This window comes from Magnolia sinica, chromosome 18 (assembly GCF_029962835.1).
Source record: "Magnolia sinica isolate HGM2019 chromosome 18, MsV1, whole genome shotgun sequence".
Taxonomy (NCBI): Eukaryota; Viridiplantae; Streptophyta; class Magnoliopsida; order Magnoliales; family Magnoliaceae; genus Magnolia; species Magnolia sinica.
The window spans coordinates 67,788,721-67,860,809 of NC_080590.1; the positions used below are offsets into that span (position 1 = coordinate 67,788,721).

The 72,089-nt window shown below is 41.0% G+C and overlaps 2 protein-coding genes across 5 annotated transcripts; one reads left to right on the forward strand and one right to left on the reverse strand.

Moving 5' to 3' along the window:
* The first annotated feature begins 4,215 nt into the window (after window positions 1-4,215).
* On the forward strand, window positions 4,216-39,948 carry LOC131232497 (uncharacterized). Of its 4 annotated transcripts, none has more exons than XM_058228768.1 (2): window positions 4,216-5,148; window positions 30,599-30,683. In XM_058228768.1, the coding sequence occupies exons 1-2, from the start codon at window positions 4,793-4,795 to the stop codon at window positions 30,666-30,668; spliced, it is 426 nt and encodes a 141-aa protein (XP_058084751.1). In that variant the 5' UTR covers window positions 4,216-4,792; the 3' UTR covers window positions 30,669-30,683. The 4 variants fall into 4 exon arrangements, 3 of the variants coding, with proteins under 3 accessions (XP_058084751.1, XP_058084753.1, XP_058084752.1); XM_058228770.1 differs by lacking the exon at window positions 30,599-30,683 and adding an exon at window positions 6,019-6,755 and having other exon boundaries at window positions 4,219-5,148; XM_058228769.1 differs by lacking the exon at window positions 30,599-30,683 and adding an exon at window positions 39,781-39,948 and having other exon boundaries at window positions 4,228-5,148.
* A 3,761-nt stretch (window positions 39,949-43,709) lies between these two features.
* LOC131232427 (uncharacterized) lies at window positions 43,710-44,105 on the reverse strand. The gene has a single exon (XM_058228647.1). It carries the CDS (start codon window positions 44,103-44,105, stop codon window positions 43,710-43,712), a length of 396 nt encoding a protein of 131 aa, XP_058084630.1.
* Between the last annotated feature and the right edge of the window lie 27,984 nt (window positions 44,106-72,089).

Below are 72,089 nucleotides of genomic sequence, written 5' to 3' on the forward strand. Positions count from 1 at the left end.
AATGCTAATATCCCAAGGGAGTGGATATTAGGAGTGAAGTAGTTATGTGGCTGTTTTCTAACAGTTGGTGTACACACAAGCGAACCACTATAATTCTTGGAGTTGTGGTGGATGATTGAATGTGCTTATGTGTGTGAATGTTGTAATTAATTTTAAGCATTTATGGAGAATGTTGTAATTTATTTTATGCACTTGTGGGAATACTGTAATAACTTAGTTTATTTTATTTGCTATTTGTTGGGATTATATAGATTAATGTATTTCTGTATAATGTGGAAACCGAAAAGTGCAAAATAATCAGAAATCAGGACAGGCTGAAGCACGTCTGAAACGCTGTCCTTAAAGCGTTATTTGCCCCTACTCAAGTGAATTGAGTATGCTGATAGGTTACAAGCAAACAGCTTCTAGGATACGAAGAGCCTGGTGTGGGTCTGCGTTCAGCAAACACGAAGGCCCACCAAATAGAACTCAATTACACGCTTTTTGGCAGTATTACAGTATAAAGGAAAAAATCCCAAAAGAAGAAGAAAAGAAGAGAAAAAGAGTTTTGACTTCTGCACAGGTCAGTTCAAATCTTCAGCCACTGGTTCAGTTGAACCGTTCTAGATCACACCGCTGGTCTGTTCTTCAAGCTAAGGTTTAAGCCTTGCTATGTTGCTGGAAACACTTGAATATATGAGTGGAGAAGGGCTGGCTGTCTCAGTTCGTATGGGTTTGCTGGAGTGAGTTGAGATTGTTTGGAAACCCATCCAGGTCCTCCTTTTATAGGCTATGATGGCTAGGGGGTTATGGTTTAAAAACTTAAATTCCATTAAGCCATTTCTGGCTATTAGAAAACTAGCCGTTTTATGGCCGTTTTCTGGCTGTTGTGCATGGACCATTAAGCTGCTGCATGCTGACTGTTGTGAGACAACAGCTAGCCATTTTCTAGCTGTTGGGCTAGCCATGCAGCAGTTACAGCTGGACCCTGCACTAATGGCTCAGCTGTTACAGTTTATGCTGCAACAGCTCTTTTCAGTCCCTCTATTTATACTGAGAGATTTCTCTCTCAGTCCTTTAGTCTCTCTGCTAACCAGCCACCCGCCATAGCCACTTAGTCGTACTGCGACTCGCGAGCCCTTTATTTATACTAAGAGATTTCTCTCTCAGTCCTTTAGTCTCTCTGCTAACTAGCCACCCGCCATAGCCACTTAGTCGCACCGCGACTCGCACACGTGCGAAGTGCAAAGTGCGCCACTAGCGCCTCTACAACCACACTGCCTCACATGCCCACGCCCTCGCACCGAGCTCGTGACCGAGACCGAGACCGAGACTGAGCCCGAGCTCGTGCCCGAGCGCGAGCGCGCGTGCGGGTGTTCCAGTGCTACGCATTGGAACACGCAAGGTCCATAGTCCACGGACTAGGTAGGTAAATGTTATAATACTCCACATCCTTCATATAAACCATAGGTTTTTCTCTTCTTTTTTCCATGTGGGACTATTCCCAAAAACCTGCAGAAAAGTGTTTTTTCAAAACAACTTTTTATATTATATATTATTTTTATTATTAAAATATTTTTATTAAAATCAATATTTTTGCAACACTATTTCCTTTGTCTCTCTATTAGTTTGAGTTTTTGATACTTACAAACGTTCTAATAAGGTTGTCCTGCCATAAGCCTTTGGTTTTTGGTGTTAAGTTGTCCTTAGAACTAAGTTTATATCAACCTCTCAATACTAGTACATTTGAGGTTGCTGTTTACTTGTACTTCTTTATTATTTAATTGTGCTATCATTCTTTATATTCCGCATTTATTTTTTAATTTGGCATAGTCATATTCATCCCCCCTCTAGGACGTATAGATCGGCCTTTTCACGAATGACATGGTGAACTCACAAACTTTCAATGTCGCAGACCTAACCAAGTATCATAAACCAAAGCAGAATGAGAACCCGAAGACGAGTTCTTTTAAAGTGGAGGGGACTGATGTAGAGTGGGTCATATACAATTTCATGCCCAAGATGGACTAGAAGAGGCCTGATTGGAGGTAGAAGTAATTTGGACCATTAGAACCTTAAAACGGGTATATCTCGCAAACCGGAATGAGTTATTGGACGTCTCACATGTGATTTTGGGGTAGGACGAGCTACTTTAGTCATCCAACTTGCTATACCGAGTTGCCCATGCTGAATTTGTGAGATTCCATCATATCAATGATCGAATTTTTGTTTTATTTTCGTTTTTACTATTTTTTTAGTAAATTTTAGTTTCATTGTAACTCTTTATCCCTTGGGCTCTTGGAGTTGCATCCAACATGAAAAATGCTTAAAATAATTATGAAGATTACATAGTTGGGCAAATAGGACACTTATTAATTTTGGACGAAAACCTGATGACTAGTAGAAATCATGATGGACTATAAATAATAAGTTTACCATCTACAGTAAGTTGTGAATTTTAAGAGTTTTACTTATAATTAAGTTCCAAAACTATTTTAAAGACTTAGTATCCCCATTTAAAGGGTTGTAAACTTGTTTATTTTAATCATCAACCAATTTAAGAATTTCCATAAATTACTCTTTCCTCGTAGATTCGAGGTATCTCTTGGAGGAGCCTAGAGAAGTGGATTTCGCCCAACGAGGAATATGGTGATCGACCTCATCACATTCATGCATGCGGCAAATGATCCGATGTGCAAACGCAAAACTGCAAAATTCAACACAGACCGTTGTAAAAACAAGGGTTAAAATCGTTTTCTTTATTCTTCATGAACTGTACATAGCAATTAGACTGAGATTTCCAAATAGCGATAATCTATGATGAACATTTAAATCCAACAAAAAGATATGTCATAACAGAGAAAGCGATGGTTCAATCAATATTATTTCAGTCTATATTCCATCCAACGTGGGACCCGCAATATAGACGGTTCGGATTAGGATAAAAATGGCACATAGCTTTGTACACGTGTATATATTTTTCGTGCACCTCCATCTATTAATGTCTTTCCCATTTTGAGGAGGGAGCAAAACAACTTCCAGCTAATCTTCTTTTCTCCTGTAAAACTACCGACCGTCACGCGTACACGGTCGCGTGAGAAAGAAAGAGAGGCCTTCGCGGTACACTTGCCAACATGAAACTGATTTTTGAGATCTGGGCCATTGATCAGGTAATCTACACCCTTGATTATTTTGTGAACCTAAAATCACGTGGGCACACTTTTCAAGTATTCCGAAGTTTTTGTAGCTTAAATATTGATGGTTTGCCGATCTAAGCAGTACACCACCCCCATAAGGTCTGGGATGGGACGTACGCCATTAGTTTTGTGCGGGCCACGTGCCATCCAATCCATTAATATGACCCATCTCACCAACGGGAAGGTCCTTTATGAAAAATCAAGTTATTCCCAAACTCAAGTGCCCCACACCGTAAGAAAGAGTTGGGATGGAACGCCCATATTACTTGTACATAGGGCCACAGTAGTTTTATATATATATAAAACTATATATATATATATATATATATATATATATATATATATATATATATATATATTATGCCATCCAATACGTTCATACGACTCCTTTCATGAAGATGAACGGTCCCTCGAAGAACCACTCTATTTTTGAACTCAGGTATTCCACATCATAGCAATGAGTTGGATTGGGACAACCATCGTTGGTTGTGTATGCGGCCACCTTATTTTATATATGCGATCCAATCCACTTATATTACTTGTGTAATGAAGACGAAGACCTCTTTAAAAATCATGCCATTCTGATTTTTACGATGATTTTACACAGTTTCCTTAGGCCCACCTGAGTTTTGGGATATTGTGATGTTTTGGATCAATGCCTAACATGAGGTGGCGCACGTGATGGACGGAATGGATCTCACCCGCGTGCAGTTGTTGATCACGTCTACAAATATCACACCTCTACGTATCACGCAAGCTTTTTCCATATTTTACTAGAAGCCTATTCTACTCAATCACTCCTTATATCTAGAGAAAAGCATAGTCACGGTGTTATCTACCTGATGAACGGATTGGATCTTCTACACGTATTCCATGTTTAGATGTCGGACGTGAAGCCTCCGTCGAAATGACGCGCGCAAGAACGCTCGGTATTTTACAAGGCGCTGAAATGGGAAAGTGGAGAAATGAAAAAGGCTAAGGAGGGAGGGTAAAACGGTCATTTTTGGAGTTTCGGGAATTACTTGCTTGCATGGACTCTACTCCTTGGTAGATAAAAACAACCAAAGACCTTTCTGGATGACGATTTCGGGGCCTGTTTGGGAGACACCCATTGCATCCAAATTGCATTGGATTTTGTTTCCACTCCCAAATTCCCATAAAACCCAGAAAAAATTCTGGGTTTTCTTCTATCTTCCTGCTTCCTCCTTCTGAGGCATTGGCAATGAAAACAAGCAAAACTCTTGCCTTTTTCCTTTCCTTTGGGTGGCTTTTCACTATCAAAAACCAATAAAGGAAAGGTGCTTTTAAATTTTTTTTTTTTTTAATTTTTATTCCTTCCTTTACTTCTTTCAGAGTAGATTTGGAGCTGGTTCCTTTTTTGCAAAGGCAGGAAGTTGGGTTCCTTTCTTCAATGGAAAGATTGGATTTTTGTAGCTGCTTTTAATCAGTTCGAGTTCAAGGAACTTGAATCATTTCCTTTTCAATCCTAACCAGAAAAGAATATTGTTCTTTTTTTTTTTTTCCTTCTACAAAATTTTTGATTTTTTTTTTTTCTGTTGGGTTATGAGATGGGTTTTATGAACTTGTTGTAATCAGTTCCAATTCAGGGGATTTTGATGAGGGTTTTGTCTTACAAGTTCCACTGCCCTTCCTTCATTTGCTTCTGTAAATCATCCGCTCTTCCCATTTTCTCTCCTTGCCCATTGAAATTGGAAAATACCCATCATGTCTCTTCGGCTCCTGATGCTGTCGGGCAGTTGCCAGATGAGAAGGAGAAGGTTGAGGCTGACAAGGAGAGAGTAGATGGGGAAGTTTTTGAAGTAGAGGACGACGTTGATGTTGAGTTTTTGCCCAAGAGCAGCCTCAAGAAGCCAGTGTCGGGATCAGATCCAAAAGAGGTCGAGAAGGGGAGAGTGCAGTGGATGGATTTCTTAGGCAAAGAACTTGTTGAGATCCGGGAATTCGAGCCAAGGTAGGTTTGATCTGTTCTTCTCTTTTAACTGTTCTTATTTATGGATCGGTGCGGATCCAGATTTTCTTCCATACATATGTTGCTTGATATGGTTGTTATTGCCTGCGAGATGATCTTTGCAGCTTGAATATTTGGTTTTTCTTGAATATGGGAATGCTAAAATGCAGTTTAGTTTTTCAATTGTTAGATTTTAGGAGCCTATTAAGATTATGTATAAAAAATTGGTTTGATCATTTATGGATTAAAAGCGTTTATAAATATAACCACCAATTCAATTTTCCTTTAATTTTTACAACTCTCTATTTATGGGCATTAGAAAATGCTTGAATGTTGTAGGTGATTAGTTCTTTAAATTTGTAAACGAATAATGCTAGTAACTAATTTGAAATGATCAAGAAGTATTCTCACTGTCCCGTTCTTAAGCGAAAGTTATTAGTTTGTTTCAAGTCCCTTGTTTTTCGTTTGATGCATGCCTTGTTGCTTTCTATTGGCAAAGAAGCCAACAAAAGAGGGGTGAAAAAAGAAAAGAAAAGGAAAGAAAAGCAAAATCAAGAATTTTAGGATGGAATAATTTTTTGAGTCAACTTATTCAATATGCTTGCAGTGCACTGTTATAAGTTCTTACGAACCACATTTACCTGTTTATTGTTTTCTTTGTCCTTCACCATTTTTGTAAATACATAACTGAATATAGTAGCTTTACTTAAACTTACAGAGATGTTCTGGTTTGATTCCTCGAAATGTTGCACATGTTTGAGGCTTTTGTGGTTTTGGTCACTGTGATTTGTACCATAAATACTAGTTAACATTATTATTATTATTTTTTTTAAATTTTTTTATTTACGTGCTTATGTGTTTGCTGAAATTAAGAGAGGAGAAGCATAAATTTGCTAAATGGAGGGAATATTGTCTTTATGGTTTGGTTTGAATTGTGTGCGACCCCTGGAGATTTGATGATGGAGAGATTCGGAAGAAGCAGCATGGTATGGATGGCTGAAGTTGGATCTGTCCTATTTTCATCAGGGGGAATGAATGGCATTTCTTTTCCTGAAGTTGGGTATCTGATGTGATTCTAAAGGATCGTGCGATATTGCCATTTGATATGGAACCTGAACTGTCATTTTTTATTTGGATGATACGACTCGTGTAATGTATGATTTCTTATGGTTTCAATTCATTACTAGATCTAATTTCACTCAATGAAGGCTTAAAACTTAAACAAATGAAAGGTAAGAATACAAGAATAGCATGATTGACCGTCTTGGTAGGAAAGAAAGATTCATGACTCATGTCCTATATGATTTGAAGGCTGGTTGTTTGGAAATGGCCATTTGCCAGTTGCTATTTGTAGGCACCAATTTATTTATTTATTTAGTACAGCCAAAGAATTTCTGGTGCATTTAGGGTGAGAGATGCTTGATATTAGAGTTAACTTGGGGGAATAGCTTGGTTGTTGATATTGGGATGGAGAAGAGAACCCTACATCTTGTTGTTCGATTAATAAATTGCAATCAGGATAATGTTTCAATTTATTACCCTGCCATGCCTTTTTGGGAACAGGGACTCTTAACTATCTTTGGGTCTTGGTGATGGAGACTGCAGATGCTTGAATAGAAATCACTGAGTGGAAGTATTGGTAATCCTTTGGCGGGTTTATGACTCTTTAAGTCTTCTCTTCCAGGCCTTCTTTCCATTTCATTTTTTTTTTCTTTTCTTGAGTTAATTGGTGGCTGATGTGGAGAACATGGATTCAAAAGTCATACTGGTTTGGTCCTAGGATGAACTGCACTTCCAAACCGCGTTTTGATTTCTTTATGGGGAGTACCCAATGCAGTTTTCCTTTGGGAAGGCAAGCAAGTGGACCATTAGTTCCAACTTCCATTTGATGAAGTGGAAGGATGCTTGTGGATGAGCATTATCAAAACTAGAATGTGGAACTGTTTGCACTTTAAGTAAGTTTTTGTGGAATATTTAGGTGGAAGATGATCTATGAGAAAGATTGTTGTAAGTGCCAGGGCTGCACCTTGGGTTGTTAAGGTCCTCGGGTTTGGTTTAGGTAGAAAAACACCAACCCGATTTGAATTTGGATCGGGTTGTCAAGGTATCCCAACCGGAGTCCCAACCGGAGTTTGGATCGGGTTGTCAAGGTCCTTGGGTTTGGTTTAGGTAGAAAAACACCAACCCGATTTGAATTTGTGTTGAGCAAATATAGGTTGGGTTTGGGAATAATCACATGTATTTGGGTTGAGTTGGGTTGGGTATAGAGGACTTTGGGTTGGGGTTGGGCACCTCGGATTGGAATTCGGTCGGTCGGGTTGTGGGTTGGGTTGGTTGCGTTTTGGGTTTAGTCCTCTTTGAGGTTGGGTTGGGCTCAAGTTGACCTTCAACCTGACCCAACCCACCTGAGTTGCTCCCCTTGTGAGTGTTATTTTTGTAGAGGGTCGCGTCTTGTGCCTGGGAAGGTATTTGTAAAGGGATAGAGGAATTTTTAAAGGAGAAAGTTTATAGTGGGTTAGAAGAATTGGTTAGATATTGAAAAGACATTTGGTTGGGGTTCGTTACATGGGGTAGTTACTTATAAAGGGTTTTTTTTTTCAAGTAGCATAGCAAAATGATAAGAGTACAATAGTGTTGACAATGGAAAAAATCAATTTTCTAAATTGCGTTGGGGCTAAGGTTGGTATGAAGTTCTCCGTGCACACAACCAAGAGTTGATGTGGGAGCGAAACTGCAAAGGAAGGACTTCGGGCCAAACAGTGATCGACCAAATGGTCTCCAAATAAAGTGGTATATACCTTTCCAACAAGCTCAAGATTACTCAGATCCTATGTGTAACGAGGGAGATCCGGTTGGTTTATTAAAGTCATGCATAGTTGACTTTGCGGGTAGCATGGATTACATCATCAGGACATTGGCCTCACTTTCAACTAGTTAAATGGTCTTCAAATAAGGTCATTCCGGTACCATTGGAAAGCTTATCGAATTATGTTTTTATCGAGCTTATGATTACCTCGATCGGACTTCTAATGAGAGAGATACGAGCATTTTTCCGAGGCTACACAATGCTACTAGGTTGTGAGCGCTGGATGATGGGAATCTTCTAGACCCACTAATGGGAAATGCGACACGTATCCCTTGCTTGTTGGTGTGGACAATTGTCACCTTAGGGTTGCCTAGCTTGATGGATCACCTATAAGTATCCCTTAAGGCTCTCTCTCTCTCTCTCTCTCTCTCTCTCTCTCTCTCTCTCTGTTCTTTTTCTTTTTTTTTTTTTTCCGCGGTGGACAAAGTTCTCCCCTTGGAGAGGTTGTGGGACTTCTTCATGTCCAGACCATTAGTGCATCTGCGCTCATTTGCATGCATGGCCGCACAACCTGATGTGTGTCTGTGTAATCTAGTGCATGTCTGTGCTACCCATGGTGTGTCTGCACCACGTAGTGCGTTCGCTCTAGAATGCAATGGCCACACTACCAGATGCGCTCCTCATTATAGGTGTTTGTTACCCATTCTCTAGAACTCCACCACATCACTTTCTTATGTATTTGCATATGTCACTCCCATACATTCCATATCCAAAATCTCATGTATTCTATCTCATATCTCATGCATATATCGCACCTCATCTCCCATGCATTTCATGTGCACACACTCCACATCCATATGTGCATGCATTTCAAGTGTCTTGCTCTCCCTTCTATATTCACTCCAAGTGGGCTATACTATCACTAAATAGGCCATGTGTACTCCAAGTGGGCCGCGTTATCCCTAAATAGGCTGTATTCACAAGTGCACTTTTACTAAACGGGTTGTGTACATCGTTAAGTGGGCCACACTAATGTTGTTGGTTGTTAAAGAGGCCACATTAGCCCTCGTGCATATGGCTCACTATACATCATTCGTCAGACATGCCGCACATTCCACCCTTTTCTGAGATTGTCCAAATTACCAGTGCCCACTCGTAAGATGGCCCGGAAGGTCAGCAAACAATGTGTCATCACATCTCATGCAAGCTAACATGTGTTATAATGTCTCATGCAAGCCAACAACATGTCATCACATCTCATGCAAACTCATCAAGTGCAACCATACTCACCAAGTGGTAGCATGCTAATTGAACGACAACGCCTTCACCTTGGTCCACCATCCGGTCCTTTCATCATGACCACCATCCAATGACTTCATCATATCCATCATCAAGTGCCTTCATGCTGTTCAATGCCCCTTCAACATGTTCTCATCCTTATGCACTTCAACATGTTTACATCCTCATGCACTTCAACATTCATGCATTTAATCACGTATGCACCCTCATTGAGTGGCCTTTGCATGATCAACACCCTCCTACTGTTGCATTGCTAGCATCTTGACAATGGAAGCTACCGTTGCATTGCTAGCATCTCGACAATGGAAGCTCCGTGCTATCCTGGCACCACGTTACTAACATCCTAGGCAGTAACGACCCCGTGCCTTCATGATGCCTGGCAACCTACACCCTTTTGGCGCTATGCTGCCAGTGTCTTCACCATAATCATCCGCGCCTTGTGTAGAGGTGCTGATGCCCTCACGGCAATGACTTGTGGTTACCAGCATCCTCATGTATTAGCTCATCGCCTTGGTGCCATATTGCTGGTGCCTTCCTGACAACAGTTTGCGTTGCCCCCCTCAGGGTCATATTGACTTCAGTGTGCTGCTCGGTCAAAGCAGTGGGCCGTTCTCATCCCTTGCTGGCTGCACTAATCCTTTTATAGATAGCCAAGTGGCATGCTAACCCCAGTATCCCCCTTCCACGGGTGATGTTTATTACTTGATTTAAGTCTTGTGCTTACTCACATGATGACCAAAGCATCATAATAACTTGTATGAGTGCCAAACCACTGTATGGTGCTCTCTCTCTCTAGTATGGTGTCCATGATGTCTCGTACACAAACAAGCATTGCCCATTGGCCTCTCTTATTCTACAACAACCTCGGGTTGCCTATCTTTTATTATGCAATGATGTGTTCTCCATAGATATAACTCAATGCTCCCAGTCTTGGAGATACATACACAGAACACGCATATTACCATATCTCGACATTTGTCCATCTTCTATTAACGATGTCATGGATTCTGTACTAAAGTGATTGTTGTTAAGATAGTGTGTATATATACATGCAATCTCATCGCGTGAGGGGCCTGGGGCCTAAAATAATTGATGACAAATGTCTTGTAGATCACCCGAGTTACGTTTTGAACATTCTAAATACAAGGAGCAATACTCAGCCTAGCACATGTCATTTGCATTGTGTGGCATTTATTATTTTCTATTTCATTATATATGTATATATCATGGCTTTTCTTGAGTATTGCCTTAGACTCAAGGGTTATCCATTGAATGTAATTAAGGGTCTGTGCCAGACCACAACTTGTAATGTAATAAAAATTTAGATTAATGAAAGATTTAATAAAAGCTTTTCAACTATGTGCTCTCTCATTTCTTTCTATGTATATCCTGGCAATGTTTGTGAATATCTATTAAAGTCTATATCAATTAAAACCAGTGTTCGAAATATCGGTATCACGTTAAGTATCGCACCCTTGGGGTATGGATACATTTTATTTATCGCATGGGATATATCGGTTGTATCACATAATGTATCATTGTTGTCGGAAACAAGGGGAAACATTGGGAAATTGGTTGAATTTTTCAATGAAACTTCAGTGATTGTTAAAAAAGACATCAATACACACTTATAAATCAAAACATTAGAAAAAAACAAGTGCACATAACAGGTTTTCTTTGTATGGGGCCCTAATCTATGTGTTGTCTAACTAATTTGATGTAAGTTTATTCAAACTCTATTCATATAATTTATAAATTTAAGAAGATGTGTGGAAACACAAGCAATCCATTCCAAAGCAAAAGAAGAATCAATAGATTAGGTTACATACATATTTGTTTTTATGTTTGGACACAAAGATTGCAACCGATTTGCGAGAAATAGAGAAATTTTGATTTTTTTTTTTTTTTTAAAATTTTCGTTAACTCTGTCTCTCTTCCAAATCTCAAAATTGAAGCTCCCAATCCATGTTTTTTCATGCAAAACATGAAAAATCATGAATAAATAACAATTTGACATTGATTTAACATGATTTATAGAAAAAAAAGGATCGAAAATTGAAAATGCTCATCGGGTCGAACATGTGGGATATATCCCACTACTTTTGCGTTTCGTATTGCACAGGTGGGATACAAGATATATTGGCCGATATTGTTGATACTTTAAATGCTGATTAAAACCCATGTAAACAGGCAACACAAAACCTAAAATGTTACAAAGATTCTAGATACAAGGAAATCACCTAATTTACATACCCAGAAGTTTTTGATAGAGAGGTTTAACTGAAAAGTTATGTGATGGATCATAACCATTATCTCCTATCCTCCCTTAGATGAGCAATCACCATGATCCCATAAGATTAAGAAACTCAACCTCATTTAAATCTCACCTGAAGATAGGGACCCATACCACCTGGGCACCTAATCTCTCAAAATAATCGCTTTGACCTCCTTGCGAAACCCCAAACACCAAATTTTAATGTCTATAGCACCAACTTCTCGTCTCCATATTGACATAACTATTTGTGCAGAGGAGCTTTCTTCATAATTTCAAAGATATTTCTCTGCGCTAGGAGATATATTTGTACATCTCCCTTGAAGACAATAGATGGACATTGTCTTTTCTGTCAGACCTTCCTGCAGAAAATCTCTTTGATAATTTTCCATTTTACTCAACATGCTTATAGGACAATGAAAGAGTGATGCAAAATACATTGGCATTGCAGCCATAGTCGCTTAGCGAGTGGCAACTTGCTACCCAATTATCAGGATCTGCTTTTCCATATAGCTAACCTTCTTGCCATTCTGTTAATATCTGAATCGTACAATCGTTTCAATGGGAACCCACATAGGAAGATGTAGGTAAGTTGAGGTCCCGCTTTGCAGCCCATAATCAAAGCAAGCTCTTTCCCATCATTTCCGTCGAAGCTAATTCCAAAAGTTTTGCTTTTAGATCCTGCACATGCTCCCTCTTGGGTTTACATAAAATAAGTTTCTTCGGCAAATTGTAGATAAGACACATGAAGGTCATATTGGCCAATTTTAAAGCCTTCAATTAATCCTTCATCTCTAGCCTCATCCAACATCTTGCTTAGAGCTTGGAGCTTGAAAGGAATAAAGTTTTGATTGCAAACATTATTCAAGAAAGTCCTGCCCAAAGGGTACGACCATGTAACAAACGTAATGAGACGAACAGTCATGTAACAACGCGATCTGTAACCATGTATCTTCATGAACCTTCCTTCTTTGATGAAGCGAGGATGATGAGTGATTAATAAAAAGAAAAGTCAGAGAGATATTGTCTCCAAATATCCCTTTAAATATATTTTTGACAATAATTGTCAATAATAATGCTGCAGAACGACAATTGGTTGGAACTATTACCTTCACTAAATTATTACTGCGACCTTCAAAAGGTTATGTACATGCCTTGAAAAGGCTTCGCCGATTATCTCCAATTATCAGAGGATATCGTCGATTATCTCCCATTATTAGAGAATATTGCCAATTATCTCCAATTATCAGAGAATATCGTTGATTATCTCCAATTATCATAGAATATTGCCGATTATTAAAGAATATTGTTGATTATCTCCAATTATCAGAGAATATCGCCGATTATCTCCAATTGTCAAAGAATATCGCCGATTATCTCCAATTATTAGAGAATATCGCCAATTATCTCTAATTATGCATAAGACCTACATGGCAATGTGGGCAACATGGGGGAAGCAACAGAAAAAGCTACCTATGAGTAATAAAAAGTGTCACTGATTTTCCAAATATTATACAGACAACGGTGAGTTCCAGCGGCTTAAAGCCCATGAAGGCCAACCACTCGTAAGACCTATACTGTATCATCAATTCTCCAAATATTATATGAGCAACGGTGAACGCTAGTGGCTCAAAGCCCATGAAGGCGAACCATGCATAAGACCTATGCTGTTTGTTTCGCTCTTGGTAGCGCCATGGGGATGGGTGAAAGAAAATGGCCCCTTATGAATGGACTTGGGTCATACAGGCGAAGAAAAAGAGAGTCATAGTGTGAGCTCTATGGTTCATCCATGGATAGGCCAACCGTGCATAAGAACCCCTAGGTTCCTGGCTTGATTTAATTATAACTAATGGGGAAGGGTGACCTTTATAAGAGCTCTCCTTTCATTGATGGATTGGCGGCCTTAGACTTGGTATCCCTACAGGTAGCCTTGTGAGCTCCGTGAACTCTAGAGAGTTACTGAGGTCAACCCCATGCGTAAATCCTACTGAGTGCACCCGTTTTTTTTTTTTTTTTTTTTTTTTTTGTGATCTTTTGATTTCTAAGTGTGTATTAATGTCTTTTCTAATAATCCTTGAAGTTTCACTAAAAAAATTTGATCCCATGATTCTCAAAAACATGGATACATTACATGATACATCCGATATTTCCCATGCATTAACTGATATGTTTCTGTATCCTAAGAGTGCAATACAACCATTGATAATGACACAGAAAACATTGCATGTGTGTATATTTACACATGCAATTTATAGGACAAGGTAAGTGTTTCGGGATGCATTTCTTGGAAACTAATTTGTATGTGACGTCGGGTTGCTGTAGCATGTAGTCTACCAAATATATGTGATTCGGATATTAGAACGAATATCTTAGAGTGTGTTTGAATGTACAAATAAATTGAATTGTGCATATTTAGTTCAACCAATCAGAAAAATGAATGTGTAAATGAAATCTCCAAACAGTCGGAATTAGAAACTAGCTATGGAATTGCAGTTACTTTCTTGTTAAGTCCACCGTGAAAGTAACAGAATTGAAATTCAGAGTTCAGTCCCTCAATGACTGCCAAGGCGATTGCAGTTTCACCATTTCCTGTAACTAAATTAGTAAGTGTGATTCAGCTCAACAGATACATTCAAATGCAACCTTACTTGCTATGGAATAAACAGACTATACAAGTTTATTTCATCATAGGCATGTCATACTCTATACCATGACAATCAGTAACAAGACCATTACCTGTATGGATAAAGCTTTTAAATATGGGTATTGAGGGGCATATCAACAAGGGCCAAAAATTGATATGGTAAGGGACATATCAGACGGTATTGGATGATACAGGCCCGTGTCATTCGAAAATTTTATTTTGGCCCAAAAAAAATGAAAATTTATCAAGAAAATGGGGAAAATGTAAATCACTAGAATCAACCATCTTTTATTATTATAATTATTCTTTTTACCATTGTTGGAGCATAAATTTAAGAAAAGGAGAAAATGAGAATCAATATAGTTTGGTTTCGCGGCGCGCAACAGTATGTTGATCATGGTCCATTGCGCGGCGCGCAATAGGATTTCAGGGTTCGCGCAGCAGGGAGATACTGCGCGGAATTCAGGCTTTACACGTGTGATTGCCTATAAATGCCCCTCCTCTCTCTTCATTTGTAACATACAAAGACTCCAGGAGCTAGCAGAAGATTAGAAAGTTCTCCAGATTTTGCAAGGTATTGAAGGATACCTATTGTGCGGCGCGCAACAGGGTGGCCGCGCAATGGAGCACCTGAAGTTCATTGCACCGCATGCAACAAGAATGTTGCGCGTGCAATGACTTCATAATCATGATTTGCATCTTCGTAATTCTTCCAAAAGTCTGATTGATTCGAAGGGAAAATAAATTTTGAAGGATCAACTTGATCGTCAAGGAGACATCATTTCTTTACAATAGTTTCTGCATTCGGAAGATCATATCATGAATTGAAATGCTGCCGAAATCGATATTCGAGCAAGATTTGATTATTGTGTTTCATAATTGTATGCTTTAATTTTGAATCAAGGAAAATATGAGGATGTAAATGAATTCTGGAATCAATAAAATATTTTATAATGACTGTCATCTCATTCTTTTTTTGTTAATTATTGAATGAGAATTCCCCTATCAAAATACATTCGTTCATTGTCAAAACAAAATGGTGACTCTGCTGGGGACTCTCCTTATTCAATATTAACTTAGAAAACTATTTAGAGAACTCTCATTATTGTTTGGCGTTGTATCGACGCCAAAATGATGACTCTTAACGGGAACATCCTCCTCTTCATCTCCAAAATAAAGCACAAATTTATTCAAATCCCTATTATTGATATATTATTGTCTTTCACAGGAATTACGATTTTATTTGATTGCAATGGCTGCTTCTCTTGATAAAACAGTTTTCTACTTCACATTGACCGGATTTGTCATTGAGTATGCTCGTGATAAATCTCTGAACCGAAAGAACCAGTACGTTTCGACCGTAAATAGCGCACCGCAAGCTATGACAGGAGTGATTTCCGCATCACCGATAGCTCAAGATAATGATGAAGAATGGATCATGGCACCTCCAAAGAAATCAAAGACCCGATCTCGTGTAGTTGTCAATCCAGCTTCGTTATGGATGATCAAAGGACCAATTACGCGTAATGCTGTGAAGCGGAGCCCCGCACTTGCTTCACCTCTGTTATACCCAGGAAGATCTTCCAACTCCTTCCTTTACTTCGCAAGACTTTCCAGCCCTCCCTGTTGTAGCCACTCGATGCACCAGAAAGGAGAAAGGTAAGTCACCCTTAGAAAACGAATCGTTTTCTCTGAAATTTACCACACTGTCGCAAACGATGTCTCTGCAAGCTGCTATGCCAAGATCGCCAGGATCCTACGAAAGCATCAAAGGATCCAATAGAAATTCTTTCCCGTTAAATCCTCCCATGATAACATACCCTTGCCCTACTCCAGCAACAACACAATCAGGAAGCGGAGAAGCCGCTGTATGCATGGCGGAGACGAGTCAAAATCCATTACCGTCTACGGACGAACACATAGTTGAGATGGTTCGTGCACAAACAACTTTAATGGAGGAATGCAGAAGCCTCCGAGAAGCATTGACTACTCTTGCTCACAATGTAGCCCAGGTCGTGGCTCATCCTGTGATGGCCACTGTAAATGGCCACGAACAGCAACCAGAGGGTTTGCAGCCACCAAGAGCAGGGTCGCATGGATCGGCTCCCGCAGCAAGAGTAATAACATAAGATGAGATACGACAAATAATAATAGAGGTCGTCAGAACTGAAAGAGACCGAGAACACCCTGGAAGGTTCCGATTCAGAAAGTCATATCCTTGAGAGGTAGAGGATGTGTCGTTCCCTGCAAATTTCAAGTATCTGGAATTTCAAAAATTCAATGGAGACGGATCTCTTGAAGAGCACCTCATGCATTTTATCACAACCATGGGTAATTTTTCCATGGTTCCGCAATATTGCTTGCGACTGTTTGGGTCTTCTTTAATAGGGAAAGCATTTCGATGGTACTCCAGTTTAGCCCTGGAATCTATACGTACTTGGGAGCAAATGCAAGATGCTTTCATGGCAAATTTCTCCTCGTCTGATCGAGATGTTAGCATCACTGAGTTAGCTTTCGTACGACAGAGAGAAAACGAATCGGTAGAGAAGTTCATTGACCGATGGAAGACCTTGGGGGCATAGTGTAGACAATTACTTGAGGAGAAAGAACATGTAAAGATGTGCCTAAATTCAATGGAAACAAGAATTGCGTTCGATTTGACAAGTGCCGATATACGGGCTTTTCGCGATCTCGCCACAAAAGCCCATGCACTTGAAATGATGACCAAGAAAATACCCACATTTTAGAATGAAACAAGCCGAAGAGGAACGAGCAGATTAATAGCAAATGTCGTCGACTGAGAGAAGAAAAGAGACTTTCCTCGCGACAGACAGAGCAGAAAGAAGGGAAGATACAGATCGTTACAACGGCTGAGTAAACGAAAAACGGCCTCGACCATACGATTCTCATGAAGGATGCGCGTTTGAAAAGGAAGACTTTATCCCCATGATGAGCCAACCACTGACCGTCGGAATGATTGAATTACTCCCATCAAAGCGCCCCGAGGAAGCTGAAAAGATCAAAGAAAGGAATTATTGCCATTATCATCGTTTGTTGGGACACCTGATAGAAAATTGCTTCATGTTGAAAAACATATTGCAGAGAATGATAAACAGAGGCGAAATCATAATAGGAAAAGAGAGAAAGAAACAGAAAAGCAATTGTGAATATGTTGTCTATCTGAGACACTGTGCATGAAGGGACAAAATACGAAGAAAGCAAATATGAACAATGCTTGCCGCCTGAATACCATGAGAGAAAGATGAAAGGAAGTTGCAATACAATCATCATCAAATCCTCCGATGAATCAACCAGGATACCGCTGACAAATACATGCAAAGCAGTGGTAATCACGCCGCGTTCTGGAAAAAGAATAACAAGTCCACTTCGGAAGTAGGAGCCTCAAATAATGCAAGGAGAAGCGTTTGAAATACTATCCAATAACGAAAGGAAAAGGGAAGAATAAAGTTGAAAGAGTAACCTATGACGTTGTATGTCATCTGAAGGGCATCCTCGCTTGCTTAAGCGTATATGATGCGTTACGACTGTCAGAGGACTTTGGACAGACCTTGATTCAAGCTCTGTCCGATAAAGTATCAGGGAGGCATTACTCGTTGAAATGGAAAGTACAGAATTGGTAGGGCTTGATGTGCCTAAAACAACTAAAGAAAATGATTGCATGTCTGTTGTTACCGTCTCTAATGATGATCTAATTCGCGACAAAGAACATAATAGGCCATTGATGATTATCGGACATATTCGCGATAAGCAGGTCAGGCGAATAATGCTGGATAGTGGGTCTGCAGTAAATTTATTGTCGTTGAAAGTATTAAACGAGCTTGGATACTGTTGTTCTCATTTGCATCCTAGCGGGATAATGATTCAAGGCTTTATTTAGGACGGACATCGGGCATTGGGGAAAATCACGTTGACATTGGAAAAAGGAAAATTAACTACGAATGTCATATGTCATGTTATTGATGCAGTGACAATGTATAACCTCCTCCTGGGAAGGCCATGAATGCATTAGTATGGCATCATATCGTCTACTCTACATTAATGCTTCAAATATTGCAAGAAGGGAATTCAGTAGAAAGTGAAGGCCGACACGAAGCCTTGTACAAAGGCAAAATCCTTTTTCGCAGATGCAAGCTATTATGATGGATTCGCAACAGAAGACAAGAAAGGAAATGATGAAGATATGGCGATAGAAGACAATCAAGGGCAATAGAGAACAAAGTTGCAAAAATTGAATTGTCTGGGAAAGCAGACAAGAAAAAGAAATTTTATTTTGTTCCAAAACATTTAAGACAGCCTGGGCAGCCCCCTTTTACATTATTATCGCCGGAACAGATACCGATACCACGTGCTGAAAGAAATAGGCCATTTCCCGCCATGCCAAAGCAGTTTTGCGTCAAGTTTAGCTCAAGGAATCCTGAACCAATTGAATTCTATGTCCCTTCGGAGGAAGGAACGGAAGTAGAGAAGACTGATGACAAGGTGAATCGCGACAGGTTGGCGTCAGAAGATCTGAAGAGATACAGTCCGATCAGCAGGAAAATTATGTAGAATATGGGCTTTGATTGCGAAGAACTGACCGGGTTAAATAACGGCAAAGGAATACAGATCCTGATCGGTGTGAATGAAAGGAAACGAGAGAAATCTCGTGGACTGGGAGCATCTTCTTGCTCACAAGTAAATATGATCACTATCGTTCCAATGACTAATCAAGAGACAGATCCTGAAATAATCAAGCATCCTGAAATAGCTCCAAAATAGATGGAAGATGGGGGACAGCCGACGATCGACACTCTACGAGAGGTAAATCTGGGAACAAAAGGACTGCGACAGACATACATAAATGCCAGTTTACCCGAACATGAAGCCGATCAATATATCAAGTTGTTAAAGAAAACAAAGATGTGTTTGCTTGGACATATGCAGAGATGCTAGGCTTAGAACTATCAGTGGCGATGCATCGACTGAACATCTCCAAAGATAAGAAACCGATCAAACAAGCACATCGGCGATTCCACCTAGATTTGATACCTTTGATAGAAGAAGAGGTAAACAAGCTGATTAAAGTCGGTTTCATAAGAGAAGTCAAATATCCTAAATGGATATCCAATATCATCCCCGTTAAAAAGAAAAGCGGACAAATCAGAGTGTGCGTTGATTTCAGAGATTTAAATGAAGTATGTCCAAAAGATGACTTTCCATTGCCTATAATAGAATTGCTGATTGACAACACAACAAAATATGCTATCATGTCTTTTATGGATGGATACGCTGGGTATAATCAAATATGAATGACACCCGAAGATGAAGTGACAACATTCAGAACTTCTCTCGGAATTTATTGTTACAAAGTCATGCCTTTCGGTCTTAAGAATGCCGACGCTACGTATCAGAGAGCAATGCAGAATATATTTCAGGACATGATGCATACACATGTGGAATGTTATGTTGATGATTTAGTAGTCAGGTCGGGCAATCATGAAGAACATCGTGAACATTTGTCTTCAGTTTTTTGTCGGCTCAGAAAGAAACAATTGAAAATGAATCCGACAAAATGTGCCTTCGATGTTTCATCAGGTAAATTCCTTGGCTTTGTCATTAGGCAGAGAGGAATCGAAATCGATCCATGAAAAATCAGGGCTATTCTAGATATGCCACTGTTGAAGATAATTAAAAGAACTAAAAAGCTTGTAAGGAAAATTAGCATTTATTTGACGCTTTGTCTCCAATTTGGTTGGAAGGTGCCAACCATTTGCTCATCTGATGAAGAAAGGAACAAAATTTATATGGTATCAAGCATGTCAGAAAGCATTCGACTCCATTAAAGAATTACTGAAACAACCTCCGGTGTTAGCAGCCCCTGTAAAAGGCAAACCTCTGATTCTATATATCTTTGCAGATGAAAATTCCTTAGGGGCTTTACTAGCTCAAGCAAATGAACAAGGAAAAGAAATCGCACTTTACTATCTGAGTCGAACTCTGATAGGTGCAGAATGTAATCATTCTCCTATTGAGAAGATATGTTTGTCGTTAGTGTTCGCGGTACAGAAATTACGGCATTACCGTCTTTCCCATGACATAATCCTGATCTTGTTAGTCGATCCGATAAAGTTCTTAATGACAAGGCCAATGTTGTTAGGGAGGCTAGCTAAATGGATGTTACTCCTCTTGGAGTATACAACCTCTTACGAACTGACAAAAGCAATGAAAGGACAAGCGGTGACATATTTCTTGGTAGCTCATCCCGTTTCGGATAGTGAAATAATTTCAGATGAATTTCTAGATGAACAAGTATTATTGATTGAATCTCCTAACTCATGACAAATGTACTTTGATGGTGCTTCTCGAACTTCAGGAGCAGGCGTTGGAATAATATTTATCAGTCCTTAAGGCGATTTGTTATCATATTCCTTCATAGTGGGTACTACATGTACCAACAATGAAGCTGAGTATAATGTCCTCATCATGGGAATACAGATAGCACAAGAAATGAAGATAAAAACCTTGCAAATATTTGGGGACTCTAAACTGATAATAAATTAGTTAACAACAGAGTTCGAAATATGAAAGAAAGAACTGTTACCATATTGCTGACGAGCACAACAATTGCTGGAATGGTTTAATGTTGAAATCAAGCATATACTGCGATGCGAGAATGCAAAGGCAGATGCTTTAGCCAGCTTAGCTGTAGCTTTATCCTGCCTTGACCGAAGTCCCCTCCAGGTAACGATCGAAGAGCAGAGATTTTTGCCGTCACCAGAGCTCCTTAATGAGAATCTTGAAGGATTGCCGGTATCGTGTTTAGAGATTATTGTAGATGATTAGTGTCAGCCGTTTATCGATTATCTCAAATACAACATCCTTCCAGAAGATCCATCACGGAGGTTACAAATCAAGCAAAGATTGAAAAGATTTGTTATATGCAATGAAGTACTATACATGAAATCTTATAATGAAATGCTTTTACGATGCTTAGATACAGAGGAAGCAAACCACATATTACAAGAAGCCTTTTCAGGTGAATGAAGAGCTCATCAAGTTGGTCGAAATTTGTTTCATCCCATACATCGTATGAGATACTATTGGCCTTTCATGTTTAAAGATGCGATAGCTTACGCAAAGTGATGTCATGGATGCCAAGTGCATGGCGATATCATACACATTCCTCCTGAAGATCTACATTAGTTAGTAGCCACTTGGGGATTGGATGTCATCGGCTGTATCTATCCTCCTTCATCCAAAGGACGATAGTATATTTTAGCAGCAGCAGATTATTTCTCCAAGTGGACTGAAGCAATCGTGCTGCGCAATGTTAAAGAGAAAGATGTTGTAAATATTATTCGCCATGCAATCATATATTGTCATAGCATTCCAAAGAAAATCATTACTGATAACGATACGCCTTTCAAAAATAAGAGCATGGAGAAATTCTGCAAAAAATTCGTTATTCAGCATTCATTTTCGACGCCTTATTATCCCTCGACCAATGGATTGGGAGAAGCCTTCAATAAGATGATAGTCAAGATATTGAAGAAAATCGTCACGGGGAATAAACATGATTGGGATGAAAAATTGCAAGAAGCCTTGTTGATGAGGACATCAGACCCTTCGAAGTTTATCAAAGACGAAGGCGGCCGCCGAATACATCTTTATGGCTCGATGATGGTTCGTGGCACAACCAAGGAGGATTTTGAAGACCTTACACGTGTCCCTGGATTAATTGAAGGCCCCACATTAGGAGGACACACGTGTAGGATGAGTTAGAAGACTGATTTGTTAAGCAGGATTTTTTTTAAAAAAAAATTATAGAAAGCTTTGTTTTGCGCTTTTTTTTTTCTTTTGTTATAGGGGTAGTTTAGACATTTTCTTTTAAAATCGAATTTTATAAATATGGTGTTTGCTACCCTAAACCTAATAATTTTTTTTAATGAAAGCTTGGTCCCTCCTTCCCCCTTTCTCTCTGTGGTGAGTTCTTCTCTTCCCTTAATCTCTTCTTCTAAATTCTATTTCTAGCCTTCCAACCTTCTTTTTATCTTCTATGTCTAGTATTCTTTGATTGCTATTGACCCTGAAAATCTGATAATTGATCCTAACCTTCTCTTAGATTTTCCAGCCGTCCCTATTCCAGAAATCTTTCGATTTCCTCGACTAGAGAAGCTGCATTGATTGTTGGATTGAAACCATGCAAGATCGGAAGGTCCCATCCCTCGCCGGATCCAATCCACGCATGATTTAAATATGGTACAGCAGGATTGTGATGATGGTTTGCAACCATTGCATGTTTCCCTTGTTATTATCTTTACTATAATGTGAAATGTTGAATATTTCAATTGATTTGTTTAGTTTATTTTGCTGGATAATTTCTGTGCTCACACATGCATTCTACTTTAGACCATCCTGCATCACTTGTGGGCTTATCGAACTACTCATCGGACTGCAACTAAAGCTACACTGTATTCACTTGTCTACGGTGTTGAAGCTGTCATCCCTATTGAGACGCAAGTTGCGTCACTCAGAGTAACAATACGTGAATCAATCACAGATGATGAAAATGCCAAGATAAGGCCGATGGAGCTGGATATGCTCAATGAAAAATGGCTAGTGGCGCAACAACGATTAGAATTGTATTAGACACGAATATCTGCCGCTTTCGATAAGAAAGTCCAGCATTGCTCTTTTAAGAAAGGCGATATGGTATTGATGCTGAAAAGACCCATCGTGGTCACTCGCAGAACTGGGGGCAAATTCGACCCTAAATGGGACGGTCCATATGTAATAACTAAGTATACACGAACAGAGCCTATTGAGTCATAGATCAGAATGGAGAAGGTATCGGAAGACCCGTCAATGCTTCATTAAAAAATATTACCCTTGAAGACTGATGAAGTTTTGATTACGAAGATTATCACGAAAATCTATCCTAATCAAAAGGGGGCAAGACATAGTATTATGAAAAAGCCTTAACAAATGGCAAGCCATGTATTCTTCTCCATATATGAATAAAAAGACAAATTCGCAAGCATATCACCATTCTTCGAAAGAAAGCTCTCTGGATCAACAAAATATTATTGCCCATTATTGTCGCCAATCATCGCCAATCTGATATATTACTCTAATTACAAATATTATCATATTTTATCATTTACGGCAGTGGAGAGCGCAGGCCAACCACACGTAAGCCCTACATTATTAGCGATGACGATTTATCATTTACGGAAGCGGAGAGCGCCCATGAGGCCAATCACGTGTAAGCCCTATATTATCAACGATGACGATTTATCATTTATGGCAGTGGAGAGCGCCCATGAGGCCAACTACGCGTAAGCCCTATAATATCATACGGGCAGCAGTGAAAAGCCAGTGGCCTTAAAAAGCCCGTGAAGGCAATCACATGCTTAGACCCATGCAGGTAACAGAGAGCGCCCATGAGGACAACCACGCGTGAGACTAATGTCGTTTGTTTAGTTTTTGGCAACACCATGAGGGAAGGTAAGAGAAAATGCCCTCTCATGAATGGGTTAGACCTTGCAGGCAAAGAAAAAGCGGGCTGCAGCGTGCACTCTTTGGCTTGTCTATAGATAGGCCAACCATGCGTAAGACTTCCCAGATTCATAGCTCGATTTCAATAGAAACTCATGGGGAAGGGTTGACCTCTAAATGATCCGCCCCCTCATTAATGGACTGGCGACCTTGGATTTGGTACCCAAATAGGAAGCCTTGTGCGCCTCGTGAACTATAGAGAGTTATTGTGGCCAACCCTGTGCATAAAACCTACCGAGTTCACTGCCTCGGTAGCTTCACTGGGCCCCTCTGATGGATCGTGGTCTGTGAACTTCCCGGCTGCGATGGTTCAGCGAACTCACAAGAGTTACAGAGACCGGCTCCAACTACTTGAGAGTTTAAAAAACTATGATTGCTCCAACAACTTAAGAGCTTAAACTGTGTATGGTGCCTTTAGAGTTAATTAAACTACAAATTAGTTCCGCCCATCCAAATGAATACCACATAGGTGACACTAACAATAAGATGTGTTGTTGCCTCATTATATTGCAAATTGCATATCTTATCAAGAATGCAATTATAAATCTCGAACCGATGAATCAAAATCTAACCTATGTATTTGTTCGTTTCGCAATATTCTTGAAAGAACATGCTCATCATGCTATGATTATAATTTAGAAAACACTTTGGAGAAGAAATATTAGAATTCCATTTATATCAAGTTGAAATACATGATCAAAATCAAAATTTTTACAAGTCCTCTGAGACACCTAAAGCTGTCACGTATTTTTGCAAATCTTGCTTTAACTGAACTTGAGCAGCAACACTCGTCAGTTTTGCTTCGAGAATGATTTTAGCCTGATCAGGTGCATCAGCTAGCTCTCTCTCCAAAAAAGCAACGGTCTCTTCATTCTTGGCTATCTCAGATTTTTCAAGCTTAGTGATACAGACATTAACTTCCATGTCCGCTTTAACCTTGCTTATGTTCAACTCTTCTTCTTATTCTCGGACTTCAAGCTGGGTTATCCGCTCCTTCAAAAAGGCTATTTGATCTTTGATAATCTTCCTGTTCTGATTGGAAGCCTTCAGCTATTCTTGAAGGGATTTAGATTTGTCGTTATAACCTGATATGACAGTTGCAGTCTGAGAAACCTTCTCCTTGAGGGATGCCAATTCTCTCTGACGCTCTAAAATCTCCGGAGCAATGACTATGTTGCGTGATGATTCCAAATGATTCAGCGAAGCACAAAAATGAGTTAAAGAGTCGTGCAGAGGAAGAATATTTATGTGCGATACCCTCGTTGCGTGATCAAGAATGGCTAATGCACTGTTCAGATAAAGCCATTATTCGGGATCCTTAACATGCATATAGCAGAAGAGATAACATTCTTAAATAGCACGAGCATATAAGGAAGAACTTTGTCTAAAGAAAGCTTTTTCGTTATGTGGCCACTGAGAAGATCGGACATCTCCGAGAGGAGGAGAAGCGCTTTGTTGGACCTGTACTTGAGGTGAAACAAATCTTGTTTGAGAACGGGTTCTCGGAGAAGAACGACTCGACCTTGCCGTAGGAGATATTGTAGTTGTAGCTTGGTCCCTGATATCTTCCCTTACCCCTCGAGTAGGAGTATATAAAGTGGTGGTTGGAACTTCAGGAATTTGTGGCTGATTTGGAGAAGCAGTTGTGGCAGACTGTCTCTCTGATTGTCTTATGAGGTCCAAAGAAGCCCCATAAGCTATCCACTCCTCCAAAGTAGTAGCAGGCTTTATTTGCCGGATGGGTTCCTCCGAGGAAATTTTCAGACAAACTTGACCGGGAGCAGCAACATGGTCTCTTTCAATGATATAACCAATGCCTTGTTCTGGCCTGTAGTTTCTTATCCTAGGAGGAGGAATCCAAACAGGCTGATCCATCGGATAGCAGTTACGCACAAGATGGAATTGATGTGTCCAATATGGCATCCAAACGTAGGAGGCTTGAACTTGATGGTTGTAGTCGGGGAGAACGAAGCGGGAGCCGAAATTTCTGGCCAACGGTTGTTTCCATATTAGAGCCCAGTTATAGGGACCTACTTCGTAGCTCCTCATTATTCATGTGACGGCTTCCCCGTCTTGTGGTGCAATTTGATCATAACTAAATTGTCGTGTAAACCTACTCGGGTAGTAAGGCTCACCCCAAAACTCATTGCCTTCTTGTAGGGGGAGACTACTTGATCTGATGTAGATGAAAAATGTTCGCTCGATTGGCTCCAAGTCATTGTTATCTACTGCGTCTCTGTCTTCAGCTTGGTGAGACGGGGAATTGGAAAAAGTTGATAGAATCTGTCCCTTCGATCTTGTCAACTATCTAGTCGTATGTCTTCTTTGTCATTTTACTTTGCTGATAGTGACATAAAGGGAGATGCTCTGGGTTGACGTAAGCTTTCTCGAGATCGCCATACGTCCATGGAAGGTATACACCTAGCTAACCAGAGAAGTAATGCTAGGCTGTATACGCTGATGAAGCTCCAACGACTGGACTTGAATAATGTGTCGCAACATCCCCGAAGGCTCTATATATAGAGCAGAGAATAGGAGGAGCTAATGAATATTTTGTGCCTTAGGTCATTGGTCCAGCAGCTACAAACAGAGTTGACCGGATAACGTCTGCCCATTTTGAACTCGGTAGTACCACTAGGCTGAGCCAATAAGCGAGGAAAGCGGCTAATTCAACATTAGAGTTATAATCTGCCGAACTCCTTATTTTGCGCCTGAGGTTCTCTACATCTTGTGAATGGCTGCTCGAGAAACTGTGAAAAGAACGAAAGATGTCAAAAATATATAGTGCAAAGATATATGCTTCCGAATATACATAGACGAAAAGAAGTCAAAGAATGTACCGCAAGTCTCTTGTAAAGTGCGCGAGCCATTGGAAAGGTGATATCTTTCAGATGTCAGGGAATTTAGACATCTCACGAAAGAGTTCTATGGTTGTTGCAGAAATCGAAGGCGATCTTTCAGGATTGAAATAAGCAAATTCTTCATTGGTGGGGACAAATTCATTGAAGAAACGTCCTGTGACAGGAAGTCCCACCATGCGATGAAGATCCCATAAGGTTATACTCACTTCGCCTATGGGCAGGAAGCCCTCATACACCATGGTATCTTTGCAAAAATGGTCGGAAGTAGCTTCAATATCATTGTACAAATCGACGTTGGCCAAGACTTGCGTGTATTTCCTCAGAATAGCTTTTGCCCATGCATTGTAGTAAAAGCGATGAGAAAGGAAGCCACGCGTCCGAAACTCTTCGTTACCCCACACAGAATCTCTATTACGGAAGCACTGTTGAACAGTCTCGAAATAGTGAGTGGGGTAGAGAGTATGAAGATTATAACATGGGATTAAGAATCACATGTAGGATATTTGGCCTGTCTTATGTTGCAATCCTCTCTCCAAGGAAAAGCCTTCTAAGATCTTTGGCTCCTTGATAACCCAATTAGCAGTATAAAGGAGTCTATTCTGTGCCATTTGGTCAGATGGCTTGCTCTGAAGCATGGAGAGATGGCGATGAAGACTCATTGGGATAATGATCGTCTCATCCTTGTAAGGATTTTTGAACTTGATCACCTCTTGTTGAATTTTGACGCTATCCCATATGTTCTGATAACCTTTCTTACTCTGTTCTTTAATCTTCTCTTGTATAATCTCCCCTTTGCTCTTCGACTTTTTCTTCTTCGAGAATGTAGGAGGTGAAGATTCTATGACAGCCGGACGAGAGGTATCGGTGCGAAGGTTTGCCGTCGACTTCAACCAAGTCTCCCAGTTAGACTCATGACCTTCCTTCGGCGGCTTCTCAATATCTCCCATTATTATGGCATTCCGGATGGGACTAGCCAGAAGTAATATATGATCAGAAAAATCGATAGTTGGAAGGACTGGTTCTCTAAAAAGAGAAGGTTGCTCGCTAGCCACCCGAGTTCTCTTCCTAGGGTGGTCTTCGCCCTTCGGCAGAACGAGATTGTAGGTTTGAAGATTCAGAGCATCGGGAAGGAGTGGCTTGTTCTTTGAGAGAAGCATATTGTCTCTTAGTACGAGCCATTTAGAAGCAGAGGACGAAATTTCTGTAGAATTTGGTGACTTAAAAAATTCTACAGAGAAACAGAAGTGTTGTGCGGTGAGGTTCATTGTGTGCGATGGTTCTGCTCTGGAAGTATGAATGATGGAATGAATTTGCCAACTGCCGTTTATATAGCCGACTGGACTCGTGTCTGTTGCGCGGACCCGATAGCGCAACAGGTATGCTGTTGCGTGCAATGGCTTATAGGAGAAGAATTTCGGAATACACATTGGTCCTCCATTTTAACCTCTATAAGAATATTAAATGAAGGACCAAGGGGTCATCTGTTAGAGCATAAATTTAAGAAGAAAAGGAGAAAATGAGAATCAATATAGTTTGGTTGCACGGTGCGCAACACTATGTTGATCATGGTCCATTGCGCAGCGCGCAACAGTATGTTGATGGTAGTCCATTGCGCCCTGCGCAATAGGATTTCAGGGTCCGCGCAGTAGGGAGATACTGCGTGGAATTCAGGGTTCACACGTGTGATTGCCTATAAATACCCCTCCTCTCTTTTCATTTGCAACATACGAAGACTATAGGAGCCAGTAGAAGACTAGAAAGGTCTCCAGATTTTGCAAGGTATTGAAGGATAATGGCCGCGCGATGGAGCACCTGAAGTTCATTGCGCCGCGCACAACAAGAATGTTGTGCACGCAATGACTTCATACTCATGATTCGCATCTCCGTAGTTCTTCTAAAAGTTTGATTGATTCAAAGGGAAAATAACTTCTAAAGGATCAACTTGATCGTCAAGTAGACATCATTTTTGCACAACAGTTTCTGTATTCGGAAGATCATATCATGAATCAAAATGCTGCCGAAATCGATATTTGAACAAGATTTAATTATTGTGTTCATAATTGTATGCTTTATTTTGGAATCAAGGGAAATATGAGGATGTAAATGAATTATGAAATCAATAAAATATTTTATAATGATTGTTCTCTCATTCTTTCTTTGTTAATTATTGAATGAGAATTCCCCTATCAAAATACATTTGTTCCTTGTCGAAAAAAACATGTTTTCAATGGTCCATTAGACTTTTTATTTATTATAAGAATGTTGTTTGTCAGCCTGTCCTGTTGAAACTTGAAAGTCAACCAAATAGGGTTGATGAACAAAAATCAAGCATGATTCTAGAGATTATGGCCCTTTACATTGAAATACAACAAAATGAAGATGAAAAAGGGTAATCTTCAAAAAAAAAAAAAAAAAAAAAAATGAAGAAAGAAAGAAAGAAAAAGAAGGAAAAAGGGTGACCAAACCGTGCTCAGTCTACCCCGTATTGGCATGCATTTTGGACATGTGCCGGGCACACATCAGCATGGATATTAGGAAAAAAAACACGTCTTTCTCTTTAATTTTAGTGATATTTATATTGTTTTATTAATAGTTGTAGTGCCTTTTCTACTTACCAAGATACATTTTTCTATATCATATTCATTTATAACTAAATTTTATATAATAATTTATTACTCAATATCATATCTCCACACTGACATGTTGACAACTTGCCATGTTGGTTTTTCCAAGGCCCCTTATCTGACATCTTAGGTCTATTCTTGACACTAATACATGTGTCAATGTCCAAGTTACATAGATTGTCATAGGGTAAGCATTATGTACACACATTTTGATGCAGGACAATTAACCACTTGCTCTAAAAGCTCGAACTGATAGAGTATGGTGAATTAATCCCTTTATCTCATAGCCCAGGCCCCACATCTCATGAGTTAGGACCTCGGCCGAACCCCCTTCGTGGGCCCCAAATCACATGGGCCGCCCACCTCGAGTGTGTCCCCGCATCCCACGGGCTACCCCACTCGAGCCCGGTGTGAAATGCGCATTAATCACCCCTCTGGTTAGGAGTCCCGAACACGAGACCTTCCTCGTGGGCCCCAAATCGTATGGGTCACCCACCCCGAGTGTGCCCCTGCATCCAACAGGCGACCCCACTTGAGCCCAGTGTGAAAATGCCCCTGGATTAATCACCCCCGGTGAGGAGTCTTGGACACGAGACCTCCCGCTCTGATACCAATTTGATGCAGGACAATTAACCACTTGCTCTAAAAGCTCGAACTGTTAGATTATGTCGAATTAATCCCTTTATCTCATAGCCCAGGCCTCACATCTCATGGGTTAGGATATCGGCTGAACCCCCTTCGTGGGCCCCAAATCACATGGGCCGCTCACCCCGAGTGTGTCCCCGCATCCCATGCGCGTCCCCACTCGAGCCCGGTGTGAAATGCGCATTAATCACCTCTGATAAGGAGACTTGAACACGAAACCTCCCCCGTGGGCCCCAAATTGCATGGGTCACCCACTCCGAGTGTGCCCCGGCATCCAACAAGCGACCCCACTTGAGCCCAGTGTGAAAATGCCCCTGCATTACATTTGTATCCCTTGAGATAGTGTAAGTAGAATTTACTTAACGGTCCTATTTAGTGCATGTGTGCTTCTTGTTGAGACTGGCTATGGTTACTAACACTTCTAGATATGTTCCCTCTATAACCGCTTAGTAGTTGGAATCATATCCAAGGTGCTTCCATCACATTCTTCTTTCTACCGACTAGTCGACTTATAACTATGTTGCTGTTGACATTCTGTATCTAAGAATTCAACTTGAAAACAAACACCAAATAATTTCTATATTTATTAAATACACCACAATATTTCAATTAGTCTTGTATTACCTCGTATGGAGCCTCACTAGGTGGTTTCTCTTCAAGATTGCTAGGTTGTCAATTGTTTGGTTGCTAATGTTACTTGAACATTTGCACTTTTTCATTTTTTGTTGTGCCGGATACTTACAGATACATGGACAATCAACATGACACAACACTTCAAAATCTGCATGTAGAAAGTGTCCTGGTGATGTCATAAAAAATGAGGTGCCAACATATTCTACATAATGTTTTCTCGCATGCTTTGTAATTTTTTTAATATATAAATTTCCTCTGCCAAGATGAAGATTTCTCATTTCTAGCCAATTAAGCTTGTTGCCATTCTCTTGTTGTTGAAGAGATTATTCATATGGACTTGCTCTAACACACTTGGTTCAATTTCCTTTTTATTGTAAGTACATGGTTCATTTAAACACAAAAGAATCACAAACTATGTCGTTTTTTTTTTCTTCTTGGTTCTGGTTCTTTTATCAGGCTCCTCTAAATCCTTTCAGAGAACGAGTGATGTTTGTGATCGAACAAACCTCAAGTGCAGGGTTGCGATGTAGTAATAACTCGATGAGACCAAGGTCGTACCCACAGAGACTTATGATTGTGCGATTTCTGGAACACTTTAGGACTAGAACTAGAACTACTTCTAAAATCTGATTAAATAGTAATGATGTAATTGAAGATGAATTAAATAGAGATAAAATACTAGAGCGTTAAGGATCCACTTATAGCCATCCTTAATGTTAATTCATTTGATTCAATCATATAACTCAACTGGAATCGAAATCCTGTCCTATCGAGCGAGATAATAGAGTGGTTAAATTATCATTCATAAACCTAAAATAGATTTTAACTTCAATTGAATTGGTTCCCACATCATGCATCAAAGTATTGATCGTAGGGAATTCAAAGCATCTATCGTGCCCATAGTCTACGATAAATCAATGGTTTTTACAGATCAATCCTTTGCAAAATAGATAATAAATTACTCTTAGCTTTCCTAAGCGTCCAATGTGCCCAGAGTCGACAATGGATCAAAGAAAAGTAGAAATATATCTTCATTCAAACCAAATATCAATGAATTGTTCAACAATCAAACCAATTACTTTATTCAAAGTAAACTAAGCATTAAAAGTAACTACAAGCTTCACCTCTTAGCCCTAGCTAAGAGATTAGCTAATCAAAGACATGATTGAACTAAAACTTAAAAAAGAAAAATATAAAAACCAAAGAGAATCGAAGGATTGGAGAAGGAGGACTCCGAAGAAGCTTCATAACTCCTTGCTCTATCCCTTCTACTTTAATTTGTCTTTAGGAAAGTTGAAATCATACCTTTAAATAGGAAAAGTTCGCATCGACTTCAATTTCCGCACTTTTGTTACACTTTGGCTGCAAGCAACTGTGGCCTTCGGTCGCACCAAATTAGGTGCTCGATTGCAGTTGAATTTCTTCAAAATCCATCTGAAGTCTCTGTCTTCCTTAGGTCGCACTGAACTTGACTTCGGTGGTACTAAACATAGCTTCAGTGGCACCGAATGTTGAGCCGAATTAATTTCGAAAATCACAGTTTTGTTGCTGGACTGTTTTGTGCACTTTCGATCGGACCGAACCAACCCTAGGTGGGACCGAACAGTCTGTTATTGGACTTTGTGATTCAACCAGTCTTTTCTCTATCCTTTGCACTTAGTTTTCTTGGATCTGTCACTTGAAATCTTCATGAAACACTTCCAAATCTCCAACTCTTCTTTTGGTAATTCTTTGAGCATTAAATCTTCTCTTTAATTATTCTTTTCATCTTAGCTCTCCAAATCACCTCGCATAGGAAAACATACGTAATTGGATCGATTAAGGGCATCTATGCTTATAAAACCAATGCATAATAACGGGGAAATATACAATAAAGTAAATCCTAAAAGATAATAAAGTCTAAAAAATGAAGAAGACGATCCACGATCAATGACTTGATCATGTGATCCATGCGATCCAATGGCACGATTGTCACATCCCTCAAATCTGACCGTCCAAATTACTCCCTAAAGTAGCCCATGTGCATCTTCCCAGTGTGGGGTCTTCCAGATGCTCGCACATGCACATGAGGTCTTCAACATGATCAAGGGCACTCGTCTAGCCATAAAGAAATTGGTGCGGCCTGCCTCCTCTAATATGTATGCAAAGGTGTACGTGAAGTGATGTCCTCATAAGAGGGTTTCTTCGGAGATGTCGGCTTGGAAAGAGGATTCGTCGCAAATGAATGGCAGGGCGTTAATTCTGTGCGAAGTTTGGGTTCTTGATCCTGAGCCTTTAGGAATTGAATTGGTGCCTCGGGATTTCAAATCGGAGCCTCAAGTGCTCGAGCCTTCCTTGTCCAATGAGCTGAGAACTCATCTATGGATCAGGCAGAAAGTGCTGTAAGAGATGACTGATTGGGAGGGATGCACGGTGCCACTTGTCCTTCAACATCAAAGAAGCAAACCACCCCCAATTATGAAGGAAGGCCTTTTCGGATAGACGACCCCCGATCAGTTTCATCTGCCGCTCCTATCACGTGTGGTGAAGGATGGTTTCAATACCCTCTTTCTAAAGCCATTATTCCTTATACCAAAGGCAGTTCGAGATCAAATCTCTTGTTTTCTTGCCTGGAGATGCAGAAGTCGGGACCCGCTCAAGTTAGCGAAGGCAAGGTCAATTTCCTGATGATTATCTTAAGTTGGAATGTTAGAGGCCTAGGCTGTAAATCCATAAGACTTTAGATCAAGGATTTGTGTCCTAAGTCTAAGGCTTAGATCATTCTCTTCTAGAAACTAAGCTTCTAATGTTCGACAGGGGTACTTTGGACTCAATTTGGGGGGTTCGAGATAAAGACTGGGTTTGTTTGATGCAGAGGGCACCTCTGGGGGTATTTTGATCGCTTAGAATTCAACTATTTGGAGAAAAGATGATTCGTGATGTGGTAGATTCTAGACCTTAGTGGTCCATCTTGATGTATCTTTGGGATTTAGATGGACCCTCGCGGCTGTTTACAGGCCATGTAGTGCCAGCTAGAGGTCCTCTCTGTGGGAGGAATTACAGCTTATCCAGGATAAGTGGCTCCACCCGTGGTGCATTGGCGGGGACTTCAGCATCATCCGTTTCAGCTACGAGAAGTCGAACGGCTCTAGGCTGACTAGAAGCATGTCGTACTTTTCTCGCTGGATTGGCATGAACAATATGCTGGACATACCCATGAGTGGGGGTAAGCATACATGGACTAATGGCCAAACTAAGGCGATCATGTCAAGACTGGATAGATTTTAGTGTCACCAAAATGGGTGGAACGATTCACTCTTGTCAAGCTAAAAGGGCTCCCTGGGCCAGTTTCATATCACAAGCCTATCCTTCTTGAGATCAATAATGATAGTTGGGGGATGAAACCTTTCAGATTTGAACTTGCATGGTTGGAGGTTGAAGGCTTCTTTCAGATTGTGGTTGAGTGGCGGAAGTCTTTTAAGGTTGAAGGCTTCTTTTAGACTGTGGTTTGAGTGGTGGCGGTCTTTTAAGGTTGAAGGTTCAACTGGTTTTAGAATTCACCATAAACTATGAATGCTGAAAGAGAAATTGAAGCGATGGAAGAAGGAGACTTACAGGCTAGAGAAGCAGGGGTGGCGTCAATTCTTGATGAAATTCATGTGATTCATGTTAAAGAGAAAGGAGAGGGCTTGTTGGATGAAGATAAAAGTCGTCACTCCCAATTATTACTGGGTTATTCCCAACAGCTGAAGGAAGATGAGATTGAATGGAAGCAGCAGTTTAGGGCGGTCTGGCTGAAAGAAGGGACAAAATACATGGTTTTTCCACAACACCGCCTCAACCAGAGCATGTGTCAATAGGATCAGCTCCTTGATGGTAGATGGTATGTGAGTAGAGGGTAGGCCTCAGGTTTTGAGGCCATTGTTAATTACTGTCAGCAGCTTATCTCCTTTGATCGTTGGAATCGTCCCAGATTGTATAATATTCCTTTTAGCTCCCTCTTAGTTGAAGAAGCAAGTCTATTGGAAAGGCCGGTTGAAGATGATGAAATTAAAGACGTTGTTTTCAGCCTTGGGAGAGAGAAACCCCGAAGGCCAGATAGTTTCCCCCTTGCATTTTTTCAAGTCTTTAGGACCGCCCTGAAAGATGATGTGTTTGCTTTTGTCAATGAGTTTTTCCTCACAGGGCGCTTAGCTTCAGAATTGGGTGCATCCTTCATAGCCCTAATTCCCAAAGCGGAGGGTGCAGATTCTTCAAAGGATTTCAGGCCTATAAGTCTATTCGGCAGCCCATACAAGATTATCGCTTATATTCTTGCTTCCAAACTTTGGGCAGTTATTCATTCTATTATTTCAGAGAACAGGGGCTTCGTGCTGGGCAAACAAATTATACACAACGCCCTCATAGCGCACGAGTGCATTGACGCTAAATTTAAGTTGGGTAAAGCTGGGGTTGTTTGCAGACTTGATATTGAGAAGGCCTATGATCATGTCTAGTGGGACTTCCTTGACTAGATGTTGGAAAGAATGGGCTGCAATTCCAAATGGAGGGCTTGAATTCAGTCTTGCATTTCCTCTTTGAGTTGCTCCATACTCATTAATGGATCCTCTAAAGGCTTTTTTTGCTCCCTCTACAGGTCTCCAGCAAGGAGACCTGTTATCTTCTTATCTTTTCTTGATCATAGTTGAAGCTTTTAGCCGCATGACTCCTAGAGGGTAGGAGGCAGGCCTCATCTCTAGCTTCGAGGTAGATAGATTGGGGTTTTGGGTTTCTCGTCCTAGTTTGCAGATGATACCAAAATCCTTTTTGAGGCTACTCCAGAAAATGTTATCAACTTGTGTAAAATGGTCATGTTTCGAGGCTGTGTTGGGGCTCAAGGGTAATTTCTTGAAGAGTGAGTTGTTGGTCATTCATATATCTACAGAAGATACTACAAGCCTTGCATCTGTTTTTGGTTGCAATGCTGGTGCCTTTCCCTTGTCATATCTAGGTCTTCCATTGTGCATCGGTAAGCCCGCCAAGCATCTATGGGATAGGGTGATTGAGAGAGTGGAGAAGTAGCTAGCAAGTTGGAAACCTCGTTACCTATCTTTGGGAGGTCATGTCACCCTTATAAAGGCTGTTCTTTCAAATATGCCTCTTTACTTCATGTCCGTCTTCAAATGCTTGCAAACAGTTTTGAAAAAATGGGAAAAACTTGGGAGGAATTTTCTTTGGAGGGGGGTGGATGCAAAACATGATTTCCATCTTATCAGTTGGAAAGAGGTTTGTCTGCCGATTCATCTAGGTGGTGCCTTAGGGAGCTTCGAAGCATGAACACTGCCCTCCTCAATAAATGGCTTTGGTGTTTGGTATGGAGGAGGGGAGCTTGTGGCGTACAGTCATCAACAACAAATATGGAGTGGAGGTTGGTGGCTGAAAATAAAAGTCCTCCCTCTGCCAGTCTTCCCATGTTTGAAGGCGATAGACAAGGTGAGGCCGGAATTCATGAAGCACATTTCCTTCCCGATTGGCGATGTTTCGCGGGTCAGATTGTGGGACGTCTGGTATGGAGATTCACCTTTGTCCCAGTTATTGCCGAGTTTGGCTCGCCTTTTGCCTTCAAGGGACGTTAAAGTCATGGAATGTGTTACCCTTGGCACCCCTCATCCTATCTGGACTCCTCCATGCAGAAGGGCTTTTTCAAATGTCAAGACGGAACATTTCATTAGCTTGCTGGATAAGCTGAAGGTTGCTCCCCTCCCAGCTAAAGGTCAAGATACCTTGGTTTGGAGGATCCATAGCTCCGGCCATTTTTTTGGTTAAATCTTTCTATGCAGCGATAAAAACTCCCGAGGTTATAAGAGGACCAACCTTTCCCTTTCACTTTTGGTTCTATGGTGCCGCTCCTAAGGTGACAATCTTTACTTGGCTGATGGGTAGGAATAAAGTCCTAACTATTGACAATCTCTAAAGAAGATCCATGCCAATTCCCAACATGTGCTCCTTCTGCAAACAAGATGCGGAGTTGGTTGACCACTTGCGCATCCATTGTCCTTTCATAGTCCAAATTTGGTCGTGTTTTCTCTTATTCTTCCGCACGCCATGGGTATATCGGTATCGTGTTATGTATCGCTCCCTTCGGATATATCGGTTGTATCGCATAATGTATCACTGTTGTTGGAAACATGGGGAAATTGGTCGACTTTTTCAATGAAACTTTAGCAATTGTTAAAAAACACATCAATAACACTTATAAATCAAAACATTACAAAAAACAAGTGCAAATAATATGTTTTCTTTGTATGGGGTTTTAATCTATGCATTGTCTAACTGAATTGATGCAAGTATATTCAAAGTCTATTCATATTATTTATAAATGTAAGAAGACGTGTGGAAACTCAAGCAATACATGCAAAAGCAAAAGAAGAATCACTAGATCAGGTTACATGCATGTTTGATTTTACGTTTGGACACAATGATTGCAACTGATTTGTGAGAAATTGAAAAATTTTGTTTTTGTTTTTCAATTTTCCTCAACTTGGCCCATTTCCTCCAAATCTCGAAAGCGAAGCTTCCAATCTAAGATTTTTCATGCAAAACATGAAAAATCATGGATTTGTAACAATTTGACACTGATTTAACATGATTTACAAAAAAATAACATGATTTACAATGATTTATAGAAAAAAAGGATTGAAAATAAAGATGCTCACCAGATCAAACATGTGGGATATATCCCACTACTTGTGCGTTTCGCATCCCACAGGTGGGATACAAGATATATCGTGGGATATAGTGGCTGATATTGTCAATATTTTTAAAACACTGGTTATGCCCACTTCCACATCTAAGGCTTCTTTGGGCTTGGCGGTGGGGTGGAGAAGCAAGGAAGGGCTGTTTGGTGCCTTGCTCTCCGGCTCTTTGGTGGGCTATTTGGGGGGAGAGAAACAGTCGGGTCTTCTCCAACACTTCCGGTTCTGTTGAGTTGGTGGTGATTAAGATAAAAGCGTCTGTCTTCAAGTGGGCTCCCCTTCTTCTAGATGTAGCTGATTTTGACTTTATGCCTTTCCTTGGGTTGTAATTGGGATGTTCCCTTTCCTTTGGTTCCTGTTTTTGTTTTGGTTGTATTCTTTTCCCATTCTGGTGTCAGGCAGGTTTTCTAATAAAATTTCGTTACCCTCAAAATAAAGAAAAAAAAGAAAAAGAAAAAAAAAAAGATCAACCGAGGCTATGCATGTCTATCCATCAGACAATGAATCTAGGCCTGGATCTGTTCTAATGGGCCCAATGTGCAGTCTATAACCATCAGATACATGCGGTAATGAATTTTTTATTTCACATCCACACGCGGAAAGTTTCGAAAACTGGGTGTCCTTTTAACATTGAAAAGGGACTGGCACCTTTTTAGTGCCCATCCATTCACATTAAGCAAGCCACCCTCCACAATTGGGCAACTCCATATGGTCTCAAAAACTCATTACCGTATTTATTATGATTCATCTTTTGCATCATCAAACATACAGAAAAGTGTCAATTTTTGGAGGCTAGGCTCTCATAATGCTTGTCTTGCAAATCTAGAAAGGAGGGTGGAATTCCCTTTTACCATCTTGTGTCTGCTGAGATTTGGTGGAGACATCATTTCATAACTTTTATAGGTGGAATGAGGAGTCTAGGGGGCCAACATATAGGAAAATCTCAAAGATTATAAAACTCTTAGGGTGTATGTGGAATTTACTATATTTTTGTGGCTTTAAAATGGGTTGTGCTAAATTCGCCAGTTGCTGGATTGGAGCCCACTTGATTGGCTTTACAAAGGAAAGCTATCAAGCGTAAAATAATGCACTTTTTTCTAGACAGCTGAAATCTTTTGGGCCATTTGCTGGCATTCACAAAAAATACTAATAATGGTGATTGGGAACCTTTCTTAGCTTGGTTTTGGTAGTTTAAGTTTGCCCATATGCAGCCACGCATGGCACACGTGCCACTTCCCGAGGTGTTTGTGGGCTTGGAAATGCTCAAATTCCAAGTCTACAGTTCTTTATGTGTCTGATTCGTGTTCTTTTAGAATTTGGAAGACATACAAAGCTATGTAAACACCTACGTATGGGTGTTGGAAATGATACCTTTTAGAAGTCAAAACTGCTGCTATTTCCCATTCAAATACTTAATACAATAAAATACTGATCAACATATGTATTTATTTACGTTTTGAAACAGGTCTGCTAGACCTGCATACATTTAGAGTTTGCTCATCCCACAAGAACATGTGCTAATATGGCAGAAGTGTGAGAAATCAGAGCTTTCCTTTAGGTGGACCACACTGTTTGTCTTCTGGTCTAAAAACTCAGACTGCTTCGCTCCCAAGGTTGGCCAGTGTATAAACAATTCAGTGGATAGAAATTTTTTGTTTTAGCCATCCGTTTGTTTTGTATGTTGCGGGCCACATGAGTGAAACTGCATGGTTTCTGAACCAAAATATCTTCTTACTGTTCTGCATCTGATGGAAAGCTCGGGTCTGATGTGTGCCACATGGGCATGTGTGCTTGTGTGTAGATGGGCAAGGTATGCACATCTGGGCCCAGCAATCATCATTTAGAAATACTGAAAAAATTACTACTTATAATAAGCTTCAAAATCCATTATTTATGCGTAAAGAAGTATACCAAAATAAAATATTATAATTAATTAAATGTAAAAATAGTTTATTTATTTATTTATTTTATTTTTAACATGAGCATTTTAGGAATGTCAGACACATGGAAAGGGAAATGTGTAAAAAATTCTGTCCTTTCTACAAGATAATGATTGCTAGCTCCACACTCCTCGAAGTGCAGCCACGTGTTATGTTGGCGGTCTTGTTGGACCTCTGATCCATGTATCAGGTGGGATCCTTCTTGTGGCTGATTTGTCCAAAACATCTGATTATTGAACTATCAGGTCGGACATGCATGAAAAAAACTACCTGTGTGAAAATTTTGCATGTTTTGTTGGACTGTCCGTTATTTTGTTAAATGTCTGGTATACATGATTTTGTTGACCAGTCTGATGTTTTGGTCAGATCGTAGACAATTTGGGTCCCACCTGATTGGGGGTTAGGATGTCCCACACGTGCCAGGCTTGAAGAATCAAGTTCTTTCTTACCTAAGGCACTGAAAATCAATGAAAATACCTGAAATTGGATTTGTCTTTTGTTCGAACAATTCTGGCCGACTATGGGTGAATAATCACTTAGATAAAATGAGATTTTCTCGATGCAATATTGTTGTTTGATGTTGCACTAAAGTTGGTAGACGCCTGTTTTCCTCACACAGGAGTATATATATTTCATGCAGTGAATCAGGAGAATCGGAGGATGGTGGTGATGGTAATCGAGGTTGTGTTTGTGTTATTCAGTGATTTTCTTTGTAAATTCTTCATGGAAAAGATGGATGAATTCTAATTACTCTGCGGCTACATGGAGGCCTCGATGTGTTGCTAAAACCGTAGTATCTTCACAACTCGCATGGTTTTTGCTATGCTTAACATGCCCCCACATGTAGCCACCTGGCACATGTGTGCACTCATCGGTTGACCTCGTGTATGCTGAGTGTGGACTATTGGCATTCTCTAAACCTTAATGGTCTCATACATGTGGCTCACCTGATGAGTTGACTAGCCGACTTTCTGCAACACCATCTATATGCTGGTTTGGAAGGCCTGCACATGTTCCAAATTGGTGCCAGTAGCTGCATGTAGAGGTGTATGTTGTCTTAGAAAACATGATCTTTACATATTACTTGATTTGTGGATCGAGTCTAGTATTGCCATGAATGTGCCACCTTCGACATGTGCGCAGGTAAGTGTTGAGTAAGATTTTGTGTCCTGTGTGATCCAAGATTCCAATTGCTTTAACTCGAGCAGGATTGAATCCTAATATCTGCTGTATTAAGGAGATGGTGCTATTGGTTCTCTTTATCTCTTGCTAGCCAGCATTGAAATCAATGGATCCATATCTGTGGTAAGAATGTTAACTTTTCTTATTTTTCCAGCCATCTTGACGGGCGCCATGAATACCATTTTATTGTGTTATTGCCTTATTGGGTTTTGATTTTTTGGGCAACTGTTAAAGCTAAATGCAGTTCAAGCTTAATTTAATCTATCGGGTGGGTTCATTTGTCATACTCAAAAGGGCCAATTTTGATATGAGGAATCCTGGGTGAAGGATTTGATATGGGCAATGCTTATATTTTACTTTACTAAACTATACTAAATTTAGTTTTCTGTTCGTTTCGTAATCAGAATTTTTAGATTCTTTAGAGAATGGTCGTCTTGTATCTTGTGCCACAGAATTGCAACTATGAATAAAGTTAATGATTACTTTGTGGAGTCCATGATGATTTACTTTGTAATTCAAACGGAGAGGAAATGTGATAATTGTGGAATCACAGTATTCCATTCATGTTAGTAAGCTGAATTTGAACTGTTGATCCAACCTTAAGTTGTTCCTTTACAATCATAGCATTTTTAAATACATGCTTCATGCTCTCTCACAGTACCGTTGGATTTATCATGAATCCTGACCATTTTTTCATTATCCGTTAAACTAAATAATATTGAAAGACTAGAGATTCACACAGACTGTGGCATTGCTGAAGTCCCAGATAGCCAAACAGGGTGTATTCGAGCCAACCTCAACCTCTTATTTGGACAGTTTCCCTGTTCCAAGTACAAATTAGAATTACAAGTTCAAAGGCCTTTTCCATATTTCTATTCCAAGTAGGGTGCAACTGGGGTTTTTGTTCCAAGTTCAAACTAGAATTACAAGTTCAAGCCTTTTCCGTATTTTATTCCAAGAAGGGTGCAACCGGGGAAGGTTGGGTTGACCCCCAACCCAACCTCAAGAGGACCCAACCCGCAACCCGACCTGACCTGAATTCCAACCCAAGGTGCCTAACTTGAACCCAAACTGAGTTCCTCTATACCTGACCTGATCTGACCCAAATGCATTCGATTATTCCCAACCTGACCCATCCCAACACAATTTTCATCATGAACCTCACTGAATTCAAATTGGGGTGGCCTTTACAAACCAAACCCAACCCAACCCAACCCCAAGACCTTGACAATCCGACCCAACCCAACCCAACAGAACTTGGCTCTAAGTCCAAGTATAAGGTAGAATTGCATGATGAAAAGTGGGGTGAGATCCTCACCTTGTCAGCAAAAATACTTCTTTTGAGGCACGGGTGGTTAAATGTTGGGATCATTGTTGTGGAATGCGTTGTATTTTGTTCAGGATCTTTCACAGACATTTATAAAGCATTCACCAACACACGAGATAAGTACTCCAATTGCTATTTTATTTCTTTGGATTCATGTATATTTCAGGTGTGGTGTGACACAATTCTTAATTGCATTCAAGGGGGTATATAACCCTTGATTCTAAAGCAAAGCTTAGTGAAATATAAATGTAGTGCATGATTCAATGCTCTTATGCTATGTAATATTAGCCTTAGCTGATAAATGGATCACTTTAGCCTTTTAAAGTCTTAGAAGTCCCAGCATGGGCTGTATAATATGATTGCTGCAGGTAGTGTCTGAAAGATAATTTATCACTCGATGTGTGATATGTCTTAACGTACTTAAGACTTATGAGAGTTGGCTTGTTCTTGAGATTGACCAAGGTGATGTTGGCCCCAAAAGGGCTTATCATATGGTAGCATATGAAGATGACTTTGTCGGTGTGGTGGATTGGACTGGGAGCTTCCTTGCTTTGTCAAATTGGCTACGTTTAAAAGCCATAAGACAAGGAATCTGGGCTTGGAGTTAGCCATTCTCAGCATGTCACTTGAGTAGACATCAATGAGAGATGGTCACATGATTAACGTAAGTGTGTCGAATGGTCACAGACTTTCGGATGTGTGTGCCATTGACGTTGTCGGACAGGGCCAAGTGATCTCATCTTTAAAAGGCTCAAGGCTGTAGACAAGATAAGATAGCACCGAATGCACACAAACATAAGTGTACGGTAGGTATAATGATACATGAGTGAAGCTCATAGGGTGATAAAGAAGACGAGAGTCATTTAAGTATAATGGGATGGTCTTTGGAAGAAGACAGAACGAGTGCTCTGAGGCGATTGCTCTTGTTGCTAGGATCTTGCATGAGGCGGCTTGGCTTCTCAGATGACTCAAGAGAGAGGTGATTGTCTAGCCCAGGTATCATCAAGCTTGGAATGTATCAATGAGCTCGGAGAGTGTTGAAACCCGGAGAAGTGAATCAGAAGGCCCGTGAATGTCCTTAAGACTCCAAGAGGTTGCAGCCTGATATATGAGGGGCCCGAGGTGTTGCAAAGGAAACTAGCTTGCGGGCTCAAGTTGCCGGCATAAGCACAATGCATGCTGTTGTGTGAGCGTTTCATGTTTGCCGCCCGAGAGGGCTTCAGAAGTCGTCTTCCATAGATTGCCCTTGAATGGGGCTAGCTAATGATTGATGCGGACTTATTCCAGCATATAGGAGAGGGAATGAGTTCATCCTCGCAACATGCCTTGGATCACTTCAATAGCAGGTTGCTCGCCTTAGCAAGTCTCAGTAGAGAGTTAAGCTACACTCTATGCCTCATTTGGGCTTGTTGGATGCTTGACAAGTATTTAACTTTTTTATTCCTCCCGCTTGAAATCAGGGTGAGACGGGAATATGCTTTGTTAAGTAGTTGTTTTGGTTGATCTCCAACAGGCGACATGTGCTAAGGACTAAGGGCAGGCACAACCGCATGCGTGAGTGAGTCAGATTGAGGCATGCTTGCTGCGTTGGCTTTGATATGCAGCTTTAGGCTGTTTGGGCACGTGAAATACGGTGGCTTAATCGGTATTAGGAGGGATGGAATTTGCTAATCCCTGATGTGACAGCTTCGGAGCTTTTTGGATGGCAAACGTCTCTCCACGTCTTAAGAGGGACTCGCGCGTGCAGTGGAGTCGGTGAGATTTCACATCCCACCGAGATACGCCCTATTGCGAGGTAGAATCCCTCCATCATGAAGAAGACGAAGCTTTCTCCGATGATGTCGTGTGAAATAGTAGCCAATGCATCAAAATCTCTCCCATTCTCCCTTCTTTTATTTCTGCTCTGTTGGAGTATCTTCTCTACGCGATCAGCTCTTCTCAACACAAGTGAAATCTTTTTGTACAAAAAGGCGACAGAAAGCTAAATACATTTGTAATTTTACAAAATTCTCCAAAGGCTCTTTTACCTCGTTGCCATTTTTTCAGGTCCTTTTCTCATTTCAAATCCGTGGCTCAGGACAGTACCATGAAAGGCTTGGAGACTGTTCTTCTTCAAAGGAATTGCAATGCTCATCTCCTCCAGTCAGGAGATTATTCTCTTCCATCTTCATCATCTGATGATACGCCTTTTGGGTGTTTGAAGCAATGCGGGGATGGTCCGAGAATTGAAGATAATTGATTGAAGAATGGGAAGAAGATGCACAGTCAAATCTGAGAATCGACGGAACAGGCTGTTCATTTGGATGAAGAATTTCACAGGAGATAGCACTGTGGGGGACGTTATCTTTGTTTAAGATCGCGCTCGAATTATTGTCCGACGATCCATCTTTGAAGTAGGCAAACATCATGAGCCCGCCAGCACAATGCTCATGGCTCTGATCGATATCGTCCTCCATCTTGCTTTGTTCCAATACCCTGTTTTTGGATTCAGATTAAATGATTTCCTATTTCACACGGCAGCCGTTCTCTACGTTCTTCACTCCGGAGAAAGCTTCGTCTTCTTCTTGTTCCCTAGTCGCCTGGAAACATGGCGGCGGAGGAAGCTTAGTCCGTTCCACACGGCTTTACCTGAAATGCTGATTGCTCCCTGGTTGCCTGGAAACACAGGACATGCGTGAGAGATCTAAGCCGCTCATCATGCAGTCTTGTCTGTGCGCAATGATCATCAAGTGGGCCACAGTTATACACGGAATCACGATTTCTGTGAATAGACCATTCATCCCAATGCGGATACCATGCAATCAACGGCTCGGATCTCCACATTGGGTGAAGATGGAGGATGCATGTGACGGCACTATGTGAAATCCACTTCAATCCAATGGGTAATCCAAACAAACCCATATGGGATAACACACGGGATGATTGCAATCCCATAAAACCCAAACATGTCATGGGCTGCGCATGGGATAAACGGGTACGCGTAATGCAGCCGACCATCCACTGCAACTCATAAATGCAGTGGTAGCCGTAATTCCATCCCTCCTATTCCACCGTATTGCAACCGCCCAAACAAGGCCTTATAGACCGACTTCTCCTATCCTTTCATCTTAAAGTCGGATTGGAGTTATCCAAGGCTTTCTCGGAGAGTGTATCCCCAAGCCCTCCAATGAGCTGTCATTTGTCCAACTTGGACATCCATTGGCTCATTAAAAGTGGCCTGAAATTCGGTGCCACAAGGCGGGAAGGTGAGGTTAAGAATTGGGCCAGTGCCGCTCATGTGCAGGTGATGCCTTGATAAATACATAGTAGAATCCAACAAAGTAATAGTTATCACCACACACAAATAAACTAAACAAGAAGACAATTTGTATTTTACGTGGAAAAATTTTTGCAGAAAAACTTACGATGGAAAGCTACGAGTAATGCACTATAAAAGCAGAATTGCAAGAGATAGTAGATCTTACCAATTCGAACAATCTTAAAATCTCATTTGAAACCTTAGTTATGTTCTTAAACCCTTCAGAACACCTTAGAAAGCCCTAATCTCCTTTCTAATCCCGATTACACTTGATATATATGTACTACCCAACTGGAATATGAAACAAATCATGCACTTACGCAACACTGCGTGCGTGTTCGATGGGGCCTTCGATGGCATTGATAGACATCGAAGATCCTTCGATGCCATCAAGTTGCAACTTTCAAAATTGTCCAGCAATCAAATAGTAATTTTTTTTTGGATTTTCTCGATGGGATTAAAGGGTTTGTCGATGGCATTGACATCATCCACATCTGATCGATGGGATCGAATGGTCTGTTGATGGCATCGACAAACCCTATTATAGACAAATTTAAGACATAAGTTTTCAATCTTCAGTCTCCATTACTCTTTTGCCATCACCATTTCTGATTATCATTTATCATAACTTCATTGTCGCTTCTCGTGCACACTCCATTCTCATTATGGCTTTGCCAAGCCCAGAGCAATTGCACATAACTTGAACTTCTTTGTGGGAACCACCTTCATAAGCATGTCAATCGAATTTAGGCTTGTGTGTATCTTCTCAAGAGTCATGCCTCCTTCCTCAAGCACCTGTCGGGTAAAATGATGACACACATCAATATCTGTATTACGTGAGTGATAAACAAAATTCTTCATCAAATTAATTGAACTTTTGCTTTCATAATTAACTGGCAGTATTGAAGCTCCAACTGATTTATCATCTCCCTTAACTAAACATTTTCTTTGAATGCTTCTGTCATCGCCATATACTTATCTTTAGTTGTGGAGAGAGTCATCACAGACTGAAGCTTTAACATCCAACTGATTGCACCATTCGCTAACATAAAGTAACTGGAAGTCGACATTCTATTATCCACACTGCCTACGTAATTTGGATCCACATAGTATACTAACTTGTCCCATGATTTTTCAAATGCTAAGACGTAATCCTGCGTATCTCGAATATATCTAAGTAACCTTTTCATTGCCTTTCAGTATTCTACCAGGTTAGACATGTATCTGCTAACAACACCCACTGCATGTAAATTATCTGGTTTCGTATAGACTATGATATACATTAAGCTGCCAATCACACTCAAATAATGCACACGAGATATAACTTGCTTTTCTTTATCTATTTCAGGACAATGTTAAGAAAAAAACTTAAAATAAACTGCGTGGGGAACGCTGACTGTCTTTGCCTTGTCCATCCCATACTCCATTAATACATTCTCAATGTATTATGTCTAAGATAACTATAGCTTGCTTCTCTTCCCATCTCTGTGAATATAAATGTTGAGAACCTTTTTTACACCCTCAGATGTTTTATTTTGAATGACCTTAATAGCTGAGTCTTCAGTATCTTGATCTTAAACATATTATGACTGGCGATAAGCATATCATCAACATATAATACCGAGATAATGAATTTCTCAACACTCAATGTCTTGTAATAGACACAATGATTATACTCACTCCACGCAAATCTTTGACTCACTATGAAAAAAATCAAATTTCTTGTATCACTACCTAGGTGACTGTTTCAAGTGGTATAATGATATCTTCAACCTGCAAACCTTATTCTTTACCCCTTGTATTTCAAAATCTTGTGCTTGCTTCATGTAAATCTTCTCTTCTAATTCCCCATGTAGGAAAGCAATTTTTACATCCGTCTGTTCCATCTTGAGATTGTATTGGTAACTAACGTCAATACGAATATGATAGATACTTGCTTCAACACATGCGCGAATATCTCAGTGAAGTTAACACATTCTCTCTGAGTGTATCCCTTCGCTACCAACTTTACCTTGTATTTATTTTGTTTTTTCTACAAGATCCACTTGCACCCGATCACTTTACGTTCGACAGGACGCTCCACTAGCTCCCGCGTCTCATTCTGATACAGATAGTTCATCTCGTCATGCATCCCCACTTTCCACTTTTCGGCATCTATATCGTCAAGAGCCTCCTGAAAAGTATGTGGATCTCCCCTCATCCGTAATAAGGGAAAATGTAACATTCGAGTCATTCATATATCTCGCCGGTAACTTACGATCCCTTGGTGGATTCCTTCTCATAGGTGGTTACTCTACCTGCTCCTGTACCTTTGTCTGCTTCTCAATATAAACATGTGTCTCATCTTTGTCTATTTGAATGCCCACAATTAGGGCTGTACACGAGCAGAGTTAGCTCGGTTAGCTCGCTCTACTCGACTCGAAAACGCTCGATTCGACTTGGTTCGAAACTAAATTCGAGCTGAGTCAAGCTGATTTTTTGAGCTCGAAAAAATTTCGAATTGAGTTTGAGCTTGCCCGAGCTCGACTCGACTCGGATCGAACATAACTCAAATCGAACTCGGATCGAACCAGTTCGGTGACTCGATTACTTTGATATTGCTGTTGCTCACCAAGTGTTTGATGAAATGACTCAACGAAGTGTGGTTGGTGGTAAGGAAGGTACGTATATGGAACGAATACCCTTTTTTATCTTGATTTTTATATTGCGTACAAGGTGTTTGATGAAATACCTATAAAACCACTGCTGCTGCTTTACATACAGTGAGATTTTGAAGGTGCAATTCATGTGTTTGTGAAAATGCTGCACAGGTGAACTTGGCTCGATCTTGGCTCAAACTTGGCTCGGACTGGCCCGAGCTGCTGATCGAACCGAGCTGAGCTGGCCAGTTAGGCTCGAGGACCGAGTTGAGCCGAGTTCAGCTGGGGTCAGCAAGTGGCCGAGCTGAGTTAAGCTGTGCCAAGCTCGACTCGGTTCGACTTGTATACACCTCTACCCACAATCGATTTTTTGTCCTTATTGTGTTCCTCCTTACGGAACAAGGATCCTTTATTGAATCTGATGTCATGACTAAAGATGATTTTCTGTGTGACTTAGTCATATAGACTGTAACCCTTTACACCACCACCATAGCTGACAAAGATGTACTTTTTAGCCATTTAGTTCAACTTATCTCTCTTAATGGACGGTACATGTGAGTAGGCATCACAATCAAATACTCACAGCCTCGAGTAGTCTACTTGCTGACCACTCTACACTTCTTTTGGAATTTTACAATTAATATCCATAAAAGGGGACCGATAACCAAAATTTCTTGCCCAAGGCAGCATTGCTTATCATGCATCGGGTCTCTCCAAGTGAGTTCGATTCATCCGCTCAGTCATACTATTTTGCTTAGGTGCGTGGTGCATTGTGTTATACCTCACGATTCTTTCATCCTTATAAAACCGATTGAATTCCCCAGAAGTGAATTCCCCACTGCTATCTTTCCTTAACACATTCACTTGTCGCCCTGACTATTTTTCACCATCGCTTTCCACTACTTGAGGTTGATGAAACTTTAGATTTACTTTTCATAAAATGACACACTTTTCTGGAGTAGTCATCAATAAACGTAACAAACTATGACAATCCTCCACCGGAAACTACGGTCGACGACCCTATACATAAGAATGCACATAATTTATAACCCCCTTACATACATGTTTACCAGATTTAAAAGACAACTTTGAATGTTTACCATATATACAATGCTCGTATATATTAAAATAAATGTTTAAAAAAATTGAAATTAAACAACTGGCAGAAAGTGTCTTTATTGCCTCGCTCGGTCACGTGGCCTAAGTGTGCGTGTCACATACATGTATACGTTGAATCCGCTGCAGCTGCCGTAGGTCTACCCGATGAAGTGCTCCCGATCAAGTTATAAAGGTTACCATTCCTTTGTGCCTTCAATGTCCCATTTGAAACTTTAAAGACACGATCAAACCTAATGAATTTGCACCCTAGTGCCTCGAGTGCTCTAAGGGATATCAGACTCTTCCTCAACTCAGGAATGTTTTCACATCTATCAAGATACGCTCCATACCATCAAACATCTTAATGCGTACCAATCCAACAACAACCACGTTATAGGCATTGTCATTGCCTATAAATACCTGGCCACCATCGCACTCATTATAACTGATGAACCAACTCTTATGAAGGGTCATGTGATACGAAGCCCTCATATCCAAAATTCATTCATTGATGAAATATTTAGATTTTGATGTGGTTAACATGAAATTGCGGTTTATACCACTGATACTGAAGAATGAATCTGAGACAAGGTCTTAGAGGGGGGTGAATAGGACTTTTCAAATATTTTTCTTATTTTAAAAATCCTAATTGCCTAACTTAAACATTCATTCAGTTTAAAGCAAGTAAGACAATATAACTCTAAAGGCTTTCAAGCCAATAGAGGATCCAATCACAAAGGCTATTGAAGATATACAAATATAACAACTAGCCTAGTGTTGTGAGCTTGTGTGTGGAATGTGCTTCCTATCAATTAATAGCATTCATTCGATCATGTATAAGAATTTAAACATTTAAGCATATATAAGCATGATTAAACAGATGCACAAATGACAATTCCAAACACAAGCATGTATAGTGGTTCGGCTACGTGCCTACTCCACTCCCGGCATCCACACTCAATCCCAGAGTGCATCGGATTTCACTATTAATAGTTTTAAAATAGGTTCACTAATAACCTTTACAGTCCTACACAAAGGATACCAATTTATGCTCTCTACGGAGCAAAGGTCCTACACTAAGAACCCACGTTTAGGCCCACATGTTAAGGTCCCATACAAGTCACCTCCATTTAGGCCCACCGGTCAAGGTCTCACACAAGGCACCTACGTTTAGGCCCACTGGCCAAGGTCCCACACTAGGCATCTAAACGAGTTTGTTGATTATAAGCTCTCAGCCTCAATCCTACACGAGGATAGAGATTAAACTGTGGACTCTTAACAATGACACTTATCGGATTGAGTCCTCTTTTGTAGCTTGTCTTGGGTTGTTTGATCTTCGCGCTCTTGAGCTTGAATCAGCTTTTCGGTGCTTCTTCGATCATGTAGCTTGAATTTTCTTATTAGTTCAGCTTCACGATCAAGAACCTTGCATAAGATGTACCTATAAAGGTGACCAAGGTAATGAGAGTTAGTTGAATCTCCTATCTAGGATAATGAGTGGATTTCTTAAGAGATTCAACCTATGGATGCTCTAGAGTATCGAAAAGACAAAAGATTTTCCTATTGGTTTGGTCTATGTACTCTAGAGAAGGCACATGTTCATGTTCTTCATTAATAGGAGCTTTGAATGATCATAGAAGTGAGAGATCATAATGAAGAGAGCATAAAACTCGTATGGATAGAGTTTAAATATGTTAGGATAAGCTTGGGATACACTAAAGACTCTATAATGCCTTTTTCCACTAATTTTGTAAGTTTCTACAAGCTTCTTTTATAGAGAAAAAGTTCCAACGGATAGAAAACGACTAGTTTAAGGTGTTATTGAAGCTGACTTCGATATCATCGAACTTACTTCGGTAGTACCGAATTATCAATCGGTAGTATCGAATTAAATCCTCAAGTGACTGAATGAAAATGACCCCTTTTAGTGACACCAAATTTTGTTTGTCGGTGGCAGTCGGTGTCACCGAAATATCCAGTCGGTGGTACCGTACCTTTGTAATGTTGCTAGACTGTTTTGAGCTCTTTCGGTAACACCAAAGGTATCTTTGGTGATACTGAAGGTGCTATTCGGTGGCACCTTTTTCCTACTGAATTTTGGACAGTTTTTCCTGTTTTAATTCTTTGTCCATTTAATCATTCATCAACTTGGAACTTATTAAAGCCAAGACTAAAGGGTAGAAAATATAAACTCGGAATTGGCTTTGAATAGATGACTTAGGTAGGGTTTCCTATTTGGGTTGGGATTATCTATTTGCAAGGTCAAGATCGTAGAAGCAGTTCTTTGTCTTTGTTGAGGCATAAAGAGAGAGAGAGAGAGAGAGAGAGAGAGAGAGAGAGAGAACTTCTGTTGCGCGCAAAGGCATTGTGCGTTAATAGGCTAGTCCGCACAGTGGAAGTGGCACAGTGGAAGTCGCGTAGTGGAGTCCGCACAGTGGAAGTGGTACAGTGGAAGTCACACAGTGGAGTCCGCACAATGGAAGTCGTGCAGTGCAAATCGCACAGTGGAGTCCGCACAATGGAAGTCGCGTAGTGGAAGTTGCACAGTGGAAGCCGCACAGTGGAGGCCGCACATTTGGGTCTGCATAGAGGGGATCGATGCACAATGAATACCGCATGATGAATACGTGGCATATTCACATGTGTGAGAGGGCTATAAATACCCTATGACTCCTTTAAAGGGATCATTAGTACCAGGTTCAAGAAGAGAGGAAGAAGAGTAGGAGACTTTAAAGAGAGAGAGGTATAGTTTGCACCTATTGTGCGGAACAAGTACTGTGCGGCGCATAACGCTGTCAGTGCACAACACTGTTAGCGCACAACAGGTTGTAGCACACAACAAGCTGTAGTGCACAGTGCCCGCCAGCACACAGTGCTCGCCGGCGCACAGTGCCTGCCAGCACATAGTAGCCTCTAGCATAGTGTTCCAGTGCACAATGCTCCTGCGCGAAGTGCCGACAACACACAATATTGTTTCTCTGTTAAAGTGACATATGTGTGGTTTCTCCAGTAGTTACAGATTAAGAAAAAGCTTCAGATTTGATCAAATGAGTGATATGGATATATGTCACATTTGCTTTGTATCATGGTTCTATGAATATTCTATTTTGGAATCAAAGGAGAGAAAGAATGTAAAAGAATTTAGAACGAATAAATGTTGGGGTTATCTTCTTCATCTTCTTTTGTTAATTATTAAGTGAATAAAATTTCCAAATCAAATGCATTTGTTTCTTGTTCGAAACAAAATGGCGACTCTGCTGGGGACATTGTATTCACTTGATATTAACTTAAGAGCTATGTAGAGGACAATCACTATTGTTTGGCGTCTTTAAGGTGCCAAAATGGCGACTCTCAGTGGGAACATCCTCCCTTTCATCTCCAAAATAGAATATTACTTCATTTAAATACTAACTTGTGTTGTTTTGTAATATGGAGGAATTTAAGAGAAAGAGAAAAGATATTACAACCAATCAATGACAATCATTCAGAAGATTACACTCTTCTACTTCACTGCGACAGGGTTCGTCGTCGAATATGCTGATGAAAAAGCTGAATGTCACAAAAGAAGAGCAGCATCAGTTAAGCATACAGAATCACTGGCAGTTGTTGTAGTCATAACCGCTTTGCCAGTAGCAAAGAAAGAAAGAGATGACTGGATCGTTGTTACTCGTAGAAGGACAAGGACCTGGAACACCAATATTGCAGAAGCAAGTTCGTCACTAAGAAGGGCTAGGGGACCGATAATGCAAAATATAGCTAAGAAACATCCCGAACTCGCTCCACCAGCAATCTACCCTAGGAAAGTTGTCTTTCCTTTAGTGATACAATATTTCCCCGCCCTACCTACTAAGAACTCCCGATGGAGAAGAGAGCAAAAGGGCAAAGCTCTATTGATGAGCTCACCAGGATCCATGTCACCAATCTCCACATCCTCCTGATCAACTGGCTACCACGGGAATACGCGAAGGTCATATGAGTCCCCTCTTTCGACAACTCCTATAACATTAATACTCTTATTCGGCTTCGACTACCGCCTTGTCAGGGAATGAGGAGTCTGCTGTTTACATGGTTGGGACAAACCGAGGGTCTTCCCTAACTACAAAGGATCGCATAACTGAAATGGCAGAGGCACAGAAAACACTAATGGAGGAATGCATAAATCTTCGGGAGGCCTTGGGAACTCTTGCGCACAATGTAGCCTGGATGATGGCACCCCCAATGACCGATAACACGAATGAATGAGAACAGACCTCAACGGGTCACAGTCGCCAAGGACTGGTCACACGGATTTGCCCCCACGATGAGAGCAGTGACACAAGAAGAAGTACAACAAGTTGTCGAAGAAGCAGTCAGGTCAAAAAAAACATGAGGGTGTAGGAAGATTCAGATACCGGATGCCATATCTGAAAGAAATCGAAGATATTCTGTTTTCGAAAAATTTCAAGCATCATGATTTTCAGAAGTTCAACGGGGATGGATCACCGGAAGAACATCTGATGCATTTTATTACTAGCATGGGGAATTTCTCCACAGTGCCCCAATATTACCTTTGGTTATTCGGGTCTTCTTTGACGAATAAAGTGTTCAGATGGTATTTCAGCTTAGTACATGGGTCAATAAAGACGTGGGAACAAATGTAAGACGCGTTTATGTCAAATTTCTTCTCATCAGAACGAGATATTAGTATCACAGAACTAGCTTCGGTACGACAGAGAGAAGGAGAGCTAGTGGAAAAATTTATAGACAAATGGAAGACCTTGGGGGCTTCTTGCAGGAAATTGCCAGAAGAGAAAGAGCAGGTGAAGATGTGCCTGAATTCTATGGAAATGGGAGTGGCATTTGGTCTCACCAGCGCTGACATCAGGACCTTTCGTGATTTGGCCACGAAAGCGCACGCCTTAGAATTGATGACTCGAAAAATGCCGGCGTTCAATTGTGAATTGGTTAGAAGAGGACCCCAGAAGTTGATCACGAACATGGTTGAACACGAAAAGAGAAACCAAGATGCGAGAGAATACAAAAGCCAGGATGCGAGAGAAATAAGGGGTAAAAGGATAGAAAGGAAAGAAGAGCCGAATCGCTCCAGGGGAAGGTTTTACGACAAAAAAACTCCGATCGTTAAACTCTCATGAGGGTTTTGCGTTTGAAAAGGAGGACGTCTTCCTATGATGAATTAGTTGCTAAAAGCAGGAACAATTGAGCTGCTCACATCGAAGTGTCCCCAAGAAGCATAAAAAATGAAAGACAGAGATTTCTGTCATTATCACCGCATAGTAGGGCATCCGACAGAGAATTGTTATACATTGAAGTGTATCATACAAAGGATGATAAATAGGGGAGAGATAATAATCGGAAAAGAAAAAGAAAGAGACAGAAGAGCGACAACAAATGTACTCACCGTGCGAGAAGACTATCAGGGAAGAACAAGAGCAAATGATTAGAAAACAATGGAAAAAGTTACAGTAACTACCTTGTGATCAGGGAGGAAGATGGCCAGCCCACCAAGTTCGAAAAGTGGAAAATCAAAGACAAAAATAGTTAAGAATCGTGCCAACAGCAGTGACGACGGCGAGAAAGAAAAGGGAAAGGAGACAGAAAGTGACTTATGATATTATAAGCCATTTGAAAGGCATTCTAGCTCGGTTGAGTGTCTATGATGCTCTAAAATTGTCAGAAGACTCCTGGCAGAGCCTGATTAAAGCCCTATCTGATAAAGATATAAGATGAGTGTTACTAACTGAGATGGAGAATGAGAAGGAAGGAGATTGTATGCCAGTTATTTCCGTCTTCGACGATGACTTGGTTTGTGATGGGGAACATAATAGGACATTGATGATAGTGGGTCACATTCGCGGTAAACAAGTAAAGCGAATAATGCTCGATAATGGGTTTGCTGTAAACTTGTTGCCATTGACGATGTTGAATGAATTAGGTTATCGATGCTCGAACCTACACCCTAGTGGAATAATGATACAAGGCTTTAATCAAGATGGACAACGTGCACTTGGTAAGATCACAATAATGCTGAAAATAGGAGAGTTGACCACGAATGTTGTCTGCCACGTTATTAATGCAATGACGACGTATAATCTCCTTCTAGGAAGACCATAGATGCATCAGTATGGCATCATACCTTCTACCTTACACTAGTGCTTCAAATACTGCAAAAATGGAGTGCAGCACAAAGTGCTACCTGATGCGAGACCGTACACAGAAGCTGAGGCCTTTTTCACAGACGCCAGTTATTACGATGCTTTTGCTAATAAAGAAGAAAAGAGAAATTGTCACGCTCCAAACTCAAAAATCGGGCTCACAAAATTTTCAATTGCCGAATGCAGTGCTGACAGCCTCCGCAGTACCCCATTCTCGGCTCCCAATGTCTATACACCAAATTCTGATCCTGGAATCCTACAAGAAGGATTTTCTAATGTACATTTACTCATAATAAGCATAACCACAAGTTTACTCAAATCACAAAGGCAACATCATTATCACATATCTACTAATATAAACATTTGAATACAATGCTGAAAGGGAAATACATATGTGAAAATCAAAGCTTCAGAAGTTAGCTACATGCTCCAAGCTCCAAGCTGCTGCAACCTAAAATCACCTGCACGCATCTATCGTGCATAAACTTATAGAAAGCTTAGAGAGTGGTGTAAGTGTGTGCATAAGGTAAGTGCCAAGTATTAAATACAATGACATAATCATACAATATCGAAAATACTGGTAAGATCATGAATCATACGATATCAGAGTAAGTAGAAATAATGACAAGTCCATGAGTTAAACAATATTAGAATACGCAATGCGGATCGACTATGTAAATGCGGAATCATACAGAGCTAAATATCAGCTGCCGACATATCAGCTGCCGAGGATGTAATGCAATATACAATTTCTGATGAGTTCATGAATACTGTCAGCCGTATTTAGACCATATAAATGCAGAAACACAGTAACCCTAAATGTCATATGTTGTGGATGTAATGCAATATGCGGTGCGAATGGAATGACCATGCTGGAGTGTGAAGTCGGGATGATAGTACATAGTATCACATGCTATGGGGTCCATCACAAGAGACTTCTATCCAAACTAGTCCCATACCTAAATTTAGATAGTCAGACTCAACGTGGTAGACTCCTGATCTCAGGTTAGTTGTGCGCCCCAACTTAAATCGTGGCCATTGTGAAGGTACATATAATAAATAGTTATGCACCACCAACTCGAGTGGATAGTGAATGAATAAATGAATGAGTGAATATGCAACTCCTGCTCAATAAGTCCACATATCAGTATTGTACATCTCTGGGATCATTACCAGGGTCTAGTATACTCTACATGCAATCGTCGCCCACTGACGCGGGACCATGCAAGTGAAAGAGTCCTCACTATCCGCCTGGCTAGTAGTCAGCCAATATCTACCCGACATGTCGATAGTGGACCCATTTAGAAGTTGGTCAAACTCAGCCTAGCTATGCCCCCTACCCTCGGGCGGGTAAGGCCACACCCCCTCCCAACCGACCATGACACAGTGGGAGATGCGGCCTACTGGTATACGACCCTCATGCACTCATATATATCCACTCGGTTTCGACGTTGGGGCGTCCTCTGGTACCAAGAGGGTTTAGGGATTTTCACCCAAGGCCATTTATAGCAGCCCGATGCTAATAACATATTTCTGGTGTCCCATCTGGCCATCCACGATATGTCTGTAGAGGCTACGGCCGTGATATCGCTAGGGTGTACAACAAACAATGCAAGATGCATAAGTCATACAATCCATTCATGCATCAATCCTGTGTATACCGTGCGCTCATGTGAGATAACCTCCGCCTATCAGGGAGTCTCATAACAACCTGCCCAATGACATATGCAATGGTTAACCACATCTCATAACAAACCTGTTGATGATGCGTATGGGCATGTATCATGATGCTATGCTGTCACATACTCATAATCGGTATCACTAACTGGCATCGACAATCGACCTTGATAATGTGGACATTTAACCCACATTGCCCCCAAGGAATGGCCCACATAGAGCCTAATATACAGTGGACCCATGGCCTCACACAAGGGCAAAATATACAACACCACGAGCCTCACTCAAGAGCTTAATACACATCAAGATGGGCCTTTCACATGGGCTTAATATACATCACAATGGGCTCCATCGCCTGACACTCAAATGCATCACAATAGGCCTCATCACATAGGCCACATATACATCACATTGGGCCTCGACAATCGGCTTTGATATCTGGCCTCGAGAATCGGAATCAGCCTCGATAATTGACCTTATAACACCCCGGATTTTTGCCAACTTGGAGTTAGAAGTACTTAGGCAAGGGTCGATCCTAACATCTTAATTACTTCTCAAAAACTCAATCCCAAAGTCTCAAATCCCCTTTCAACCCATTTCCTTCAAAATCTCCCATTTTCTTCAAAAATCTCACCTTTCACTACCTTATTCTTCAAATTTTTCTAAGTACTTTCATATTAGATACTAATCCTAAAGTTTAAATGATGAAGAATAATACTTAAACTAAAACTTACTGTAAATGGTAAATACGTAAATAAAATGGGCTTTTGACTATTAATCTTTTGGAATCTTATGAAATAAATAGATTATTTAGATATATTAGCTTCTCCTACCCCAAAATCATATATTGCACGTCAAATAACTCATTCTGGTTTACAAATGAGACCTGATAATGCCTCGATGGACTCGGGGGCCCAAACGACACAATTCGGGGGGACCCGAGGTGGGTCCCGCATGTATCCAGCACCCCCGGGGGGGGGGAGGACATCGCCCCTGGGGCGAGCCATCGCCCTAGAGGCCAGCGACCGGCAGCGGGCCCGGTCGGGTGGCATCGGGCCGGGTAGTCCGTTTTTCACAAATTTCTGCAACTTTCGTCCAACTTTGAAAAGTCATATCTCCCTCATTATAACTCCGATTTGGGTGATTCAAAAGCCAGATTGAAGCTTGATAAGTCTAGTTTCATATAAAAATAATTAAAAAATATAATAAAATTCTTAATATAGTTAAATATAGGTCTTTGTAACAACTGTCCGAAAATCATTAGTTTGGAGAAACCTTGGTACCTCGATCTGCTAAGACTCATGAGCTGGGCATGGTGGTATGGGACACCGTGGTTGAGTTGTCGGCCTACGCTGGGGTGACGAGCCTCTTCGTAGTGACCAGTGAGCAACCCAGACTCGTAAGCCGAATACAGTGGTATGAGACACTGTATTCGAGCTGTCGGCCTACACTGATAAGGTGACGAGCCCTTTGTAGTGACCTCGAGCGTACATTAAGACTACGTAGAGGCGACGAGACCTTACGTAGCAACAAGAGTACACTAGGCCTACACTGATAAGGTGACGAGCCCTTTGCAACGACCTAGAACCGTAACATCGTATGAGATTTACTAGGATTAACGACCCTAGAATGGATCATTGTTTGGGAATTGATATAAGGGAGGTACCTTAGATTTTCAATCCTGCTGTATGAAAGGGACTAATAATAACTCGGTAATCACGCTCATTCCATCGCACTGCATGTGCCCCCGGTTGAAGAGCACAGAGGGAAGAAAGCATGCCGCGACCGTAAGATGGTGTCGCATGAGGGAGTGTAGGCGAGGGCATGCATCATGCTTACATTTCATCCTTGCATTAATAAGAGTATCTAGGAATGTCTGATATGTCCGCTTTATCATTACTGCTTGATTGAATTGATAACATGTTAACCTTTGCTTTATAGTTCCACTGAGTTGATCACTCACTCCCATGTTATGGGATGGTGTTTTAAACACCAACTAGACTGTCTTAGTTGCAGATGGAGACCCGACTAGCGAGGTAGAGCTAGATTTTGAAAACAAGGAAGATGCTTTCTCATATATGCAGTATTCAGGTGGGTTCATATAGACCGTTCTGATCGACGGGGCTTCAGGGTTATACTTGTAGTGGACTATTACATTTTTGTCATTTTTTATTTTGAAACAATAGATGTAATTATTGACCTGGCAATGCATATATACTTTGGGGACCTATATTGATTTATAACGTTATACATATTTGAATCAGTCTTTCGCTTGCGTATTACAACTGTCCCTGGATTATGTTTTGCTGATTTGGCTTAATCTTATTCATGTTTTATACACTAATACACACAACATTTAATCATCATTAAATATATTGCATAAGTGATGCGTTGAAACTTGGGAGTTGGACTTCTACTCGACCCCCGATTTTCAGGGCGTTACAGACCTCGACAATCGGAATCAGAATCAGCCTCGACAATCGGAATCGGCCTCGATAATCAGCCTCAACAATCGAAATCGGCCTCAACAATCGGAATTGGCCTAGGTGATCGGCCTCGACAATCAAAATCGGCCTCGATAATCAGAATCGGCCTTGATAATTAGAATTGGCCTTGATAATCGGCCTCGACAATCGGGATCGGCCTCGACAATCGGAATCGGCCTTGACAATCGAAATCGGTCTTGATAATCGGCTTCGACAATCAGAATCGGCCTCGACAATCGGAATCGGCCTCGATAATCAGAATCAGCCTCGATAATCGCAATCGACCTTGGCAATCAGAATCGGCCTTGACAATCGGAATCAGTCTCGACAATTAAAATCGACCTCGATAATCGGCTTCGACAATTGGAATCAGCCTCGACAATTGAAATCGGCCTAGGTGATCGGCCTTGACAATCAGAATTAGCCTCGATAATCAAAATTAGCCTCGGCAATCGGAATCAGCGTCGACAATCGGAATCGGCCTCGATAATTGGAATCAGCCTCGACAATCGGAATCGGCCTAGGTGATCAGCCTCGACAATCGTAATCAGCCTCGACAATTGGAATCAGCCTCGACAATCGGAATCGGCCTCGACAATCGGAATCGACCTCGACAATCGAAATCGGCGTCAATAATCGGCCTCGATAATCAGAATCAGCCTCGATTATCAGCCTAAGGCAAGGTCACAATGTGGACATTTAACCATCATTGCCCATCAATGTGGACATTTAACCAACATTGCTCCCAAGTAGTGGCCCATAAAAATATCATTACATACATTATAGTGAAATCACACATTACATCAGTCTGCACATTCATCACATTGGGCCTCACTCATGGACCTCATGTACATCATAATGGGCTGTAATACATGAGCCCTATATATGTCAAATGGGCCGCAATATATGGGCCGAAAAATACATCTCATTGGGCCTTACTAAATGGGCCAGAAATACATCACAATGGGCCTCATCGTATGGGTCGAAAATATATCATAATGGGCCACTCATACAGGCCTAATATACATCACCATGGGCCACAACCCATGGGCCTTGATTTACATCATAATGGGCCTCAATATACATCAAGTGGGCCGCATCAATAGCCACACCAATGGGCCTCACATACAATGAGTGGGCCGCATTAATGGGCCTTATATACACAACAGGTGGGTCCTGCTTATGGACCTCAAATACATAACATGTGGGCCCTACACATGGGTCTCATTAAATGGGCTACAAGAACATCACAATGGCCATGCCATATGGGTCAAAAATACATCTCAATGGGTCACGACCCATGGGCCTCAGTATATCATAATGGGCTGCAACCCATGGGCCTCAAATACAATAAGTGGGCCGCACTATATGGGCCGTACCAATGGGCCAATATAGATCAAGATGGGTCAGAACAACGGGCCTCATATACATTAAATGGGCCCATCGAAATATCATCTGGACCGCACCACAAATAGTAGTGGAGATAATGATTTCGCCGTTTAAACAGTTTAAAGGCCCACCATAACGTTTATTTTCCATCCAATTTGATCATACGGTCACAAAGACCTGGATCAAGGGGAATAACTAATATCATATTAATCCAAAACTTCTGAAATCCCTAAAGGTTTCCAATGGTAGGCATTCAACTCTCCACTATTTTCTTTAGTGTGGTCCACCTGATAGATCTGCCTCATTTTTAGTCTCAGGCCGTGAGACGAGCTTGCCAATTAGATGGACGGTTTGGATGAAACACATACATCAGAGGTAGGTCCCAGCAACATACATCAATGGTGGGTCCCACCATCTAGCCATCTGGACGATGTGGACAAGACCGATACATTGGTGGGTCCCACAGAACTTATTGACGTCAATACTAGTTATATAGCTGGTGCGACGTGCTCCAGCCAATCCGTCCGTAGGTGGGTCCCACATGGCGCCCACCATATACATATATATATGTGTGTGTGTGTGTGTATATATAAAATATAATATAATATAATATATTATAATATAATATTTTATATATGAAGGAGTTCAGCGTCTAGACTCCTTGGACGCTCTGGACGAATGATGTATTTATACAATACATACACCAAGGTGGGTCCCACCCCCCCACACGTGTCACATGTGTGGGGTGGGCCACGTCTCCAAATGGGTGGACAGTTTGAATAAAAAAAAGACCTCATGCTGGCCCACCAATCTTGCTGACGTCAATCAGCCATGGCCCCACCGTCTTAAGAACAGATGGACGGCTTGGATCTAACACACGTTTCATGATGGGCCCACAGAATTTTGCTGACGTTAATACAGCAGCTAAGGCTACTGGCCATCCAACAGATGGACGGTCCCGATATATTGTGTGCGTGGGGTGGGTCCACACGTGTGGGACCCACCAGATTTGAATAAAGGTGATATTTATGTTTTCCCTTCATTTGGGCTGGCTGGATGTCAGTAAAGTGGGCCCCACGAGTGGTTAGATCAGGTGGGCCACATCACACCCCTTCATAAAAAGGGAGAGAGGGAGGGATAGAGAGATGTGAGAAGGGGAGGGACCCCGCCACTATGGGCCCTCCCTATACAATGCATACATCAAGATGGGTCCCACCATAAGTGGGCCCTTAAATCACAACATAAAATCACCCACTGTTTGTGCTCCTTCTTGGTCCCTTGGCTTCCTTAGCTTCTTGGCTTCATCTTTGATGGAAGATGATGGAGATTGAAGGGTGGAGATGAGAGATATAGGGGTAGGGAGTGGGCCACACTTGGCTCTCTCATGGAGAGCTTGGACGTTTTGCTCTCATGGGTTACTTGAGAATTGGTTTAAAAAAGAGAGAGAGAGATGTGATGTTGTAAATGGAGGGTATGGTGCTTGTTGACTTGTTGGTAAGAAAGGAATGGGATGAGTATGGGTGTTGTTGACTTTGGGTGAGAGAGGGATGGGTAGGGTGTGGGTTGTACTTGACTTGATTGATTGATGGATTGATGTGATGGGTTGTAGAGATTCTCTCAGAATTTGTAACACGCGGTGTTTTTTCAAAATATGCGCGGGCCCACAACTCCTGGCTTGGGTATCATATCAGCGTGCGAGATGCGGCATCAGAACCGCGGCGATGGCGCAGTTGCAAGGGTACAAGTATTGGGTCGAGCCGACTCTGGAATACGAGATACAACTCAGGATCGCGCGTAACTACTATCTACGCGTCGTAGGTCACCAAAATTTGACCGGGAGGACCGCGGAAGCTTACAGAATGGTATGGGCTAAGATACGAGTCTCACAGAAATGATGAGAACAAGGTCCCAGAAAACATTTTTTTGGAAATAGTAAAGGAAAAAGAAATAGAATCATTTGTAACAGAAAAGATAAAAAAGAAGTTCTATTTTGTGCCAAAGCATTTGCGACAACCAGGACAACCACCATTAACATTACTGTCACCAGAACAGATGAAAATTTTACAGTCTAATTACACGGTGCCGCTACTATATGCTAAAATGAGTAAACCATTTCCTCTCATCCCAAAAAGATTTCATGTTAAACCTGGCGCAAAACACTAAGAACCAATTGAATTCTACACCCCCTAGAAGAAAAGATAGAGGAAGCAGTCAACAGTGATATGAAGAATGGAAAATTAACACTCGAAGAGCTTGAAAGATACAGTCCGACAAGTTGGAATATCATGAAGAAAATGGGCTTTGATTATGAAGAACCTGTTAGCCTAAATTATGGAAAGGGAATTCAAATTTCGATCGAAGTTAATCAGAAAAAGTGAGAAAAGTTTCAAGGATTGGGGGCAGAAGCTTCAGTAAACATGGTAACGGTCAGCCAGACGGAAGAAACAGACTCCGAAATGTTCAGAAAGCCTGAGACAGCTCTGAAGCAGATAGAAGATAGGGGGCAGCCGACGATTGATAGTTTGAGAGAGATAAATTTGGGAATAGAAGAAGAGTCGCGGAACACATTTATAAGTGCCAGTTTGCCAGAGGAAGAAGCTAATCAGTATATCAACCTTTTGAAAGAGAACAAAGATGTCTTTGCTTGGACGTATGCAGAAATGCCAGACCTAAAACCATCAGTGGTAATGCATCGGTTGAATATCTCTAAAGATAAAAAACCGATCAAGCTAACACAAAGGCGGTTCCATCCAAATCTAGTCCCCAAGATAGAAGAAGAAATAAACAAACTAATAAAGGTCAGATTCGTCAGAGAAGTCAAATACCCCAAATGGATATCGAATATAGTCTCAGTAAAGAAGAAAAATGGGTAGATCAGGGCTTGTGTTGACTTCAGAAATTTAAACGAAGCATGCCCGAAAGATGACTTTCCATTACTGATCACCGAACTGCTAGTGGATAGTACCATGCATTATGTTGTCATGTCCTTCATGGACGGCTACGCTGGTTACAATTAAATAAGGATGGCACCTGAAGACGAAGAAGCAACAACTTTCAGAAGTCTCTTGGGAATATATTGTTAAAAAGTTATGCCGTTCGGTCTCAAGAATGCTGGTGTGACATACCAAAGGGCGATGCAAAATATATTTCAAGACATGATGCATAAGCATGTCGAGTGTTATGTGGACGATCTGGTGGTCAGGTCAAACCATCATGAGGAACACCGTGAGCATTTGGCTTCAGTCTTCCGCCGAGTTAGAAAGAAATAGTTAAAGATGAATCCAACCAAATGTGCATTCTGAGTATCATCAGACAAATTCCTTAGTTTCGTTGTAAGACAGAGGCATTGAGATCGATCCAGAAAAATTTAAGGCTATTCAAGATATGCTGCCCTCGAAAATGTTGAAAGAACTGAAAAGCCTGCTAGGTAAACTAGCATATATTCGCCGCTTTATCTCAAACTTGGCAGGAAGATGTCAGCTGTTTTCTCATTTGATGAAGAAAGGAGCAAAATTCATATGGGACAAGCCTTGCCAGAACGCCTTTGATTCGATAAAAGAATTGTTGAAACAACCTCCAGTGTTAACAGCCCCGGTGAAAGGAAGACCTCTTATCTTGTACATATCAGCCACCGAAAATTCATTGGGAGCCTTGTTGGAGCAAGTAAACGAAAGTAGGAAGGAAGCAACACTCTATTATCTAAGTTGAACTTTAATAAGTGTAGAAGGCAATTATACGCCGATTGAAAAAGTATGCTTGGCATTGGTATTCGCAGTCTAGAAGCTAAGACATTATTGTCTATCTCATGATATAACCTTGATATCTAGAGCAGACCCCATCAAGTTTTTAATGACAAGGCCGATGTTGTTAGGAAGACTAGCGAAGTGGATGTTACTATTATCAGAAAATGCAATTACGTATGAGCCAGCAAAAGCAGTAAAAGGACAGGCAGTGGCAGATTTTCTTGCAGCCCATCCTGTAACCGGTAGTGAAGCTATTTTTGATGAGTTTCGTGACGAGTAAGTCATGATGACTGAATCGCCAAATTCGTGGCAAATATTCTTCGACGGTGCAGCATGAGTAGTAGGAGTAGGTGCTGGAGTGATATTTATCACCCCCAAGGTGATTTTCCTTACTCATTCGCATTGGGCACTGCATGGAAATTGCTCAAGAAATGAAGATAAAAATGCTGCATATTTTTGGAGATTCTAAATTGATCATAAATCAATTGACGACTGAATTCGAGATAGGAAAGCAAGAGCTCTTGCTGTACTGCCGAAAAGCACAACAGTTATTGGAGCAGTTCTGTCATGTCGAAATCAAGCATGTACCGCAGTCTGAAAATGCAAAAGTAGATGGTTTGGCTAGCCTGGCAGTGGATCTGTCTTGTCCAAATCGAAGTCCTCTCCAGGTGACTATAGAAGAAAGAAGATTTTTACCCTCTTCAAAGGTCATTGATAAAATTGTTGAGGCGCTTCCTATATTGTGTTTGGAGGTAACGACAGATGATTGGCGTCAGCCTTTCATAGATTATCTTAAATATGATATCTTGCCAGAAGACTCAACGCAGAAACAACAAATCAAGCAAAGATCAAGCATATTCATCATATGTAGCGAAGTGCTGTATAGAAAATCTTATAATGGGATGTTGTTACGTTGCCTAGATGAACAAGAAGCAGGCCAGATGTTGCGAGAGACGCACTCTGGAGAATGTGGGGCACATCAAGCTGGCTGAAATTTATTCCATCAGATACATCGAATTGAGTATTATTGGCCTACCATGTTCAAAGATGCAATAGATTATGCAAAACAGTATCACGAATGCCAAATTCACGGAGATGCTATACACATTCCTCTAGAAGACCTGCATCGGTCAGTCACCTCTTGGCCTTTCTCTGCCGGGGGACTTGACATTATTGGTCCTATAAATCCACCTTCGTTCAAAGGAAAACAGTATATTTTGGCAGCGATATATTACTTCTCCAAGTGGACAGAAACAATTGCATTGTACAGTGTCAAGGAGAAAGATGTAGTTAATTTCATCCGACATGCAACAATATACCGCCATGGTATTCCGAAGAAAATTGTCACAGATAATGATACTCCTTTCAAAAACAGAGGTATGGAAAAGCTATGCCAGAAATTTGGCATTCATCATTTGTTTTCAACACCTTACTATCCACCGGCCAATGGATTAGCGGAGGCGTTTAATAAAACAATAGTTAAGATACTATAGAAAACAGTAACAGGAAACAAGCGTGATTGGGATGAAAGGTTGTAAGAAACATCGTGGGCATATAAAACTTCCCACCGGACAACAACAAGAGCAACACCGTATTCACTAGTTTATGTTGTAGAAGCGGTCATCCCGATTAAAATACAAGTAGCGTCACTCAGAGTAGCAGTACATCAGTCAATTACAGATGATGAAAATGCAAAAATAAGATTAGAAGAACTAGATTTACTTGATGAGAAACGCTTAGCAACTCAGCAGCGGTTGCAGTCATTTCAGGCGAGGATATTGGCCACCTTTGATAAACAAGTCAACTATCGCTCTTTTAAAAAAGGGAATATGGTGCTGATGCTAAAAGGACCGATAGTGGTCACCCACAGGACAGGGGGCAAATTCGAGCCCAAATGGGACGGGCCATACATAATAAAAGAAGTATACTCCAATAGAGCTTACAGAGTTATAGATCAGGATGGACAAGGTATCAGTATACCGGTCAATGCTCGCTTCATCAAAAGATATCGTCCCTGAAGATACTTCTTATTTTGATCTAGAATATTATCAGAATAATGCTTCTGTATCAAAAGGGGGCAAAAATAAGCAAAGCCATAGTCATGTACTGTTAGATGAATGAATAAAGAAGAAATTTACAAACGCATTAAGACTACGTATCAACAAGTGTGACAAAAAAGAAAGTGCGAGCTCTATAGAATTTTGTTAACATTGGTATCGTCACCAAGCTGATATATTGTGAATACCACATATGAATATCATTGAAGATATTAGCAAAAGTGGTGATGTATCAATCTCAATCAGAGATGTCTATCATTCTCGCGACAACGATGGCCACTTACCATTATCAATGATGGCTACCTACCATTATCTTTTAAGGCAGCCTAGCCAAGCCTTAAAAATGGCCAGTTACATATAAGACCTATCATTTTCGCCATTCGGGCAGCAGTGAGAAGCTAGTGGCCCTAAAAAGCCAGTAAAGGCTATCATATGCATACCCATGCAGGCTGCGGATGAAGTTACCAATTGAAAGTCCTAAAAGGGCCAAAAGTCTTTAACGGCTAGTCACGCATAACACCCACACCATCTGTATAGCTTTCCGACAGCATCATAGGAAACGGATGAAACTGCCCTCCTGTGAATGGGTCCGACCTTGCAGGCGAAGAAAATGCAGGCTGTAGCATGAGCTCTTTGGCCTTCTCCATAGATAGGCCAACTGTGTGTAAGACCGCCAAGATCTTTGGCTTGATTCCAGTAGTAACTCATGAGGAAGGGCCTAAACCTACTCATTGATGGACTAGCGGCCCTAGATTTGGTACCCCAAAGGTCGCCTTATGCGCCCCGTGAACTCTAGAGAGTTACTGTGGCCAACCTTGTGTGTAAATCCAACCGAGTTCACGGCCTCGGTAGCTTCACTGGGCCCCTCTGATGGATCGTGGTTTGTGAACTCACCAGGCTGTGATAAGTCCAGTGAACTCCTAAGAGTTACAGAGACTATCATGTGAGACCCGACTCCACTACTCAAGAGTCTAAAAAACTGTGTGGCTCCACTGCTCAAGAGGATAAACTGTGTGTGATTATCTGACTAAACTAAAACTTAGTACCGCCAACTAAGACAGAAATCATATAAGAAATCCCTGACTAACAAGTTATAAGAGAATACTTTAAAAGAAAAGAAAAAAAAGAAAAGAAGAGGTATAACACATCGATCAGAACATCGCATAAACAGACAAGAGAACCATTATCAAGAATATAAAAAAAATTTGTATTAATTTGCAATTCCAAATGTACTTGTAGTAACAAAAGAGAAAATGTCAAAGCTTTATATCTCATAGTTCTCCTGTTATGCCTAATGTTGCTAAGTATTGTTACAAATTTTCTTGAAGATTAACTTGAGCAGCTATGTGTTCCAGTCTGGCATTTGAAATAATTCTGGTAGGATCTGGGATACCAGCTAGTTTTTCTTCCAAGGAGGTGATTAATTCTTCATTCTTAGCTAATTCAGATCTTTCAGCATCCACGGAATGATGGCTACATTGCATCTTTTCTTGTACTCTTTCAATGTTCAGATCTTCTTCTAGATCCTGCTTCTCCAGCTGAGCAATTTCTTGCTTCAAAAGGGTAATACAATTTTGAATAGTCATCTTATTATTAGCAAAAGTCTTCAGTTGCTCTCATAAATATAGCTGTTATTGGTTGTGACGAGAAATGATGGGAACAATCTGAGAAACCTTCTCCTTAGAGTATGCAAGTTGCTTCTTATACTTCAAAATTTCGGGCGGGACAATCGCAATTTCAGCTTATGATAGATCAATTATTGAATTATGGAATCTTAGGAGAGCATCACGTATAGAAGAAACGTTGACTTTAGCCATCCGTGCAGTGTTGTCCAGAACATCTAAAGCAACAGCCAGATCTGACCATTAATCAAGATTTTTAAACATCTCGACAATAGCTAATATGGAATTCCTGATCAACGCTAATTTATACGCAGAAATCTTCTCATGAGATAGCACATTTGATGAAGTCCCAATATAACCAGAACTTGCTGTGCCACTTTGAGGTAAGTTCGCTATTGTAAAATAAGAGATATAAAGTTATAGTAAAACTGTAAGTGTAGATAATATGGAAAGTGTGAATGAAGAAAAGGATATACCTTCTGTTGGTATCGGAATAGTGGGGGGTTGCATCTCTCTAGTAAGAAGGGGATTAGGTTCCACCATCTTAGCGAAAGATGGAGCCCTAGCTTCAGTGCTTAAATCAATGGTGGTGGGAGTTGGTAGATTAGTTGATTCTACTGGAAATATAATTTCGTGTGCCACTGCCTGTGGGGGCAAAGAGAATCTCGGTGAAGCCACTGGTATTACAGGAGGTAAATCTACGGGGTAAATACTATCTGCCTCAGTATTGACAACATTGTCACCTAAAATAAAAATGTGTAAAATAGGGAAGGAGAGAAGAATGAAAGCAAACAAAAATAGCAAGATTTTCTTACAGGGTGAATAACCATATTCCCCATAGTCTAGGGGTTCATCTTCTTCTTTCCCCACTATGGGTGAAGTTTTTGCAGGAACATCCTCGGAAGTCGGAGGGATATGTTCTCATTAGCCGGAACATTGTCTGCAATAATGTCTTCTTCGCCGCTAATATCAACCTCCCCCTCCTCTTAGTCATTGTCCTGATCCTCTCCTTCCGCCTCATGTTCATCAGAAACAGTATTTTCAGACGAAGAAGTTGAACCTTCACTCTCCGAATCTCCTTCGCTGGCTTCCTCAATAACAACCTGTTTCCCTTTAGAAAGAAGAGATCGACTGCTTTCTAGTTGAGGGTCTGCATTAGCTAAACCAGAGAGGTAGAAGCAACGGTCCCTTCTTGGGGAGAAGCTTGGGCACGCGTTCAAGATCTTGTCATTGGTGAAGAAGGACTAGGGTGAATAGTCCTAGGGGCAGGAGAAGAGATAGACTGATTCTGAAGATGTGTAGAAGAGGTTGGCTGGTCTTGAAGATTGGCAACGTTCTTTGGCATTGGAGAAGCAGCCTCATGACTTCCTCTTTTCTTAAGCGGTATCGAGGAACTTTTTCAAATTCATGAATGACACTATAAGCTATCCACCCTTCAAGGGTATTGTTAGGCTTCTTCTCATAAATAGGTTCATCTACAGATATTTTGACACAAAGATGACCAGTAAACGGAGCATGACTGGTCTCCGCTATGAAGCCTACTCCTTCAATTATGCGACCCCTAAGCCTCGGTGGTGGAAGCTAGATGGGCTTAGCTACTGGTAGACCTTTCCATACCAGATAAAACTGATGAACCCACCATCTCATGTGATTATATGAAGCTCGAGGAATACGGTTGTAGCCCGGGATAAGGAAAGAAGAATTAGCTCTGGCTAGCAATTGTTTCTATACCATTGCCCAATTGAATGGACCAGTGCCATAACTCCGCATTTTTCGGGTTAGTAGTCCACAGTCTTCGGGAACTGCCTGATCAAAGCCAAATTGATGAGCAAAATGACTGGGATAGTACGGTTCTCTCCAGAATTCTGTTCCCTCCCTCAACGGGAGACTGCACGATCTAATTGACAAAAAGAATGCCCTTTCTCCCATAGTAAGTGACTTTGTGTCCGACTTGTCTCTATCTGTTGTGTAGCGAGGCAGATAGAAATGAAAATAATTGATCTTGGCATCAGAGGAGATGACATCTTTCACCCAATCATAGGATCTCTTCGCCATGGCTCTCTTTTGAAAGAACCATATAGGAATTTGATAAGGATGAACATAAGCTTTGTCTGACACTTCAAAGGTCCAAGGGAAATAGACGTCGAGCCAGTCGATGAAGTAGTGCCATGGCATGTAAGTGGAAGCAGAGCTGATGGAGGGACTTTTTATGTGAGAAGTGATATCTCTGAAACCTCTATAAATTGAACATAGAGCAGAAGGAGCAATGGAGTATTTGACCCCTTTGGCCATAGCACCGGCTACCACAAACAGTGAGGGGCGGATGGCATCTGCTGACTTGGAGTTGGGAAAACCCACTATGCTTAGCTAGTGATCAGGGTCAAATATTGCATATCAGACCCCAGTAATTACCAGATTTTACGTATATGATAATGCTTAATGGAGTATTTTAATTGTATTTTTGTTACAGGATGAAGTCAGGAGCGTTAATTGAAAATTGATGTTAAAGGCATGGATTTCATGATCCAAAGTTTCCAGAGCACGGGATGGACTCCAGAGAACCAATAATGAAGATTTTACACGCCTGAGATCTGAGGAAAGCAAGGCAAATGGGCTCGAAAAGGGTCCAGAATGCAAGATCACATGTTTCCCGCCATCCGATCAACTCGAAACTTCATACACGGGATGAGGGCCGTAAATTAACCGTAAATATTAAATTTCAGCCATAGAAGATCTCGGGAAGTGGTCCAAGGGCCAGATCAGCCCCTTAATTCATTAAGTGGGGCCCGCTGGATATCTGGATATACATCAATTTTGGTCCTGACGGTGGAAATAACATGAGAAAAAGGATGGACGGTGCAGATTTCTCAAAAACATTACAGTGGGCCCTGTGTATGCAGAGTGTGCATCGTGCACACTTGCACCAGCTGCGCACCGGACCGCCAGGACGGTCAGCGCCAGCGCTGACCCGCGCTTCTTCGTCGAAAACGGCAGAGCCGTCCAGCGTCTCCGCAAGCCGACCGCGGTCGTTGGTTGTGGGGCCCATTTAGTGTCCAAATGGACAATCCAAACCGTCCATCCGCTTCCTGGGGCCGATATTATCATCGCCTAGATGTCCGTTTGGTTCCATGCATGTGTACGGACGTTGACTGCTGAAAAACGCAAAATGGACGGTGAGTTCAAAACTCTGTGGGCCACCGCAACTCTAACTTGAAATTGGGCATTCCTAGCCGTTTTTTCATCCTCCATGCAATGGACGGAGTAGATTATTGAAATAATTATCAAAATGGGTCCCACCATTGCCGCAGCAGCGGGTTTCGCGTCCGTGTAACGGACGGTCGCTGTCCGTTTTTGCGAAGGATTGTGGGCCCCGTACGTCACCCGTACGGCCTATCCGAGCCGTCCATCATGTAGAGGGCTTCGAGAGCTTCAAAACCATGTTGATATTCCTCGCCCATGCGTACACACGTGTGCGAGTGAGAGGCCAAAAGTAGGCCCGGGGACGTTCAAACGATCTTTTGTATTTTCTTCTCTGCGCCGCACTAATGGACCTTCAAAACCACCCATGCTTGACTGAAATTTCGTTCTGAATCAATGGACGGGGTGAATTTTTCATAAAATACCTCTGTGGGGCCCACCGATCACAAATGCGAAAATTTGTACTCGAGTCCTTCTACGACTTCTGCCACCGACCCATCCAACGGTATAAAAGGGGAGTTTTGGACGTGGGAAAGGCATTCAGAACTAGGGGATTCCAGATCTGGAGCAAGGAAGAGAAGAAAGAGAAGAAAGAGAAGAAAGAAGAGAGAGAGAGATTGTTTGGTTTGATGTTTTTTCATGAATTTTATTTAATATTTTTTATGGATTTTATGGGTCACTAATCTCTCAGCTAGGGCTGAGATGAAGCCCTTAATTTGATCAGCTCTTGTGTTGGTTGATTTACTTTGAATTTCAATTAATTTGTTTCTTTCTCTAAGTGGGCTTTTTGGGTTTAGATTCTATACTTCTCCATCTATGAATTTGATTAAAGTATATATATGGATGTTGTTTGGATGCTTATTATAGGTGCTTGTGTCTGATCAAGAACAAGTTTCCTATAGAGGAAGAAACAGGGTGCTTTAATGAATGTACATTCCATGTACCCGACCAAGGATATGGGATATGTCATTCATGGCATTGCTTAAAGGAATTAGACAGTTTGTATGCCCGATTAAGGACACAGATTGTGCTTTCCCTGTATAAGTGGTATCAATCTAGATCAAGGTGAATTAACAGACAA

Coding starts and splice junctions, on each gene's coding strand:
- LOC131232497 (XM_058228768.1), top strand. CDS start 4,793: ATGAGGGTTTTGTCTTACAAGTTCCACTGCCCTTCCTTCATTTGCTTC. Junction 5,149..30,598: donor ATCCGGGAATTCGAGCCAAG/GTAGGTTTGATC, acceptor GGATACTTACAG/ATACATGGACAATCAACATG.
- LOC131232427 (XM_058228647.1), bottom strand. CDS start 44,105: ATGGAGGACGATATCGATCAGAGCCATGAGCATTGTGCTGGCGGGCTC.